The sequence below is a fragment of the Porites lutea genome, chromosome 4 (assembly GCF_958299795.1).
Source record: "Porites lutea chromosome 4, jaPorLute2.1, whole genome shotgun sequence".
Classification (NCBI taxonomy): domain Eukaryota; kingdom Metazoa; phylum Cnidaria; class Anthozoa; order Scleractinia; family Poritidae; genus Porites; species Porites lutea.
This window is the reverse complement of record NC_133204.1, coordinates 29,280,276-29,340,169: the sequence shown is the minus strand read 5'-3', so window position 1 is coordinate 29,340,169 and position 59,894 is coordinate 29,280,276. Positions and strand designations below refer to the sequence as shown.

Here is a 59,894-nt window from a genome sequence, read left to right as displayed (position 1 = left end):
CGATCAATTTTAGCTGTTGTGAGGTAAAAAAGTCGATCACATCAAGCTATTCCTTCACTTCCTTTCTTTTCGTTATTTGTTTCAGGCTAGAAGATTAACCAAACAAGGGAACGACAACCCTTTTACGGGCGTAAAATGTACGTATGTACGCACGTAAAAATTACGCGATAGTGGAAATCCACCCTTCCTCACCTAAGGGGACCCCTAGCAACGAGTTTTTGGCCAGGGGACCTGTTTTCTACCCGCCCTCTCCTCCCACCCCTTATTTGTATCATCTTCATTTTAAATGGTTGTAAACATCAGGCATTAGCAATACAAATTTGCAAGAAAATAGCATATCACCTGGAGTGCTCCACTGGAAACAGGTGGTGTCAGTGATGGGCTCCTGCACGTGTTTAGAAAACAAAATATTCGTAACAAAATTTAATCCTGTTTTTCAATAAATGCCATGTCGGAGATGTCGCTTGCGTAACAGCTGAATATCAGCGAAGGGTAAATTGTTCCACAGGAGTGCACCGGCTGTAGGTCAAGCTATTTTTATGATAGTTAGTACGTGGCAGGGGAACGTAACAGCATGCTTTCTTTTTGGGTGTAGGCGTGCTGCGGAGGCCTTCAAACTGTTACCTTCTTTTTAAAGACATAGATTGCGCGTTTCGCTTCCCTGTTCAGACAAGAGACCTTATTTTATCACCCTGATGTTTTTTGCTTTGCATAAAGAATTGTGAAATTTCTCAAACTAGAATCATGAAATTAGGTTTGGGGAAGGGGGGGGGGGGATTGGTAGCCTGAGAACGCGGACGCGTTACTTTTCGGGAGAGAAGAGATGACAGGGAATACGTTTTTGTTTGCAGGCTAGAAAATTCACGGTTTGCACACACAAGTGTAGACCGTTCATCGCCAGCCTTCATTAATCTTTTATATCATGTACACGGGATAATGCATATGTAAAGGCTTCCAATTCAGAGACACCGTGGCCTGTTGAAGATTGTCCCAGCCTAATTTTCCAATGACCTTGAATCAATTGTTTGGCATCAGCATTATAACTGCAATAACCATTGATGCGAGTTGCTAGATTTTTGAAGTCAATAGACAGTCAAGTTAATATAATTTACCTCGGGGTGGTACTTCCTTATGTAAGCCACATAGGTATGTGCCACCCCAAAGGATGGTCTTTGCGCTCTTTCGGTCTGAAAATGGCTATAGATCTTGCACATTTTGGTCTGGAAAAGGCTCGATTACCAGCCGCTATTAGGGAAAATGAGCCCGCACTCATCCCCCCGACGGATGGGAGGATCAAAGACCGGACCCTTGAGACGGCGGAAATCTAGCCTAGGTCTGGAGTCGAGTATGGTTTTCGAGGGAACTACGGAAGTATATGCGTATTTGTCGTTTCAATTCCAAATGATTAAGAACCAAGGACAATATGGGCAGATTCGAAATGGATTTTCAGCCTGATCTATTTGTTAGCGTTCTTGAATCTAAGTAATTTCGGGTCTGAAAACGGGTATGGATTTTAGGGGGCAGGTTTGTAACGGGTGTGGATAATGACACTTTTTGGTCTGAAATAGGGTCAGGATTTGGAGAACCGGGCGGCACAACCCCACCAAGAATTCCCAGGGTAATTTATCAGGAACTGCCTTGTTACAGTTACCCCTGATACAAAACCAAGATTACCCTCCTCCCCCACAGGGATTTAACCAAGGCATTAACTTTTCATTCCTGCGGTGTAAAGCTCAAAGAGCATCTGTGAATGCGGATGTCCGGTTAAAGGGCCAGGTTTGGTGCTGAAAAGATAGTCGATAAAATAGAATGTAAATAACAATTTGTTGTGGTAAGCACAAAGCCATCATTTATGCCAAACCGAAGGCGATTGTTTTGTCGTGACGCACTATTGCGAAATTGCAATTGCAATAAGTTCTTAATTAGAGAGCGAAAATTTCTTAGCGAGCGAAGCGAACTTCGTTAAAGGAATTTTAGAAACTCCATTGTTCCAACTGAATAATATCTGATTGAAGCCCGGTTAAGGTGTGTGTGGGGGGGGGGGGGGGGGAGGGGGGTACTCAACAAAGTTTTATACGGGGAGGCTTCTCGCCGCGGTCCAATTCCTCAACCTGTTATATACATGACTTTATGACAGAAAAGGTTCTCCTTTCGTATTCCTTCTATTGACAAATAGAACCCTTCTACAGAGCCAGTCTAGAACTTTGCAATTGCATCACTTTTTTGAACTGGAGGCAGGCCACATCAGCTTATGCAGCCATCCCTTAAACAGCTTTGTCAAATAAAGCATTCACATGTATGTATGTATGTACGGCTGTAAATGCATTGTCTGTTAAAATATGGATAAATCACGAAACCAAAACGTTTTCTCGACTTTTTCACCCGCACAGCCATAAAATCTATCTGGTAGCCCTTTTGGGCATTTTTACAGACCAAACTGAGAGATTTCTCTATTCATGAAACTCAACTAGTGAATCCCAACCCTTTCCTATACCTGAAGCCCTAAAAAGGTACCCCTTTCGGGCGGAGCCTCCCGGTATAGGCTATTAGGGAGTACCCCCGGAATTAAAACTCTCGCAAAAAGCCGATTCAGGACTTTACTGCCACTGAACAATCGCCCGGTTTCTGCGCAAAAGTCGTTCAAAAAATGGGAATGCCAAAACTCCTTCCTTTGTGTCTTTTGACCTTAGCAAAACCCACATTTTTTTAGTTATAAGAAAATGAAAGCGTAGAAAGAAAACGATATTTGCTGACTGCGGAAATTTTTCAGTTTCGAGTTGTATTTTTTGGAGTGCGTCAGCCAATTCATTAGCTTTCTTTAAAAAAGCTGTTTTTGACAGGTTCTGTTACAAACCGCCAAACGTCGAACAGTAATCAAAAACATGTTGTGGGTGGGTCGTTTTAGCCATGTTTATTTAGTATCGCAAACATAGGTACAACACCAGATAGAACTGTCATACTATACAATACATAGGCATTCTACGACTTACTAGAAAAGCCGTTTGTTATGTAAGAGTTAAATGTAACTTGAAAATATTTATTTAAGGCTGACGAGTTTTAATAAGTACAGTTATAAAGCAACACTTTCACCCATGCGTGCTCGGAAGTGGAAAATCGTCAGCCCCAATCGACCTAAAACAGAACGTGTTATCGCGGCGGATGGAAGAAATCAAATCTGGAGACAATTTTATCACCTCTGATTTCCTCGGTTTCAACCTTGCTACCATTATATTTCTGCGTTATTTCGTTTTTTGTCTCAGTCAGGGTTCTTTTACATTTGTTCGTGAGTTTGTTTTCAATCTGCACTGTTTCACAAAGTTTTTTTGCGGTGCGAATAAGCCTTATTCAAACATTTCAAAAGAAGTGCTAAGATCAAAGCACGCACAATGCCAAAAGAAATTTCGTTTGATTGCGTAAAATAAAAGACTAAGCAAAGGTCAAACCACGTGAAAAGATCTTGCTCAAATATTGCACATGTGTTGTTTTGACAACTAAGTTATTGAGAAAAAAACAGCCACAGTTTGAAACGTATTGTGTACTTTTACATTTTAAAAAATTCCGCACTCTCTCAGTGACACCATCTGGAATAACCATTAAATTTTTTTACTAATTTTGCTTATTTTTCAGCATTTTGTAGCGTAAACTTTAGAACTGTTTTCATATTTGTCATTGGCCGCAACTACGGAACGGCAGGATTAAAAATAGAGGATGTTCGTTTCCCGAGCGCGGGCCAGTATCCTAGCCAGGTGGAAAGTGCGCTAAAATGACTCTAAGTAGATTTGGCCTTAGATGATAAAGTGGCAATATAACAAGAGTGCATATACTAAATAACGATTTTGTACTGTACTCTTCTTTAACCTTAAGCAGGACCTGGCTAAGGCCCGCGCCAAAGAGCCCAAACATGTTTTGCATTCGTCTACGATCTCCGTTGCTGTACGTAGATTGTTATCTAATTACTATTAAAACTAGCCTGTCGATATATAATTAAATTTGAATCTTCTTTGCAATTTTTTTTGAGAGTTAAGAAGGCTTGGGTTGTCTAGCTTACGAATGCACATCGTTCATTTTATAATATCAACATTTAAGTAAAAAAACATGACTATTCGAGTTTCTTTATGACAAGAGAATAATGGAAGATTTAATCCTCTCTTGCAAGAGAGGGCAAACCAAAAGAGGCCTAGTAAGAAATCGAAGAAAAAATATTCTTCATAATTAGCATGTTTCTGAAGAGCCTTAATGGCTCTTGCATGTTTTTATTTATGATGCTAAAAAATTCATGCACACCCAATGGATTGAACTGACGGAGAAACAATTGTGTCTTTAGAAAGATTAAGCCTTGCGTTTGCGGCAAACGACAAACGTGAGATTGAAGTTGAGAAATTTTCAAAATTAGAAATGAGCAGATAAAAACAGCTTAAAACAATTGTCATGGATAGAATTGGCGTGAATCTACCAATTTTCGTGTAGTTATAATGAATAAGTAAACGGAAAACTTGGTCACGTGGTACAAATTCACGTTTGCCGTTTGCCGTAAACGTTTTGCGTCTCATTCTTTCTTGGCCTGTTTGTTGTTGTTGTTGTTGTTTTTCATTTTTCATTTTTTTATTTTTAGGGACTTTTTGCAGTGAGATACTACAATGTAGACTGCTTGCCAGTAAGCCTTTCTGTCGAGATTGTACTTGTGATTAGGCTTTTTTTCGGTGGGAGAATGGAGTGGGGTGTGCGGCGGGGGGCCAAAGTCGGCGGCAAAGGGATCCTTGATTACAGGTTATCGTTCTCATGAGAATGTTCACAAAACGAACGTACGCGTGTATGTGTTACGTTTGCTTCCCCAGTAACTTAACTTTGATCGAATGGAAAAATATACAGACACTCTACTGCGCATTCGCAGAAGCCTTAAGTTGTCATCGCTTAATTCATCGCAAGACAAGTTCCTAGGGAGAAAGCACAGCTTGCCGGGTCGATGGAGTTCGAATTGACATCGCGTTATGTTTCACTCTCCTTTGAGCTAATGAAATTCTCTCCCCAACAGTTAAAATAAAAGTGTAAGACAGCAACTTTTCTTTCTCAAACTGACATTTTATTGTTCATTAGAGATGAATTCCGATGGTTTCGCACATTTATTAAAGCTAAACATTAGAGAGATTAAGATTCACGTTTACGCAAAACGGCAAACGTGAACTTGTACCACGTCACCAAGTTTTTCCCTTAATTGTCGTTAACTGTTTATTACTTCAACCAAAAAATAAGTAGTTTCACGCCCGTTTTATACTTTAGAATTGTTCTGGACAGTTTTTATCTGCTTATTATCTATTCTGAGAAATTCTCAACTTGAATCAGACGTTTGTCGTTTGGTGTAAACGTGAATCTTAATCTCTCTAGTATCATTTTTCAAGAAGCTCTTTATTTTTTGTGTAACCCTGGTTCAGCTGCACAATGTATATTGTTCGGAACATGTGGATTTGATATTGTTGTTGATGAGCAAATAGCTATAATCACTTTTATGACAGGTCTATTTACATTTTTAAAATATTTTTAAATCGTACTTGACACCCGGGTTGACAACACGAAATTTACAGTTTCGAAAAAAATAATTTTGAAATCATATTCTCCGCGTCAGAGAGTGTCTCTCTCCTCCCCGCTTTCTCCACTTTGTGGCTCGTTCTCTCTCTCACGAGGAGAAAAATATCAAGAAAAACCTGTGGGACGAGGGTAAAAAATAGCAGACCATACTGCTCAAACAACCAAAATCATGCTGCGTCGACCAGTAGTATTAGGGCACATGAAACACTCCACCCGCGCGAATAGATAACAAAATGAAATGGTGAATTGTGTGAATTTTAACAGGTTCTAAGGCTAGAGTGATTAATTTTTCTGAAGGAGTGTCCGGGAATTTTTCTTCTATTAAATTAGCTGCCTAGAGTACCGCAGGTGGTCAAGTCTCTTCTCAACTCCGAGGTGCTAATAAAATTTTGTGGGCATTAATCAAATCAGCTTTGCCGTTAAGGGGGATTCCCGGTTTAAAGCTGTTTGTGTTAACTCAGTTCACAACATGTGGTACCTTGTTTTGGAATTAAACTGTTTAGATCAGTTACCGTGTTTCGCGGCTTTTGAACTCGATTTTTTTTAATTACACAACACCAGGTGTTTGTAGAGAATGGGAGTAGAGAAAACCGGAACTTGTAAATGCCGCGATATTTCCTACACTTGATCAACAATTTAAAGAAAAACACTCCTCGTTATTTTGAAAACTAGCAGTTTCCGGTGAAAGAAAACAACATACTAGTCTTTTCTGAGATTCTTTGAGGCAAAGAATTATGAAAGGATAAAGGTTTCGTGAGATAAATAAGCCAGTTGCAATCACTTCCGGTTTGGGGCAACACTGCGCGACAGTCACGACCCTTATCGCGTCTCCCTTTGTGTTTATTTCTCGGCTTTGACAGTTCAGCTGTCAAATTTGGCGGGAGATTAGAGGTTCTTTTTCTGGATTTTCGCTTTTGTGCAATTGTAACGCAAACTTTCTCCTTCTAACATTCTTGCAATCGAAAATCACTAAAACTCAAACGCAGCGATTGTATCTATTTACAAAATTTCAATGTAATAGGTTGGAGTTCATTTGATCTTATTATGAACCAGTATGGGAAAAGTGAGAAGCAACTGTCTGCTTGCGGTTCCGCAAAACTGCAAGCGATTCCGCGACCGACTCAATAAATTAACCGCGTAAAAACATTTTTAAAATGGCACTTCTATCCTTCTCACGTCTCACGTTCAACACAAAGGCACTCTTGTAGCCGAAGTGAAAGTGAAGTGCGATTTGCATCACAATCGCGGCAGCCTTTGGCATTCTGAAGTAAGCGTGTACCAATTGTTTCACTTGATAATTGAATTTCTGTTGACGAGCTTGATTACAGGTAATTTCCTCTTTTTCAAAAAGGTTTGACAGTTGGCTGACTTTCTGGATTTATTCGAGCCGTGATTTGCATACAACACGCGTTGTTCTAAAAAAAGATCAAACCCTTGATTTTCCAACGTTCGCTCGATCGCGATCATTTTTCGACACAGCGTGAAGCCTAAAGCCACTGACTTTAAGAAAAAACATTCAGAGCAATAAGGAAACTAGAAATCCAAAGTTTTGACATCACACTGGTTTCTTTTGTACTTCGGCGCTGATTCATGCGTGTGCTCGTTCTCAAATAAGCCACCTAAAGCCAGCTGTCGCTTGCAGTGACGTAAACAGAAAAGACAATGAATCCAAGATTTAGATGTGTAAAGCATTTCATGCTAAAGAAATCTTTTCGCAGCTTTCAACAAAAAGAAATAAACTCACTTGGAAATAAGAGAGCTTTTGTGATTGCTTTAAAATGTGACCTAATCGAAGAAACGTTGTCTGGCTGTCTGAAGTAACGATCCTTCGACCTCGCCAAAAGCACATGGTTTGTTTACATTGACCAAGAAAAATTTTTAACTCGCTAAGCAGCGCGATCTCTCTTTCTTAGTCACTTTATTTGATGGAAAAAAAACGTGGAATTGGAGTAAGAAACGAATTATTTAGATATATGGCGGTCCTTAAGTTCATCAAGCGTTTGAAAGTTGACTATAATCCTGCAATTCTTTCGGATCATTAAAGCAGAAAGCGCGCGAAAGGCGACAACAATACACAACGCGTAGTGATTGCGGAATTTTTAGCTAAGAAGATCAAATTAACCGTAAGCGCATGAACGATACAAAATCACAGGACAATGAAGTAGAAATTGCAAAACGAGGTTTTAATCTTTCTGTTCCTTTGAATAATCCATACAAAATTTCTTCTCTGGCATTAGAATTATGCTAAATGTATAAAGTTAAATACAATCGTATGCAAACCTTGGACGTTAGAATAAAGAGCCATGTCCGTCTTAATATTAGAAAAACTTTTTCATAAACCTTGATTTTTCATTACATCATTTACAGCCAGTATTTGGAACACAGCTGTTTAAAATTAGAATAAAATTTATTTAAAAATCCACCACTACAACAGGGCAGTATATTAAACCTACTTTCAAAGTAGCAAATTTTCTACATCGTAAATATCGTCAAATTATTGAGAAACCTCCCTTATAGAAGAATTGGGAATTATAAAAACGTATTGTTAATCATAATCTCTCGGTTTTTGGGCCAAATTCTTAATCAACACTTTGATATTAAAATACTTTACACTTAGTTAGGGTGAAAATTCAATACTGTATTTGCTACAATTCAAAAATTTTACATAGATACATATTCGATAAGTTAAACCTCTAACTAGAAACTCCAACCTTTTTAGGGGGAAAATATTGTAATTTCCGCAACATTTACACAACATCCTCTGTGGGAAACTAAATACTAAAATTTAACAACAATCTTCCTGAAATTTCCGTTCTAAATAAAGATCGCCGCGCGAATTTAACCTAACAAAACATCTGAACATTGAAGGCCATGCATCCATATCACACGAAAATATGAAGCCTCGAAAGGGAAATTGAAATTGTACTAACGATAAAAACACGCCTTGAATGAAAGAGACCTTAATGATAGTAATAGCAGCAACCTGCACCGTCATTTGTGGGTTTTGTTTAATATAAACGCAATAATAATTTAGTTCGCCGCGATCTTTAGCACTGCTGCACGCTGTCTTAGAAATAGTGGAGCGATCCCATAGTAAACAAATAACACAACAACCCGTATATAAATTTAAAATCGGCGTATAAACTCTAAATTTACCCTCAAAAAATCTTTACATAATGATTCCACTTAAATTCTTACTTTAGAAACAGCAAGTCAGGTTCAGCGACTTCTCTTTGGTAGAATACGGTTATTATTCCTGGGCACCTTCGGCAGCTGACCGCCATTTGCTTGCGCTTGCTGGTTTTGCGGACAATACTTGATCGTATGCGACTCATCCCCGCTTGCTTTGCAAATTGGACAGGTATAAGCTCTCAGAATCGGACATGTCGTCTTTCCATCTGGACCTTTTAACAGATGAGATAGGTAAACTTCCTCGCTCTCGCCGTTGTTTCTGCAGAAAACGCACACTGTACCACGATTTGAGATCGCCGGAGCGGGTGCTCTTGCAGACGGTTTAATCCGCCGACTCGGAGGCACAACAGCTTCTTTCCTCTTAGATGCTGCACTATGCAAAAGCGAGGACGAGTTGAAAGGCTGGAAAGGCCCATCTCCAAAGTGATCTGTAAATGAATCACAGCTACCAGACGAGGAGTTTTCCGAATCAATGCTGTCAAATCGGTCTCGTCTTGGCTGCAATTTGCTTACTCCGAATTCTTCTCCCGTGAAATAGTCGAAATCATTGTTCGCTTGTCGCACTCTCTGCACTAGGTTGCTTAAACCAAAGTAGTCGTTAAACATGTGAAACTCGTTTCTTTGCAGATCGTCGGTCTCTGGAGGGCACGTTAAGGACTTTATCTCTTCGTCGTCTGAGTCCAAGAAGTTACTTGGAATGAGGGTTTTAAGCATCACCTCGCTCAACGACATTTTTCCTTTCAATTCAGTGAAGCTTTCGCGATCCCTCGATGAAAGGTCGGGCTTGGCTTTTCACTCCAGACGTGAAATTGCGGTGTAGAATTTACGTCTTCGTCCGCCAGAGGGCAGATTACCTGTTATTGTCAATGCAAGCCAAAAACTCGCATGGGAATCAGCGGGACGTAGTTTTTTTGAAGCGTAGCAAAGAAGGCGTGACTTAGCTACTCAATCAGTTGTCAAAAAGAACCGTACTGCGCTTGCGTTTTATGACGTCAAACAAGCTGATAATGAGATACACACCGGGATGGCGAGAGAAGTGAATTTTTGCGCCTCTCAAAAATACTTACTTAATTACTTTATCAAAAGAAGTAAATGCGTCTTCTGATATTGGTCTAGAGAAAAACACAGTATACAAAATTTGAGTGTTTTGAAGCTTTCTTCTTCCCGTACGAATGGTAAAACTAAAACATTTTTGGCTCCCCTCCCAAAACGTACAAAGTGAGTTTAACAGAGCGTGGCTGATTGATTTTGACAGGTTTTCTCTTTCAGTAACAGCGTGGATTACAGTGTCATTCATGAGACTAGAGGGCGCCAAATCTCTCAAATTACTCTTTGTTTCTGCCTCCAATCACAACAACTCTGGTCAAATATCTATTGTCATGGAAATACAATGTACACAATTAAGCAATCAAGTCACGCTGACATTTCACTAATTTCTCTTTCGCAAAATAACCTTTAGCTATTGTAACTATAAGGTCAGGAGCAACGATGTGCGAAAATAAACACCTTGAATGCCCGCTATTCAAAGCATTATTAGTTTTGCATTAGACCGTGATACCTTTGGACCCTCCGCTGAGAAAATAGTTAATTAAAGTTGCCGTTCACTAATTGACAAACTGTAAAAAAGTCGCAACGAATCAGTGCTTCAAGACATATATGCTGAATGGCAAATTCTGACGGTCAGTTTACAGTTACGCGATGATACCATCAGAGATCAAATGCGATCAGTTCACTTTAAAATAGCGACGTTTATCGATGACAGAGGCCAGGCAAAGTGATAAATGCCTATCACTCGATCGACACCCCGTAAATAGAGCGCTAAGTATGCAAATTGCGGTCACTCGGAACCTCGGAACAGTAGGTACTGCACGCATTTTGAGAGAAGAGCAGAGGCTTCAAAAAAAACTGCGTATTTATTGATATTCCCGTGTTTTTTGGTCATTCGGCCAACATCCACAAACAAATTTATTCCCTCACCGGTTTCCACGCACGCAAACTCTGGCAAAACAATTATGAAAGATTCCGGAAGAATCTTCAAAAAGTAAAACTGTTTTGATAAACTTCCCACCGTTACGTTGTACTGAGGGAGACACACGCGGTGTTCTATTTTCATTGCTCTAGTTTGCAAGTTTTTTCTGCCGTCATCTCACCGTGCAGGGTTGTATTGGTATTTCTCCTTCGTCTTCTGCAAAACTCCTTGCGGGAGTATTTTTTGATAAAATCGATCTAGGAGCCCTGGTCTCCTGTCGGAAGGACCCCCAAAACGAACGGTAAAACAATGAGAGAAAAAATATGAGATTTTTTGGAGGGCAGGGTGGGGTAAAGTATTTTCCCAGGGGGCTGTAGAAAGATGGACAATGTCCATGAGATGGCAGGTTTCGACTTTTCGTGTAATACTATTTACTTTGCGCTTAAGGAAACCCTATCTAAATCATTGACCTGTCCATAGAACATGTTTTTCCTCGCAATATGGCAAATAATTGATTGAATCTGCGCATATCGTTGAACCCACTTGTTTGCAATTCGGAAAAACCTCTCTTATCTAATTGCCTGTTTGACCATTTTTCTATTTTCCTAAACCCTGACAAAAGGTCCTTTTTACAGAAAAAGAAAACCGCCCCTAATTCACCTCTTCCGTCCACCTCATATGCCCAAGCCTCACCCCGTCTCTGACCATCGTCCACGTCTCCTAGGAACTGTACAAGTGCACGCAGTGTGCATGCAGTGAAACAGTGACTTCTTGTATAATTGTGGAATTAGTTGACCAAATCGTCTTAAGTATTTAAAGAAATTATTTACTGTACGAGGTTTCTCTGTAATGTTACAGCCAGTGATACTCCGTCATCACCAAAACCAGCAACTATACCAAGTAACTGAGGTTCTCAGGCGCAGTTTCAAAAATTATATTATGCGGTGAAGATTATAGAACATATTATAAGTGAGTGTTCTAAAATTAGTTTTAGACTTCAGTTGAAGACAGCCTCCCCTCAAAAATCATATCATTGCGGTTACCTTTAATTCAAGTAAGTTTCTTTTTTATTTCTTCTCATTTGTAAGCCGAAGGAGATGTTGGAGAGTATTAAAAGCTTCACGTATACAGATTCAAATTGAGAATTTGTCAAAATAGAAAATGAGCAGATAAAAACAGCTCAAAACAATTCTTATGGGTAAAAAAATGGGTGAAACTGCTAAAATTTATTTGTTGAAGTAATGAAAAGTAAACGACAACTAAAGGGGAAACTTGGTTGCGTGGTACAAATTGACCCCTCTATTAGCCTTTCTGGCTAATCTAGCTACAATTCGTGTGAAAATAAAGTTCATGTGCGTAGTGCCAACTAGCGTGTATGAGAAACCTGACCGATCCCAAGTCGCTGATGTCTAAAAAACTACGGTCATAATTATTATAATTTAGGGGAAGGTCTGGGAATAATCCTGTATTGCAAGCCAAAATTCTTATGTCTCTTTCCGCAGCCAGGAAACATGGTTTCACCATAAATTACTAGCTAAACCACCTGCATTAAGCCAAGACTTTATATGTTAGGATAGCTCCACCGGTGATTGAGACGGCGGTCGATCGAAGGAGAAACGAAAGGGGTGAGCAAGGGTGTGTTAAGATGGCTAAAAAGGGAAATGTTATTTCTTTTTAAGTAGGGGTCGTGTTTTAGGTTCTGGTAGATTTCTTACAAATTTCTCTTTGTCTTTGTGTAGAATTAATGGAGAACTTCTTCAAGGAAATTTAAAATTAGGTAAGAGGGATATTCACCCAGCGCCTTAAAGATGTTGGTATCAGTTTGATAGCTTCAGTATGAAGTTGTAAAACGTGTGTTACATCATGCAATCAATCACTCAGTTTTGGTTCAACTTCCTTGCAACCAGCGTCAAAATACAATACGAATTTGAAGTGTAACCCAACACAGCCGTGCTTCATTAGCAAATGAGTCTGAATGGAATATTCCAGCATACAGATCTTTGTACCAGTTTGAAAGCTTGTAAAGTCGTAAGACATGTGTTAATATACCATCACTGATGTTTCAACTTTCTTGCTTTCAGCGTTAAGAAACACCACAACGTACATCACTCTAGTGGAATTACGAAATATCACGAATATTTTTATCATATATTTTGTTACTATGTCCTCCGAAAAGGCACGGAAATTAAACACTCGCGAAATCCATCTTCACGATTTTCGTTTATACATTAGTGAGAACATGGTATATCCGCCCAGTGCTTTGTGGGCATTGGATGAACGACTTCATGTACCGAGGGAGTGGGGGGGGGGGGGGGGTTTGCTCGAAATAACAATACTTGTTACAAGAGGGAGCACTTACCCTTTTTAAAGAAATTTTTGAAAGTGCATATCGCTGCGTTATTGAAACCCTTACCCGTGTCTTGAACACGCTCACTCAGTTGTCGAATCATAATCATGGATCGTAGAATTTATTTTATGATTAGATAATTTTACTGTTTTGTGCGTATCTTTGCTGTATTTTTCGATAACAAATGACGAACCCTTTATCCACTTCCCACTGCTTAACTTACGTGACGCCCCTCCCATTTTAAGTACTAAAATTCCAAAGTTCAGAATTTAACGATGTTCTAACGAGGGCGGAAAAGCTTCCACAGTTGTGGATATAATCTAAGTACGTACACCGGACTGAACAGCTAATACAACTGCGAAGTGAGGCTACAGCTGAGGTTACGAGACAAAATGTGGCTGGTTCACCGGGGCGCATTGAGTTAAACCAGTGTAAATACAACAAATTCAACTCAAATTAAGTGTTGTAATTAGTTATTATAAAGAATGTAATATAATCATTGTTCCTGAACAGCCTCCTTGGGGAGGTAACAATAAAGTATGTATGTATGTATGTATGTATGTATGTAAATTACATGGCGACAAAAGCTGGTTTGGTTTCGTAATCGTGGCTTAAGGGAGATAAGCTCCAAACAAGCCAGCGAAAATCTGTTATTCTATAGTTTTTGAATAAACACAATCTAATTCTCTGAGACAGATTGTCTAACTTATTAATGGTTAAAAAATTCTTCAACTGATTATTTTAACTAACTTTCATCCCTAAAAGAACCAAGAAATTTCATTAGATATTTTTGGTTGAGGGCCTGGAGTTCTGATCAACGCTACCAAATGAAATTTATGTCTACGATCGCGAATTGAAGGATTTGCGGAATGTACAATTGATCTATAGTAAACAATCGGGCTGGTTATGATCTGATGAATTAAGGAGAACGAGGAGGGTGTTTATCGCCGAGGCGCCGATACACTTCCCGTAAAAAATCGCGGCTAAGAACCTGGTTTTAAGAACTCTTTTCGCCTAAAATTTGAAACAGGTTCTTATTTTCTAAAATCTATTTAAAAAATCCCCTTCACTTGGGTAAACAGGATCAGTAACATTCAGAAGCCCCTTTGGAGACGTAGTTGCCTTATTACTCCAACTGCAATTAATTGTAATGGTATATACAGGTTTTTCCTAAAGAATGAGCTGAATAGCACTAAATACAAAGCTACATGCAATGTATTTTTTCTTCAGAAAATATTAAGAACCTATATTAAAAAGCTAAATAACCTAAATTTGTGCTTATTATACCATTTATGTAAGAACCTGTTAAGTCTAACTTGGAAAAATGCCTGACGTCTGACGTCATTTTCCACATATACATCGAGCAAACTTCTTCCAAAGTAGGTCAACACTAGCTGGTTATGAAGATCTATTCATGGCGTCTGAGCCAAACCAAAACAGTGAAATATTTCTATCTAGATGATGACTAATCAGAGTTATAAAAAGGCACTTGTACCAGGTTGTTCAATTTTAGTAAATTAACCCTTCGTGTTTTGGGTTTTAAACCTGATCTCAGAGGTTACCATAATACACTTCTTTCTTTCTTCCGCATCGATCCGCAAATAACTGCCTGACCGTCAAGAAGCGCATCCCCTTGGATTAGTTTTCTTTGAAACAGATCTTACATATCAAGATCAAGAGAGCCGGGCACAAAGAAATGAGTTGTTATGTTGCTACAGTCAACCAATATTAGTGTGCAGGTTTCTCTTTATCGCCGGGTTTTTTGTCAATTTAAGATCATTTCTTCGGTTTTTTCCTTAACAATTTCGATACTTTTAGTGGCCTTAGCGCTTTGCCGCGGTTTTCCTTTCAGTTGTTCCCCGTCGGTTTCGCCGCTTTTATAGCGGAAAAGGAAAGTAATATTTTGGTGGGAGCCATAGTCGCTTTTAGAGTTCGAGTTTTGATGTATACATGTTTTTCTAATGTTAAAAGGTGCAATTTCTGCGAAGTCACTAAAAATATTTTGTGCAAGAGCATTGTGCAGTTTCTTTTTTTATTTTGTGTAAGGTTTTCTTGACAGCATCATCAACTGATTTACTGTGTGCTTTACAAGTATAGTCACTTTAAATGAAAATAGCCCTCAGTAAGTAATGCCCTGCCTGGCAACAAACCGTGCAACAGATTCCATAACAAGTTGTCACGAGATTGTGCCCGATCACAAGGCGATCATAGCTGTTCTCTAAAAATGTAGCAGGAGTTATTTTAAAAAGGACGTTATTAGGTCAAGTTTAAGAATAAATTAAAAATGCGAGGTAGTTTTTTATGGGAGATAAATATTTTTTTTGTTTGGCTCAAGCAGGTTATGGGCTCCTGGCTCAAGGTCATAAAGCGCATGTCAAAGAAACGTCATATACCACTTCAAGGAGAGAGGACAATACCTTCTTCCCACGAAGTAATTTTGCACAGGAAATTTAGTTAAGTTTCCAAATTATTAACTTCCATAAGGCAAGGTAGTGGCACCACAGGCACCCCAAGCTCAATACTTGGAGTTACGTGCGGTATCGCGTAATTTCCAAAACAAGCGGTCTTAAACATAAAGGATTTGTATGAGACATTTGTATGGGAAAAGATTCAAGAATTACTAGCAGGAATTCTAAATTTAAAAAAAAGCGAAAATAAAAATTAAGCAAAAAACAGGGGTGTTAGAGAAATCGCTGAAATTGGATTGGATTAGGAAAATACGGGAAGCAAGGACAAACGATGTAAATAAAGTAAGAGGCTTTTTATATTGAGAAACTGTGGGAATTAATATAAAAATAAAGTAACTTTTATGCTAAGCTTGGGATGCCTGTGGTATCACAACACAACACGAGGCATCGCAAAAGTAGAATAAAGTCACAACTCCATCACGAGACAAAATTTAGCGGGCATATAGCCAAACGTGCTTTTAGAATTAGAAATATACTTTCGTAAAAATAGTCGTAAATGACTGATAACCTCTGTTCGACCAGCACTACAAGGTGTTAACCAGCTCGATCTGTCTGTGATTTGATGAACAGCTAGGATACACTTAGGCAACATATTGCAGAGAAGTCTCCGTTCGTGTGGCATACCCCTGAATTCCTGTTATTGGGGAAAATTTTTGTTACTCCTACTTGTTGCATTATTATATTCAATAGGTTTGATGTAACAGTGACTAAATTATCCAGATTTTCAATGTATTTCGTTCAGTGCTGGGGGAATATGTTTCAGGAATGGGAATAGGTGCCCACCTTGAACAGTAGTAAGGTTCAATAGGGAAAAAGTGAAATATATAATAAATTAAAAAGTAAAATAAATGGTTTCTATATCTGGTAGGTGTCCCGGTCATCCCTTTCTGAGTTTTCTGGATCCGCCCCTGAAAGGCACGAGCAAGACTTTATTCCGTGAGGAACCCAACATGTCGACTGTGTTTACTAAAAATATAGGTATGATCAGGAGCCCATCATGGCATTGTTCTTAAAAAAGCCTTGGGCGACTTGCAAAGGAATCGGCTCACCAATGCAGGTCCCGCAGTTCTTGAGAAACAGAGAAAGCGTCATCAGCCTATGTCTCTATATGCCTGATTTGTTTTACGCTTTACAGGAAAATCGTTAAATTTTCAAAATCCTGTTTACATTCACAAGTTATGAATAGTCCCGTTTGCCAGTCCGAAACTGAGCACGTTCTAGTGCCGATACAAGGGACTTTGATCCAACGACGCGACGGCAATGAGAACGTCGCTTATAAAGTGAATTTGCGTTCTTTCAGTCTATATCGCAATTATTCCTACCCACTCACTTTGTCAAATGTACGCGAACCCTCCTAGCCTGCGAAAACATCCGTTTCTCCTCGCTCTTCGCCGCTGGGGACGTTTTGCGCAGATCATCCGCGCGAAACGTCCTCAGCGGCAAAGAGCGAGGAGAAACGGATGTTTTCGCAGGCTAGAACCCTCCTGGAGTTGAATTCCTAGGCACCATATCCAAGTACAGTAAGAGAAATAAAATTTCGTCGTTGCTTGTTTACGTCCTCCATAAAACGCGATATTAGGCATGTTCACGTCGTAGTCGTGCAAAAACGATGATTTTTGAAATGTACAAAAAACCATGGTGCACGTGCAAAGTTGTTGTTTTGCTGATAAAACCTATTGTTTTTTTTGACGTTCTCGTTACCGTCCGCGTCGTTGGATCCCGTCGTTTAAAGTCCCTACAGAGACAAGGATAGCGCGGCTACAGTCTGGAAAAGAGACTGCTTCTAGAGCATTCTTGTCCCTAGGAGGACCACGTGACAAAAAGAAACTATAGAATGGACACGACCGTAACTGATTCGGCCATATTATAGTTCTTATCTTTATTTCCCGCTTAAATTCAACCGTTTCTAGTTATACGCCTGCAAAATAAAGTCAAGACTCGATTTGCTCTCTTGTAAGCAGTCATTTGTCCCTGCTGCTAGAGGTTGACTGGTATAAACACTGGAACCCATAAGGCTCCGGCCTGTATAAAGCAGTTTGACGGTAGGCACTACGATCGCTGTAAGTCACCATCTGGTGAAAAACCCTTGAATGCAGAGGTCCACTCAACGCGTACATAAAACCGTCTGCTTCTTTCTTGTCGGATCTCTAATGTCAAGATGCTAATGCCAGACGTCACTTGAATTGAGAATTAAAACAAAACTGATTCAAGGCTGGCAAAACGGCAAAGGGCTGATATATTTCAGGCCAATATTGCGGCTAACAAAATTAGCCTTCTTCAGCCGGGCTGCACTGAAAAAGGAAAAAAAGCTACTACACCATCTTGGTTGTATAACAAACAGCACCACAGCAGTGCACTCGGCAGAACAGTCCTGGCATGTTTTTTTTTGGAAAGGTCCGTTTAGTTCAGTTATCGTTCGGTCAGGAGGGAAATATTCAGATTATATTTAAAAATCCACTTAAGGCGAGACAAGCTGACTTCTCGGATTCTTTGTCGATCTAGCTCGTTTCCGAGACTTCGTCGCGAAAAAAAAACAAAAAAAACATGGACTTGTGGCAAGTCTACGCGGTCTACGCTAGCGGTACAGGGAGTCAACAGCAAACGATGAGAGTACTTTGACCAAAAAATCTTATTTCTAAATAATTTATGTTCTTTGATGCGTAAATTTACCTTTAACTCTGATAACATATTCAGGCACCCAAGACAAATGATTGTTTTTACAGTTCATAAATTGAATTGATGGAAAAACTGGCACAGATCAGGTGACATAAAGGCCTGCGCTGGCCACGCAGGCTACGCATAGCCCTATGGATTTTATAGTTTTGCCATAGAATCCCCACTGCACCCCACTGGGCAACCTCCCCGGGGATCAGACCTGATAGAACTCTCAGCCTTGTCTTGTCTTGAGTTTTGGCTTGAAGTGAAGTGGTTTGATATTAAAGCATAACTATAGATAGCGAGGAATGCTGGTGCAATGCTGTACCAACTGAGCTAACAAGCCAGCTAGGAGTGGTAATAGAGACGGTTCGTTATTTAGGCAGTAGACCACACTTTCTATGGGTTTACCAGCGTGATAACCTACGCGGGATGTTGGGAGAACACACGCTCGTGATTTACAAGCTTTTCGAGTGTTCTCCCAACATCCTAAGTGGGTTATCACGCCGGTAAACCCATAGAAAGTGTGGTCTATTGCTTTTATAAAATAACTTTAAGTTTTCTATGATTTTACCTGCACAGTAAACCATAACTTTTTAACCAATCAGAACGCGTGTGCTATTTTAGTTATTTTACTAAAACCCATAAAAGGGTGGAACATAGGCAGACTACCCAGTAAAAGCCTGTAAAAATTTCTTTAGTCCTCCTCCATCCATTTATATTTGTTCTAGCCTGCTGCAACTTGTATTGACCGAAATGTAAATAAACGTACTTACTTACTTTGTTGATCATTATCGTGTTCACGAACCAGCCCAACGACCTGCTCACAGTTGGCTTGTTATCCCAATTGGTTGAGCGCTGCAATGGTATCGTAGCAATTCAAGGGCTCGAATCTCGTACAAGCACAAGCTTCAATTTTTCAGGCTTTCTTTGTTGGGTCGAAAACTGTCATGATCTTCTTTCTCAGTTCTGTTGGACACCTTACCGGGTTAAGTCCTGTTATCTGAGATCACTTCTCCCCAAATTTCTAAAGTTGTGCATATACAGAAGCCTGAAATAAATATAATGCAGCAAAGTCTCCTCTTATAAAACAGAAACGCATTTTGATAATTAGAACAATCTATCTTCCGGTGAGAAACCACTGAAACACCCGTTGAAAGACGGAAGTGTTGTTACATGTCACGTGATTTCTTTTGCCCGCAGCTTGTGTGACACTGACAGGAAAATATTTATCGATGAAAAAATGGCGGACGCTTCAAATGGTTCTGCGACGCTCGAATCCGAATTAGATGAAACCCGGAAGAGACTGGAAGTACTAGACAAAAATTACCGAAACCTTAAAGGATTATCTCAAAAAGGTAGTGATTTGTTGCTTGGAGAACAGTTTGTGAGACAAAGTGCTTGTCGTAAAGTTTGCTCAACTGTGAAATCTTCGAGTGGTCGATCAAATCAAATGTTATTCTGTTTCAGCTGTCGCTGAATTCGAAGAACTACAGAAAAAACACCAGGAGTATTACCAAAAGGTGAGGTTATTGTTTGCCAATTGTTTTCTCTTTATAGGTAAACTCCAGCTGATTCATGGAAGCATTCGGAGAATGAGGAAAAGTCAATTGCTAATTGAAAAACTAATATCAATCATGTTGATTTAAGCTTAGCTTTTCTTTTTCTTTTTATTAGTACAAGGAACAAGAGGTGAAATATTTGAAGGCCAAAGGAGACTTGGAAAAGCTCAAGGAAGGTACAGTCGACAGTAAATATCAGTGCAAAATATATTATAACTTCCACTGGAAGTGGAGACGTATCTGTAGTTTTGCGAATACGTAAGCTTAATATTTAGCTAAAACATTGCGAGTGATCAATTTCCAGCGTTTCATTAACAAGCTGCGATGAACCTTCGATATTGCATAGTTATTCTGAATGAATAAACCAATTCGTCGTAAAACTTCCTGGCCATTTTGTGTATAAGCTCGAATGCTAAATCAAAGCAAATACTGCATTATTTTGATTTGATAAAGTATTGTATAACAGATAGGTTTACTTACAGCACGTCTTTTCGTCGGATAAACTAGCTTTAGCTTACGTTCTGTTTTGGCGTCATTTGCTTTAGGAAAGACAGCTGCCTTCCTGACATTTTAGTTAAAAATAAAGAAATGGGTCGATGGTTTACTTTCTAAAAACAGTTTTACTTCGACTTGAATGCAGGTTGAAATGATCGTTAATTTGGAACATTTCTGCTCTTAATAGGCTGGAGAGGGAAAAAAAAACGTTATTTATGAAATTAAGCTGGTAAAGTTACAGGTATAATCTTACGAAGATTACACAAAAAGTGACGGCTTATTTCTGTTTCAAGATTAAGCTAATTAGTTTCAGTTTAGGTATCGTACCACGAATTTCCATGTTTGGAGTCCTTAAGACGGAAATGGAACAAATTCAGCATAAAAACCCAGTAATAAAGTGAGAAAGTTATTCTAAAGGGGAAGTTTCGATCAATTCGTTGTCATTTAAACCTATAGTTAATCACCAAGCTCAAGGCTTTTGTATAGGTTTTTTTATTCTCGAGGCTCTTTTGTGTTGATCTGAAATAACTGAATTAAATATATGCCCGGAGATTACATAAATTTAGTGCAAAAATTTCTAAAAAAAAATCATTTAATTCACAAAAAAATACTGAAATAATATTTGTCTTTTAATATCTTATTTCAAGTCAGAGGACTTGTTGCATCTGTGAAATTAAATACATTATTAATAAAATTTTTCTTTCATTGGCCTATTTTTTTCTTTTTAAGTCAGGTGTTGTGACAAAAATAATATTATAGGAAATAGTGTTTTTCTCTGAGTAAATGAATGTGTAACATTTAGTATTAATTACATTAAAATTTGCACAAGTGGATTAAGGTTTTGGTTTTTTTCCAACTTATTTTTTGTGAATATGGTGTCAGATGAGGTGGTTTTTAAAGTTGTCAGTTTTTTAAAAAATTTTTTAGTCTGAGAAACAGCTAAAATTTCACAATGCTACTAACAGTTTCTCAACGAAATGAAGTCCAGGGTTGTCCTTAAGAGCCCGGGGCCGGGGATTTTCCCTGGCTACAATGAGTGTGACCGCTGGCTACTTTTATTGGAAAAAAAAAAGAAAACTAGAACCAAAAGATATCCCTAGCTGTTTGTTTGTATTTACCCAGCAACTTGAAATCTTACTGACAACCCTGATGTCTGAGTAACAAGCACAGAAATTTGGCCATACTGATGACGTGTCACCACCCTGACCTGGGCAGTGATTGTGACTGCATGGTTGGAAATTTGCTTTAACAATCAGAAGCACTACCCAGATCTGGGTAGTGACACATCATCAGTGTGGTCAAATTTCTGTGCTTGTTCCTCTGATGTCATTTCGTAGGAAACCTTTATTAGTGTGAAAAAATGTTGGCTGTTTTGGCAGCCTATAGTATTTTAAAACAAACTTAAGAAAGTGCAGATTGACACGGGATACCGTAAAATTCTGAAAATAAGCCCCGTGGCTTATATTTTTCAAAGGCCCTTTTTGAGGGTCTTATTTTTGGAGGGGCTTATCTATGGAGGGAAATTTGCATTTCAAAATCGATTGGGCTAGCCTTATAATTGGAAGGAAATTTACCATTTTGGCTTTGTTGTACTTTGCATTTGAGGGCAATTTCCAAGTACAAGCCCCTGGGGGGCTTATATTTGGAGGGGTGATTTAATGGAGGGTTTTTTGCATTATGGGTTTGGGGGGCTTATATTTGGAGGAGCTTATAAATGGAGGGGCTTATTTTCGGAATTTAACGGTATTTTGCAATTTCTTTTTTTTTTTTTTGATTTTCATCAAGAAGGTGGGCTTTCCTTGAATACCATTATTCCATCGATTCTTACAGTCTTACGATGGATCTTTTGTCAGTTTCATGGCTGGTTATATTTTACTTTGTGGTCGTATAATAATAAAATATAATCATATTGTGTCTTGGATACTCACAAAACAGAAATTATTTATTCAATTGACCTGTTTCTGTTACTGGGCTCATGTTAGCCTTGTAGCTGGCGTTTTTTAGGGGTGTTTTTTTTTTGGTAGTTAAGATAACAGATACAGCCATAAAGCTGAACCAAGGTCAAACCAAAAAATCATGGCGATGGGAGCAAGGGGAGAAGGCAGTACTGGGGAAAAACCACCTCCATTCAACCCCATTAGATTTTTGAAACCTGTTCTCCAGGGGACAGAGCAAATGGCATTCCTGATTGTGGCCCACAGAATGTCAACCTGCGAGCAGATGTGAGATTCCCAGTGGATACAAAGGCATTCTATTGGTTGTATGGTGGCTTCTAATGTCTGACCTGATATATTATTAACATGAGATAAAAAAATTAACTAAAATATACACAGTATACATCTGTATATATATCTATTACATATTCACCTACCTTAGATGTCAAAGAGGTCCGCAGTTCTAAAACTCCAAAGAATAATAATTATTCTTAAAAGCGAGCATGCTATTCTGAACAAGAAATATTTCTGAAAAAGTGAAAAAATTATCCTCACATTTATATTATAATATATAAAGAAAATAACTGAAGACGACACTCCAGTGATCAGTCTGTGTGAACTTTGCCATTGGCCTATGGTGTGTCAGCAATCAAAATAATAATATATACACGTAATAATTCCAATCTTTTGATTTTAGGGTGGAACTTTGAGCCCAATAATGAAATCTCATTCCGATAAACAAAATCTATTTCTAAATATCAAATGAGCACAAAGTGCTGAAACCATTGGTGCGACAGTTGTTTTCGACAGCTGTCAAACTTCTAAACATGTCACATCACATGTAAGCCAAATTCCTTCTTTCACAAGACTGGAAGGGGCATTTCAAAAATCACAAGGGGTTAATTGTGGTGGTTTTTCTCCCTCTCTTTCTCTCCCTAGCCCTCTCCCCCATGGTTTTTTCATTTTGACCTGCATGCGGCTGTATAAATACGAGCCAAAAACAAAAATAACACCAAAAAACCCGCCAGCTACGCAGGCTTGGCTCATATAATGATGGGGACAAGAATGCTCATCATCTTGTTTAGGGCCATAAATAGTAGGTTTTTGGTTTCACTTACTTAATGTTCAGCATTATTATTGTTGGATTAGTGATGTTAGGCAACAGTTGAACCAAATCAATTTTTTATGTTTATTTCCCTGCTAATGCTTCTTGGGTTAAATGTCCAAGATGCGAAATTTTTTACCAGACATTCACTGCTTCCATTGTTTTTTCTTTGTTTATTCCTTGTATCTTACAGTCTCAAACATTGCACTGTGTGAATATGAGAATTTGCATGAAAAGTTTGAGGTGGAGCAAAGCTGCAGGACAAAGGCGGAGGAGTTTGCTACCAATGTATGTATTGATGTGAAGTATATATGAAATAATTCATTTTGAACTGCGGTTGTAGATGAAAGTGAAGAATGATCATCGCAGTAAATTTTCCAATTTAAGTAATTGGAAAGAAGAAGCCTGAAAAAAAAAATATATATCAGGGCTTCAAAGGGATTCGAACCCGTGACCTCCGCGTTACCGGTGCGTTGCTCTACCAACTGAGCTATGAAGCCACACATTGGGAGCGAGGTCAATTTATTGAGTTCATATCTCCCGTGAGGAATGAAATGATGTGCAGTATATATGAAATAATTCATTTTGAACTGCGGTTGTAGATGAAAGTGAAGAATGATCATTGCAGTAAATTTTCCAATTTAAGCAATTGGAAAGAAGAAGCCTGAAATCCCTTTGAAGCCCTGATTTTTTTTCAGGCTTCTTCTTTCCAATTGCTTAAATTGGAAAATTTACTGCGATGATCATTCTTCACTTTCAATGTATGTATTACCAAACTAAGCTACTAGCATTACGGTTACCGTATTAGAGTTGATTGGTATTGAAAGTGACTGATGTTTTGATAGCCTGTGACCATTAAGTCAAAGCAGAGCAGTCATTAAGGGCCGTTACCAGAAACACCTGTTATAGCAGAGGGCACTTGATGTTATCTCCGAATGATCAAAGTGGTAAACTAAGAAAGACACTATAAGTTTTGTGAGTTATGGGTGAATCTTCATTTCGTATGGCTGCTTCAAACCTTAATGACAGCCCTGCAAAGGGTAAAGAAACTGTCATTATTCATTTTTGGCTCTGAACAGGTGTGGCTCATTGTGGTTGTTGTCCGCTATTATTTTGTTTGAGGCTGGAGCGAGGTAGTGAGGCATGCATATATAGCAAGATGTGCTGCACGTGTATCCACAACACTGATTAACTGATTATTTTGTTGTTGTTCTATGACTTAAAAAAGTGCTCAGATCTGTCAAACAAACTTTTCCTTGGTTCTTGTAAACTTAGCTAATTAAGGTGTCACTTTGTCTCCCTAAATCCTTTAAACTCATCAACAGAGATGAGCCTGGGGGAAGTGCCTGCGAGGCTAGTGATTCCCGAAATGCAGGCGAGTGCAACGTGTAACCGTGACAACCCTGAGAGTGGCATTGACCTAGGCAACATCATACTGCTAACCACTGGAACCTTACATACATGTACATACCCTTGAAGGGTAAATTAAAAATAAATGTAGTTTTACAGCGTGGTGGTGACCAGTGACAGATTCACCAATCAGCTGATAGCCACTTAAATTGTTCTTCTGTGATTTGAAATCCCTGATAGATGGTTCAACAAAACAAGGCTCTCAAGCGACAAAGCCAATTGCTTATCTCACAAATTGGCTCTGGAGAACAGCTCAATCTTGTAGGTATTTTCTGTCTATAATAGAATCTCATAGGCTACTCACTTGACAATAATTTTTAGATGGCCTTCAAACATACACTAACATGTTTGCAATAACTGGAAATGATTAAATTGTCGAAGAAGCCACTATTATAAAGAAAAAACGTCCAAACGGACTCATCATTGTTGGCCAACAACTCCCAACATTCTTGGGAGTTGTTTCACCATTTGCAGCAACTAAAAGTTTGACCGGTTAAAAACTTTGTGCAACAACTCCCAACAACACGCAACAACCAGCAACAGTGTGTGCAAATGGACGAAATATGTATCATCCAATAATGTTGCATCTATTTGCATGGGGCTTAATGCTTTTTCCTCTTTTAATTTCAGTCTTTTGTTAAATCCGGTATTTATTAAAAGTCTCACTGTAAATATTCCATCGTGCATAACAATTTGTAACGTTACAACTTTTTTCACTTTAATATTCCCCATAATTATAAAATACCACAGTTTATTAATTAATTAATTTCAGTTTATTTATTAATTTCAGTCTTTTGTTAAATCCAGTATTTATTACATTGTAAAAGTCCCACCATAATATTCCATCATGCACAACAATCTGTGACGTTACAACGTTTTTCACCCTCATATTCCCCATAATTATAAAATACCACAGTTTGTTACAGTGATATCATTATTCCTTACCATTGGTTAGTTTAGATAATTTTGTTGTGACAAGTTTACCTTAATGTTGCAGGTTTTGAAACACAGACAAATAAAACTTGTTTCTATAATCATTTTGAGCTGAGATGCATTTGTTAGTAGCATTTTCTTTACAGTTTTGAGACCGTGTTTTTGTAATAAAATTACATTGCTTGGTAATCCTATTGTAATAATAGTTTTTCCAAGGGTATTGTACCTGTCAACTTTGGAGAATGTAATCTGTTTAATTCATGATCTAAGATTCTTGGGCTTCATTACACCAAAACAAATGAAAAAAAAATCTGAAAATGGAACTCTATGTCTTTAGGTTCTCGGGTGTATTTACCACTAAAGAAATGAAAAATAATCTGAAAATGGCATTTTTCGGATTTAGGTTAAAGCACTTTAACTGTATTGGCGTGGTATAGGCCAACTAACAAAGCTGGTAGAAAAAAGAAATGTTACCGGTCGTTTCGATGCAAAGTTGTTTCGATACAAGTTTATTTATTCGAGGTGTAAATCGTTCCACAAACCACAGGTAACCCACGCTCTGTAATAGTACCACAGTACGGTTCCAGTAAAATTACAGTGTTTGTATGGGGTAAAAATACGATCCAATTTGAACAAATTACTACAAATTATCACGAAACTTCGTTGGAGCAATAAGGACAACAACAATTAACTGCAGAGTAAGTTTCATTGATCTTTATTTAGTATTTCTTAGAAATTTTAGGATCGTATTTTTACCCCATACAAACACTGTAATTTTACTGGAACCATATTGTGGTACTATTACAGAGCCTGGGTTACCTGTGCACAAACTTTGCTTGAAGAAGCAAGATATTCTCCCAACATGTTTTTCTTGTTCACTCAAAAACTATACTTGAAGTGAACAAAATTTTTGTGAAATTTCACTGCTTGAGTTTGTATCGAAGCGATTTGTATTGAAACGACAAGCAGCTAGTGCCCATGATGAAAACTGCTGGGTCCATCGGTAATTGTGCCAGACAATAAAGTGTATTTATTCATTTATTTTCGCTGCGAGGTTATTTTATTTTCCCGTCGATTTGCTAGGGGAGGCTGAAGGAGACAAGGTAGCCTGTTCACAGACCCTCTATTTTCTCTAAAGAGATCGTCGAGCGCGCATATGAAACAATAATTAAGAGAGATTAAGATTCACGTTTACAACAAACGGCAAACGTGAATTTGTACCCTGTTACCAAGTTTTCCCCTTAATTGCCGTTTACTGTTTATTACTTCTACGCAACAATAAGTAGTTTCACGCCAGTTTTATCCATAAGAATTGTTCTGGACAGTTTTTATCTGCTTATTTTCCATTCTGAGAAATTCTCTTCTTGAATCTGGCGTTTGCCGTTTGCTGTAAACGTGACTCTCTCTAATAAAAAGAAGAACCGCGGATGATTTATTCACTGTAAGAGCAATGGATGTTTGTGGGGAAAGGAGAACTTGAGTTCCTTTCTCACCCGCCTTGAAAAACCGATTTTGAATCTTAAGTTTAAACTCCCTCCAAAAAACAACTGATTTGGTTTTACATTCAAAAATTAAAGATCCAGAGAAACAAGCTCTAACTGTACTTACCAATTATGTTCCTTTTCTGAGGGCAAATAAATGTTATCCTGTGCATTTTATTTCCAATCTTTAATAATTTATCCTTTATTCAGGAGGAACTGCCTTCTGTTGAGGCCACAGATGATAGCTCATTAAATGACAATGCAGTTCTACATGAAGAAATCAATGGTGAGCTTATGTTTGAGTTAATTTCATGATGATGATCGAAGAAAGAAATTGAATTATAGAACAAGGGAACCTTTATACAACAGACTCCTATACAATGAAACCTCCCCTAATCGCCAACCCAAAATGCAAAGGCTCAGTGATCGCTTACAAGAATCGACGCAAAGGTTGTCTCCTTCTTGAAGAGGCCCGGCCGACACATCTATATTTTGGAAGAGAATTCATTGCATGCAATTTGTAAGTTACGATAATATGTGTAGTTTCAAACAAAGAGATCAAATCACGCCCTAAGTGTTCGCTTACAGGATGAGGAAAGACAATGGCAAATTGTAAAGCCGTTATCCAAAAGTGGTCGCAATCGCTTACGAGAGGTAGTCGTTTACGAACGTTTCCGTCTGCAGTGATCGCTGGGGAAAATTTTAGTGTTTTGGATGGGCGTTCGCCTGTGGGAGGTGGTCGCGCATGGAGGTTCGACTGTATAGCGTACACTTTTGTATAAGGGAAGATATCATGATTCTTTATTACTCTAGAATTTAATAGCTTTTCTCTCCCTGTCTTCCGCTTTGTTTCTTTGTGCGCCCTGTATTCCCCCCTCCCCCTCTCCACTACCTGAACGCCTGGAAAAGAAATTGAAAAGGGCTTGAGTTATTTCAAACAGAGTTCGAAATATTGAAAGCCCTGGCCTCGATTGTTCAAACTTTAGATACTAAATTACTATCCAGCGGATAAGTATTGGGGTGACTAATATTGCATTATCCTCCGAGGCCCTTATCCTAACAACTAATATGGGAGGGAAAAAAGACAAACTAACAGTATGCAGTGATTTCAATGCTTGCGTGCGTGACCACTACTGTTTGGTGGTAGGTTAGAAAGCTACACTAGCCCAATGTTTAGGACTCTAAGAAAGATACGTTTTTCTAAAATCAAACAGATACGTATGAACAACATTAATTAATCGAAAAGTGTCAGAATTGAGGTTTTTTGCGGTGATGTGGTTTTGCGGAAATTAATTTTCCTTTTAAATGAGGTATTGCGGTTTTACCAGCTCAAGTGGTGTATGCTCTGTCCTTGATGATGACGTCTCTGATTTTTAGAAGTCACATAAATAATCAAAGTACTGTATTTTGTTAGTGCTAAAAGGACAACTGGAAGCCTTAAAAAAAGAGTTAAGACTTACCAAAGAGAAATTGACTACAACACAAAATGAGGTCAGTGTTTACTAAAATTGTAAATTCTGAATGACGAATAAAAATGAAATGACTAATTGGTGGTTTGCATGTGACGTCACGACGGCAATGTTGGTGGTGAAGAACAAAAACATTTCTCTCCTCTGGGAACTAATTCTATTTTCATTTAAATTCCTCGAGAAAAACTTTTATCGTTTTGACCCCCCAACATGGTCGCCTTGTTACGTTGTTGCAAACCAAGAATACTAGTGATAATTAATGGTTAGGGAGTGCGGACGAGATCGATCCAACGTCAAACCGCTCTTGCTCCAACGCTGTGTTTTGGGTACGTGATAGAAAGTCCGTCAAAACCCGCGTTGTCAGGTTACAAGTGGCAGTTGTGATCGGGTGGAGTTCTTTGATTCCATTCATTGTTAAGGTTCGGAAAAACGGGCAACAAAAAACATGAAACCTGTCTTGCAACATTGCTGCAAAACGAGTTGTATAGCGATGTTGCGCGTTGTAACACCAACATAAAACCTGTCTTGCAACAAATCAGGTTTGAACGTAGGTGGTGAAACGCGCAACATCGCAATTCCACTCGTTTTGCAGCAATGTTGCAAAAGAGGTTGCACGTTTTTTGTTGCCCGTTTTTCCGTACCTTTAGTGGAAATCCACTAAAGCTCGCTAGAGTGGTCTTAGGCCCCGTCCACACGAACCCTGGTGGCAGAATGTGCGGTTTTTTAAAAAAAATGTCCGAATTCGTGTGAAGGGGGCCTAAATTTCTGCCACTTGTGCCAGTAAGTTGATGTTACACGGGAAGATTCGCAACGACGATTTTTAGCGCAACACAGCGTTGCAATGTTCGAACAATGTTGCAACTATTCGAAACAATACCGCACTGGCAACATGTTGCAACGCTGTGTTGCGCTAAAAACCGTCGTTGCGACTCATCTTTTGTAACATCGCCTTTAATTTGTGCTCAGTTTCCTTTTAGACAAAAGGAATATTCTTTGTTCTGTGAAAAGGGTGTGTTTACTGTCATAGTTTACTTCTACCTTCAGCTAAACAAAGAGAAAAATGCACATGACACTACAAAGAGTAGACTTCTGAAAAACGAAAAACAGTTTAAACAGCTGAACAGAGGTGAGGAATCAATGAATTACTTTGATAAAGTGTTTTTTACAGCGTATAAGCTGAACAGGTTCCTATGATTGTTAGAGTCTTTTGTTTATATAGAACTTAGATATAAACTAATAAGGTTGAGTTTTCCCATTATGTTTGGTTTTGTTGATTATGGATTCTTAGTTTGTAACCAATGCTTCAAAATAAGAAGCCGTGACAGGTGTTAGACTAAAACATGCTCTTATTAAGTGGGGCCGGGGGTATTTACTGTTTATTTTTTTCTCGGGGGAAACCTGAGTGCAAAACGCGAACTGTGATATTAGAACTGCAAGATTATTGAACGAGAGAGAACTTTTTATTAAGATCTGTTTATTCGTCCTTTGCTTTGACTAAAAATTTGAGCACTGTCCATAACACTTAATTTGGTGCGATTTTTTTATGATTGGGATTAGTTTTTGAAGAAAATACTTGAGTGTTTTGTACACGGAGTCTATCATCAAATAATGAAAATTTGAACCTCCTCATGGACACTCAGCCAGATCTTGGGAAAGGTATTTAACTATTGCGATATGATAGATAAAGAAGGAGCATAACAAATGGCTTGTATTGGCACCCTACACAGATCTGGCGCGAATATCTCTGCTCTTTGTATTTCAGTTTCTGTCCTAGCACTTGAAGAGTATAACAGCCTTCAACAGAAATATGAGCTTGAAGCTCACTGCCGTTTTGAGGCTGAAAAGTACGCAGCTGAGGTAAATACTTCAAAATATTAGTTAGATTAAGTACCGTGCTATCGGCAAACGCCGAACGTCAGCCAGCGGTGTTTGTCGTTTGCCGTTCCGTCCGCTGTGTTTGTGGGAAAAAAGAAGGGTGTTAAAAATAATTTTTGTACACAAATTGTCTAAAATATTTGAAAATTAATTATCTGTTAACTAATATGTTTCTTTGTTTCTTAGTTTTTCTTTTAAACTAAGTAAAATACGTATGATACACGACAAGTGTTCTGGGTCGCGGCCATTCACGGGGATTGGACAAAATGCCCAGAGAAGTTGGCATCCTTTATTGATCGAATTTGAAACTCTTGTAGCTTTACAAACAGTCATGAAGAAGAAGAATAATAAACGAAACATAGCTATTAAAACAAGCGATCAAAATGAAGAAATAGTCTGTAGAAATGGCATGCAAATAATCACGTTTTCTCGTTTGCTCCAAACGGGAATAATGTCCTGTTCGCTTTGAAACGGCGGCCGGCAAACAGCAAACGCGGTAAAAGTCAGATCACGTGACCCTCTCTGCCGTTCGCGAGAAAATATACGCGGTGATTAATCTCTATTAACCCTCGATACTTTCAATGGAACGTCCACTGCGTCCAACGTCTTGGGCGTGGTTCGTTTTATTCAGTAAGGATTTCGTTTACCGTTAATTAAGTGGAAACATGAACAAGATGTATAAAAACAGATTATCGTCATCGTCATCTCTGTTCACGCCCGAAGGCGCACAAGGCCTTTGTTAATTAAACAACCTTTTTATTAAAAAATCACGTGGAAGAGAATCAACCGCAATCTGAGTTCTAGGTGGGATTCGAACCCACAACCCTCCGTACTATCGTCGAATGCTCCAACCACTTGAGATTGGAGACTATGTGGTGAGCACCGGTATCTTTATGGATTATGATATGCGAGCGGCATCATGCAGCCACGCAGTCAAACAACGACACATTAATTGCTTAACTGCATCTGGCAGTCACATATTAATAATAAGTAAGTATTAACAACTGATGGTATAGCCATGCATCCATCCAACCACCAATACTGCTGATACTCTTCTACTACTTGATTTCCTAATTTACTATCATTTACATGGTCTTTACATTTTCCGGAAATAATAAGCTTCTTTTCGTTCAAAACATTTTACGCTGAATCAAAACTGATATATTTGCGCCAATGGTGCCGAAAACTTTTGAGTTTCAGTTTCGACACCCTTGGAACCTTTTTAGCTAACTTTAAAAACGTTTAGTAGAGTATAAAACAGCGTATTAGTAACACCTTAAACTTCGAGCGAAGAAAATGACAACCTTATGTTTTGAAATGCTTTGCTAGCTTTTTTCTTTTGACCGCGGTTAGTTGCAGACACCTTTCCTGGCTTTTGTAAACAGCAAAAAAAATTGCCTGAACGGCGTTTATTCTCTTAGTTTAGTGGTTCCAACTTCTGTGTCTTTTGTTAATTTCTGCAACTTTCAATTGACGATTAGCTATAACCCAGGGTTTGGGACTGCGGGCGAGATCCATGCAAACGCTCTTCCTTCAATGCTGTGCTTTGTTTTGCGTAAGTTTCACGTGAAAGAAGGTCAAAACGTGCGTGATAAGATCACAAGTGCTAGAATGATTAGTTTGCGCTCTATGCGTTAAATTCATTCTAAGTGGAAGTCCAAACGAATGCTGGGTACGTACTAGTAATAACAAAAGGTTACGGAGTGCAGGCGACATGGATCGAAGGCAGAAGATGGGCTTCTGTCGAAGGTCAAAGCGCTTTTGCTCCAACGCTGTGCTTTGCGTAAGATTCACGTGATAGATGGCCATAGATTACGAGAGGTAGAAGGTCCAAAGTTGCGTCAGATCAGATTGCGTTCTGTGCATTCCATTCACTCTTAGTGGAAGTCCATTAGAAGCTGGCTAAATATGTGCCGTGCATGAATAATAGCAACCTGGAGATTAGGATTGCGTGCTCCTCTTGTCGCCCGCAAACAGCAACCCGGGCCCAGTTGTTCAAATGCAGTTTAGCGCTAACCCAGGGTTAAATTTTAATCAGGGTTTCTTTTTCTTTTGTTCAAAAGCACTTTCTCTGATGATTTTCGTTATTCTTTTTAGAGCATCCAATCATCAAATGGCGTACACAAGAAGAATTAAACTGACTTTGCTTTTTAAGCTTTCATATCAAAATTTATATTTCGCACTAACCCTGGGTTATTTTAACCCTAGCTTTGAACAACCCGGCCCTGGAGATTAGGATTGCGTGCTAAATTACAGCTTCAGTTTGTTTTACAAACAGGTATTGAGGGAGAAAGATGTCTTGGACCAGCAAAGGAAATATATCTCGGAAACTACCAGTAAAGATGAGCAACTAAAGAAGGCTCTTGAGGAAATTGCCACACTTAACAAGAAGCTTGCTGAAGAAAGAACAGAATCCGAAGAAAAGGTGGGAGATTAAAGCCGGGTGAAAACTGAGGAACGAGATACTAAATGCACGTCTTCAAGTACCGTAATTTTTATTGCGGCCATCCCTTATCCAGTAGCTTTTGTCTAGTCTGCTGGTGGTCATAAAAGCGCTTTTCCCTGTTCCTGAACAAAGGGAAGGGGTGTTGAATTGGATCGATTATTCAGGGACAGTTGCAAATTCACACTGAACAAAACATCTCTCCTTCCCCACCCTCACAACAAAGTTGACATTGCGGTTTGTTTGTTTACTTAAAGGGACTGGTTCACGATAATGCGCATGCGCGCCGTTTTTCTCTTCAGAATAAATTTGTTGGGTCAACACTAAATTCGAAATCGCCATTACCGGTACAATCTTTGAAAATCCTTCGTTTTATTCGGACATCCGTCGCTTTGGCTGGTCTAGTTATACTTCGTTTGTGGTGATTAACGTGTGGTTGTGTCGTTTGACTGGTTACGTTTTAAGAAGACGCAAAAAATAATGTTTTGATCATGAGGTTCAAAAGAGCATCGTGGCCGTCCGGCAACAGGACGTTCTCAAGAGTCTTTGGAGATAGAGAAGTTTAGCCTATCGATCTGGTATGGTTCAAGGAGTAGTGTGTGGCCTACGAAAAGAATACAGGACACTTGGAAAGTGGTTAAAGGCATGATTTCGTTCAACTTTGATTTGATTTTTGACTCCGACCTGTAGTTATACCGCAACAGGCCGCGCGATCTTCACCGATCTGGTACACTTGAAATGTTCCTTGTGTCTTTGCTTTACCATCGTATATGTCTAAGACTTGATGTTTTTAAAATAAATTATTGCCTGAATATTCTGTTTATAATCTAGTTTCTTTATGTGTGCTACTCGATAACATTTGTTTTGCGGAACACTGACCCGATGCAATGCGAATGAATTTGTTCATTTGCTGATAAGCAATTGAAATTTATGCTCAGTTAAGGATAATCTTTATACTCATATGTTGTGTGCTTTTGTCACCGGTCAAGCGCTATTTGTAGGTATTTGCGGGTTTATATAAGGCGAACTGAGAGAACAGTAATAAGATGTTTGTTTACAAATTTTGTTTGCCGATCGGTGACCGCTTTGTTAGCGTGGATACGACCTCGTAAAAATACACGTTGGTAAATGTTTGTTTCAAAGCAGGACAGGGCTGTAAATTTTATTCTTATCGGCTGCAACATATATCTGAGGAGTAGCAAAGAATAAACTTGAATTATGGGGATAAATAAAATCAAACCAAATGCCCGGAAATACTCTCGCGTCGCGAACAATTAATTTGAATTTTGTAAATTTACTTGCGTGCATTTAACTCGCTTCCGATTGGTTGAAAAACAATCAGCTACTGTCAGAACTCACACATGCGCATTATCGTGAACCAGTCCCTTTAACAAACATCGACCAGCTTTGGGGCGGGGTGTGTTTGATATATTTTTTCCTTGAAAGAAAAAGCGCTTAAGGTCTTGGAATCAAAGACTTAGTGCACCAAAGGCTAAGTTAGCTGGAGATCACGTGATTTGGCTTGTGCGACCACCTCTCGTAAGCGACCTTCTTTCCAAAGCACCAAAACTTTCCCAGTCAAAGCCTTATAATTATACCTCTCGTAAACGACCACCCACTTAAGGCGACCGCGACCACTATTTGGGGCTGGCGGTTTAATGATTTTCCATTGTTTTTAACCTCTTGTAAGCAAGCACTTGACGATTGCTCTGATCTCTTATGTTCGCTGCGTGTACTAAGCTTCTTAGAATATACGAAGAACTTTAGTAACAACACGGAACTGCACATATCATAACTTCGAAATTCCATTCCATAAAGTGAATATGCCCGGACATCTTCTCGGAAGAGACCCTCTGTGGTCCTATTCTCTTAAGCGACCACCTCCTGTAAGCGACCTGTAAGCGTTCGACAGTAGATGAAAGTAAATGAAATATTTTAAAGATAGGTAATGGTAGCTAGACCTTTGAAAGCGCCATCAGCTTCGATCCCTTATGCTGATACATTCAACTACCTACTATTTTCAAACGGATGGTCAAATTTAAGCAGTCTTATTGGTGATGAACCCTAATGAATTTGTTACAGATCAAAGATCTTATGGAAGAAATGAAAGTTTCAAAGGATGAAGGATATATCAAAGGTATGTAGCTACCAGCTAGATTACATTGCATAAGACTGTTTTGGGCATTCACTTCCGAGAAGCACCCAAGCGACTGTTGCGGGAAACGCTTTTTGCTAACAAGAAATAGCCCTGTTTTTAGGAGAAGTTACTCCCGCAGATCGTCACATTGCCATGTCACATTACGTGATAGCTTTCACGTCGTAAGGCGGAATTGGAGTGGTTTTTGTCCTTGCGGCGGAGGGTTACAAAATGCGTCTTCATTTCATAATTCAGCGGTCATAGCGAACTCGAAACTGGACTATTGCCGCAACTGGTTGCTTGTTTTTTCTAGTCATTTTTTTAACCTTATCCTTATTAAGATATTAAGATGTGGTCTTTTAAAACAGCAGGCTGCAGAACAGGTGTTATTTTTTCGCCTTTTTTAGGTTAGCGAAGGCAAGCGCGAAGCAAGCGAGGAGAGCCAGACATGTCCCACCCCGTCTCGTATGTCTCGCGTGTGTCTCGTATAAGGGAGAATGTAATGTGATATAATATTTTCCTGGTTCTTTGCAACAGTTACTGAAGAAAAGCTGCAGCTAGCTGAGGAACACATAGAGTCTTTAGAACAACAGCTGGCAGATTCTGAGAAGAAAGCCGTTGAAGCAAACCAAAAAGGTACTTTGCTGACTGCCTCGTTGCTTGGTAAAATTGTTTGTTCTTCTTAATCTGGTGTTTTTGTCTTTTTAGTTTCAGAACTGGAGAAAAGTTTAGAGGAGGCAAAGAAACAAGTTGCTGCACCACCCCCACCCCCGCCAGTAGCAGCTCCACCACCTCCGCCACCACCTCCACCCCCTCCGCCTCCAACTCACCTCATCAAGTAAGTAAACTGTCATTTGCTTCTCCAGGGATAAGGTTATATATTTTAAAATTTGTTGTTGTTGCTTGGTGACGTGGGGGCAAACTAACGTTCAATTTTCATTTGAAATACTTGTGCCATTCATGAACAGGAATTAACTGAATCTTTGGTTGTCTTTTGGTTCTTAGGAAATTTATGAACATCGTGGGATCAAAGAAGAGGAAGGAAAGTCTAAAGCGAGGAAAAGGCAAGTATTGAAGTCTTTGCTTAGTTTTTTTTTGCAATGGACATTTAGCATATAACTCTACAATCGGCGACGAAATTGTTGAGACATTGTACTCAAATAGGGTAACTTCAGAGAACATAAGACTCCACACCCCTCCCCTGTCCCCTCCATTCAAAGTTGGGTTGTTTGTTGTTTTCTAAAGGTAGCTCGAACAGCGGCACAACATTGCATGGAGGGGTTGGGGGAGAAAAAGCTACATTTACCTCTTTTGGAGTCAGGAAAACGTCAAAAATCCCTTTTAGGGCGAAGTGTCTCAACTCATTTTGTCGCCGATTTTAGGTTTACTCGCATTTTAAAACGTGTCTTTGGGGGTGGTAATGGTGATGGTGGTTCTTTGGGGGGAGGGGAGGGTGGCAAACCCTCGCTTCTACCATTTCTAAGGGGAAAGCCCTGGGCAAGTTTGAAACAAGGTTTAGTATGAGCAGTTCAAAAGTATAGAATATTTTTACTTGGATTTGGATGACACAGCTAAACTAGAAAGATTGGCAAATTTACGGAAGGTGTTATTCAATGTTTTTCTCTAGGATTATTTATATTAAATAACGGCTTCCGTGAATAGTAATAATAATTATGATAATAATTATATATTTTGGATATCAGGGGTTTGGTGACATTTGCATTTGCCCTTTTGGGATTATCGATTTTGTCTCCGTTGCACTCCAAGGGAGTTGAAATACATGAAGCATAGGGAAGGAGATATCTAGCGCAGGGTAGTCGTCCAGATTCCCTACTCACCGCTCAGGATTATATCGTCGAGTCACATTACCTCATTTTGACAACCGCTCTCCGGCAGAAACCCGAAACAGTTTCGGCCTTCTGTTGTAGAGCGGTCGATTAACTTGATGGCTTTCGCCACTTTAGAAACGAGAAGGGAATTGAAGCTAAAATGCGTCCCGCAATGATTTGTGGGATCGTTACTGGGGAGGCGTCGGTCAGCAATTGGCCATTTCTTTTTTCTCTTGTCGCTTGTAACAGTCCCAGAAGTCTTTGCGAAAGTTAACTCGCCCCAGGGTCCCTCTCGTTTTTAAAGTGGGGAATGCAGAAATTGTATTAGAAGAGTTTGGCTCGGGAGTGCTTACCCATATTCACTCTATTACAAATAATCTCTCAGCAGCAGCTCCTAAAGACCCAATGGCAAACGCCATGAGTGAAATGATGGAGAGAATTAAAAGTGGAAACATACAACTTAAATCCGTCAGAACAGTGAGTCTCATTTTCAGTCGACTTGTGTCACGCTCACGATTGCATGCAGTTAAACTTGTGCTTAGTGAAATAATCTACCACTGTTTCCTAGTGGTGTGCCGATCATCGATCGAAATCTTTAAGCGATGCTATAATCGATTATTGAAAACATCAATCGATTATCGCGGGGAAAAAATAAAATTTCTTGATGCCTTTTTAATGTTGTCTTAACTAAAAAAGAAAGATAATTTAATCACCCGAAAGCAGAGAAAAAATTCCGAGCTTATATTTTAGTGGTCTACAGTCAAAACTCAAAAAGGTTGTATTATATGTGAGTTTTTTGGAAGTCTTATAAAGACAATTTTCCGATTGTAATCGATGGTCTATCGAGTGGGTCAACATGAATATTTCTGATGGTCTATTAAAAAAACCTGAACTGATTGCCAACACTATTGTCCAGGTTATGGCTCAATTTTGTCCTTGGATTAAATATTTTGTTTCAAACTTATTATCATACATTACCATATGCAAAAACAAGAGAAAATAACATTCAAAGCAAAGATAAAGTTGAACCACAACATTTTCACCTTTGCTGATTATCCAGTTTGTCAAGAGTGAAGTTTGCTAGTGTAAAAAACACACTGAACTGAAGTTCTTCCTTCAATTTGGCGGTGCTTAATTACCAAGTAATATTCAATCGAAAAGTAATTTCCTATAGAGAATAACTTTTTTTTTTTCTCAAAATCAGTAAAGAAATCGGTAAAGCGTGGCGTGAGAGTCTTACACGCGCGAAGCGCCCGTAAGGCGTGTTAGGCGAGAGAAAAAAACTAGCGTCTCCTCCCAGTCTCGCTCTCTGTTTTCAGCCTCGTTCCAGACCTTTTGTTTGACTGCTGACCCGTACTTGAATACGCAAAAATACGGACTGTTTCGCAGCTTAGGAAAGAAAGCACACATTTATAATTTTATTTATTGTTTGATTACAGCCATCCAATAGTAGTAATGACAGTAACGACACAGACGCCATGTCAGATTTGGGAAATTTACTGGTAAGAAGGCAAGAGTATTTCTTACGGGCTCCATGCATGTGTAATTTTTACTAAAAAATAGGAATGTCAAAAATTCAGCCCCAGCCTAGTGGTACCCGCATTGCTAAGATATGAACTGCGAGTTGGATAGGCCGCTTGCGAGTTCCGAAAACCCTCACTTTCAAAATGAGGCTAGGTGCACAACCTTTCTTGTGAAAATCAGTTTTAGTTACATGAGAATGATAAATGATTTCCATATCAAAGGCTGAGCACCTACCCTCGTTTTGAAACAGAGGCCCGGGAGAACTCGGAAATGGCCTATTGAATGGCCCCCCAAGACCTTGCTATAGATATGTTCATTTTTTGTAGCCATGTGCAAGTTTGTGCTTCGAAATTGTCGAAATTTTACACCACAATATGTCGAAAAGGTGCTTAAAAGTTGCTCAGTTTCAAAAACGTTGCCTTCAAAAACTGAAAAACTTGCTCTTAAGCCCCCAGCGATAGGCTCCTTTGTCTACTGCAACCTGGATAGGGTCTTCAAGCATTCTTTCGTCGTCACTTCAACAACAACTGAATCTGGCGTCCACCATTTTCGTTCTGGTGCTGTAGGATGCCCGATGGACAGCCTGTCCGCCCCCTTTTAATACTCAGAAAATGTTTGCAATTAGTTCTCCGGGTTTTATGAGAAGATGTGTCGCACTTGTTCCCTGTTGTTCCATAAGATCGTCAAGATCGATTTCTTACTTTGACGACGTTTTTCGACGACGTATGTCAACCTGAAGGGGACTTTTTCCATTCTGCTTGGGGAGTGGTTTTGCCCATGTCTTTTCGGGCAAATCGTCTCTTTAAGAATGAAGACACCTAGCAATACAAAGTTGGTGGCGTCAAGAAATATCAAAAGGGAAAAAGGGCTCGCTTCCGTTTGACTTGCGTCGCTCAAAAATTCCTTTGCGTAACCTCCTTACTCTTTCCCAGGTAACACTAACATTTGAAACAAAGGTGGCCGCCCGTCACAGTCGCTCGATTTCGACGATCTTACGGACAATAATGGACTGTAAACAGTGTGTCGAATCTTTTTCACTTGGAAAACTTTTGACGCTCTCTATTCGTCCTTATTGAGTTCAGCGACTTCTGTCAATGGCTTGTTTAAGCCAGGGCTTCCACATGATCTGTAACACGATCTGCGACCGGTCTACGTCACATGATCGCAGACATACGTTTGGCGCCATTATCGCACCAAAAGCGAGTTAAACAAACACGACATACCAATCATCGCTAAAGTAAAAAGGAACATTTGCTTTTGTTGTCTCGGATTTTCTGAATACGTCCGACACAGTCCACCGTCTGATCGTTTGGCAGACCTTCACAGATTTTATGAAAAGCAGGCTTAAAAGCCTTCCATATTTCTTTTTCACCTCTTTCTCTTTTCCTATTTATCCTTCATCTTTCCTTATCGCTCACCCCTTTGCAAATGGCCAAAATATTTCGGTTTTTTTTCCTTACAAAGTTCTCCAGCCAGTCAAGCGCTCTACTGACTTAGCTAATCCTGTTTTCCTTTGATATTGCAGAAAACACTTAAGAGGAATCCAAGTGTTGATTTTGGAGGAGTAACATCGCCTTCAGCAACAGATGAACCGGACGTGGAATGGGCTAACATCAAACTGCGTAAGCGCAGTTCAAACGAAACGGCAAAGGCAGCATCTAACGTCGAAGAATCTGGGGAAAATAACAATGAACTAACAAAGGTTGTCCTGAGGAAACCGCGGAGTCACTCTGCTGGAGATATTCTGGATGGAAAACCCAAAGATGAGGCGACTTCAGAGCTGAAACGGATTCTTATGAAACAAAAAGCTGCGGCTGAGAAAGGTGTGTGGTGCGATCCGATACAAATTAATGCAGTCTAATGTATTTAAAAAGGAGCTGTGTCACGAAATTTATGAAAATTAACGCAGCGGGAACTGCCACCAAGTTGAGTGAACGTAAAACGTTAATAGAAGCCATAGATAACACAGCAAATACAGTCAAAAGGACAAACTTGAGGAAGATTACATCTAAAACGGATTGCAATTGTGGTTTTGGAAAACTTGTTGGCCCAGTTGTTTTTCAAAGTTTATTTTTGTTTTCTGTAACGTTTGAAGTAATGCTTGAGAGGTATATTTGTTTGACACCAAGCTGTAATTTTGTCATTCACAAGATAGTTGCTTTCGTCCTCTAGCCCGTCCCCCCTCCCCGAGAGAGCCTGCTCGCAAGCCAAATCTGTAGCTTTCATTTAAATGGTCACACTACTGGATTTCGTTCACAGACTCGATTGTTAAAACTTGCTGCAAGTTGTAGTCGTCAGTTTAACAACGAGAAGGGGACTGGAGCTGAAATGTATCCCGCAAGTTTGTCTGGGATCGTTACTAAGTGGGGACGCGCCGGTCAGCTATTGGTCAATTTTTCCCTGCCCTTAGCAACAGTCTCAGAAGTCTTTGCAAAAGTTAACTCGACTTAGTTTCCCTCTTGTTTCTAAAGTGACGATTGGTGAAGTTTGTGATTAGCTGGGAAAACAATAGGGATTGTGACATAACAATGCCCCAATCCCTGCAAACTATGGAAGTGCAGATTAAAGGGGACCAATGAAATAAGAGGTTTTGAACGGTGCAGGTCAACCTTTTTTTGCACCTTTAAGATTTGATATGAAAAGTTGCTTACTTCAATCTATGTATGTTACGTTTCAGAGGTTGTAGAGGAGAAGAACGGAAGCCTTTATGAAAATGAAGCCAGATGAGTGAAGTGAATAGTTTTTGCGTAGTTGAATTTAAAACAGTATTTAAACTACAATCATTTCTTGTCTTTTAATTTTGGTCAAATTACCATGTTGTCATCTATATCTAAACCGCTTGCGATCCTTTTCAGTCGAGCAGCCAAACTCAATGAGTCGGTTTTTTAAAAACAGAGTGTAGGCGCGGTTTATCTGAACTGCCTTCAAAGCCATTTATGATTTAGCCAACCTCGATAACTAATCAGCAAGTCGACTACAATCTTCCATGGTCAATACTTTTATCGACCATAGAAATGAGGTCAACTTGTTCAAACTTTGTAGTGAAACCTCGAGCCGCAGTCGAGTGGTTTCACTGCAAAGGTTTGATCATTTTGACATCATTTCTATGGTCGTTAGTATAGGCCATGGAAAAATGTAGGCGATTTGTTTTTTACAATAACATTGACACTTTTTGGCGTCCGTTTGCGGTGAAGTTTATTGGGGAGAATCGCTCAAAAGAGAAAGAGGAAAACAAATTGCGCCATAATCAAGTCATTTCCATGGCCTACACTCTCATTGACCATGACTCTCGACCAATCAGTGTGCGAAAAATCGCTCTGTTATTGTAAAATCGTTGTTTACTTTTAAAAGCATCAAGAAGGCTGGAAGCCCAGGTTAGAAAACCATAAATTGGCCAGTGATTTTCAATAACCACTACGTTTTCCCTCCATTTGCTGGCACCCGAGACATTCCAAAAGGACTGGTAGTCTAGTGTCTGCTAAGTGCAATTCATAAACAGCGCGGAAAGGTAAGCTGAATGCTAAATAACGACTGCTCTTAGCATTATAGGGCACATAATGCCTGGATCGTACGTAGTTAGATTTTTAGACTATTCACGGACTCATTTTACTCGCTAAAAGACGCCTAACCAAACAACTTATAGTAGGATTTCTAGTAATGGCGCGTGAAATGTTGGGAATTTCGCGCAAATTAAGTTGGAAGGAACGATCTGGATCAAGAGGTCAACAGTCGACTCTCTCTTAAGGGACACCTCTATAAAACGGACACCTAGAGTTTGTCCGTGCCTTTCTTGACTCCTTTTATTTGGCTCTCTATAAGACGGACATTACTCTTAGACCAGGGTTCGTACAGCCTTAATTTGCCCTACAATTTTCCAGACCAGGAAAAAGCCTTGAAAGTGGAGATCAAGTCTGGAAAAAATTGTAAAAAGTCTTGAGTTTTATTTTCAAAGCCACAACCAGTCCTTTATAAGTGTTTCGGTCCAACCTTATTAAATCTTGCATGTACGTTTGCAGCGCATCATGAATAAAGCTTTGTTCCTGCGTTTTTTAATGTCTCTGTTGAGGGGTGAAGGGCAGGTTTCCTGGTTTTTGGCTTGTCTTGGACACTATCCTGAGTGGCTAGAACGCGTGAGCTATGTATATTCAGTCATTCAACTTTCTCTAAGACTAACACCGATGGGATCGGCACTAAGTGTACGACTAAGAGTAGTTTCAGTCTTGCAGAGAATCAAATAAAGGGAGTCAAGAAATGTAGGGACCAAGTGCAGGTGTCCGTTTTATCGAGTTGTCCGTCTTAGCAGGGGCGGATCTAGGGGGAGGGTGCAGGGGGTGCGCACCCCCCCCCCCTGAGATGACCTGCAAAAAAAATATATATGTGTGGTTTTTTGGTGTTGAAGTAGAGCAAGAGACGAGTGCACCCCCTCCTAACAAAAAACCTGGATCCGCCCCTGCTTAGAGAAGTGCCCGTTAAGAGAGAGTCGACTGTAAATCACTAAGCTAAACAAACACAGTCTGGGAATATAAAGAGGCCAATATTGTGACATGCATTTTTGTTCCGCCCAGTGGGAAAAGAAATCAAGTTTCTTTAGTGTAAGCAGGGAAGGAGCAAAAGGTGAAGATTTTCTCGGATTATTGCATTAAATTTAGCCTTTTTTAAGGACAGGCTTAAGAGACATTAACTACATTACATGTAAAAAATGGTGATGGTCTTACACAACCATGCGGAAAATTTGAATTATATTAATTAATGAGAAATGGTAGTTAGGTATGAGATAATAGATTTACAGGGACATAAATTACGATTTAAGTTGTAAGTAATCCTAAGTATTTAAATGGAGTTTTATATTCTTAAATTTGAATCACATGCTTCTAGTCACATGATTTGACATGTTTTAGCTAACCGTGTAGATGTTGTGGTTCAATTTTATCCTTGGTTGAAATTTTATTTCCCTTTGTTTTAAAGTCATTATCATTCATTACCATATCCTAAAACAAAAGGGAAATAAAATTTAAACCAAGGATTAAATTGAACCACAACATGGACACTAGATATTTATGGTAATGTGAAGGCAGATTTACATTTGTTATACCTTTGTCGTATGTGTTGCGTATAAATAGGCCGACGACACGGATCGGATATCGGATATATTTAGCAGGGACAAAATCGCGACTCGCACTCGCAAGAAAATGTCGTGGGGAAGTGTATATGTCAGGATATCATTCAGGTTCAGTGTGGCTTTATCATAAGCAAATTACATGCAACGAAGTTTTTCCATGTAAATAAGCCTAAACAAAGAAGCTTTTTCCAGTTTTAACAACGATGAATTGAATTTAATGTCAGTAGATTGAATATGCAAGCCGTTAACACAGTAATCACGGCAAGTAAATAACCTCTGTTTTAGATCGGTTATACGCTTTTGAGACTTTAATCGGTCTTGACTGTAAAAAAGCACTATTTTTTGAGCAACAAACAAAGCAAAGGATATAATATTGATGTTGTTTAATTTAGCAGAATTCGTTAAATTGAGGATGAAATTCACCACGAAGAATTATAGTGACGGAAGGGAATATGATTGTGATGATACTGTGATGGGCGGGGTAGCTTCATTGAAAATTGTAGGTTTTGCAGATCGTTGTCAGAAGTGTTCATGGGATAATGTGTGGAAACACCTTATGGGCAGCTCCTACATTACTGGATAATAGCCCTTAAAGAAATTCTTAGAGAAGTGTTGCTATTCAGGAATTTTCCTGCTTTTGTTCATGCAGGCCAATAGTTTAAAATCGAAATAGAAAATGTGCATGACATTGCACTCGAAGTCCTTGTTTGTATTTGTATTTGTAATTCTTCACTTTAGCACATAATTGCACATACTAATATTGATTAAATAATTGACTGTAGTACCGAAAAAGAGAGGGACCCACAAGTTGGTTTACTAATACTGTTCCCCTTGCTATAATTTTTATTTAGGACCTGAAGCCAAGGCGAGCCTGCTTAGCTGCTAAGCATTTAAACAACAAACTTTTTATTATTATTAATAGTATGACATACACCTAATTGCAACAAGGTTGTCATAGGAAAAAGCAAAAAGCAAAAAGTTAAATAGGAATTAATTAGCACGTAATTATCATAGTTTGCAACATTCTCAACACAAACGCTTATAGTTGAATATTAATCACGTAATATGAGAGAAATCATTTGCGTCAGTTTCTTGGTGTCATTCTAATGCAATTCGAGGCTGATTCTTCTAGCGAATTTCAAACGTGCTCGAATTACAAAGGTAAATCAGATAACTACTAAAGAAATAATAGCTCCATTTTTTTCAATAAATATAGCCTGGGGTAAATTCCAGGAAAGCGACGCGTGTTTTAGATTAGTGCTAAATAGAAAAGCCAGTCTGCGTATGGTTTGCAGTGCACAACACCATCTGATCACAACTGTCAAGCAACAAATCAGGGGCGTAGGCAGGACTTTTCATCGCGGAGAGGGTAAGGGGGTCCTCCGCCAGTTCCTCACCTGAGCCACAAACCAAGCTTCGTTTGTCAGGACATAATAGATTGGCGACTGAAAGTGCGACAACTGAGACATAACATTGCTCGCGTCAATTTACCTTTTTCTTTTTCGAATTGTGCGACTTCTGTTGATGGAGAATGTTGGCTCTAAAATGACTATGGCGCCTGTCTATCTTACAGCGCGGAATTACAGAATTATCTCTTGTTATTGTGAATGAATTCTTAAATAATTGTCAAATAACTAAAATACGCAAATATAAATCACATGGCTAATTTTTTCCTATTTGGCTTTTTGCTTTTTTCTATGACAATATTATTGCAATTAGGTGTATACAGTATGAACTACTAGAAATACACAAAGTACACTATCTACATGTAATAATGGCTGATACAAAGAATATTTAGGTACTATTACTACTATAAAGTAAGAAATAAGATTTTTTGTATTTTTATTCTCACTACCACGGCAGAATAACTGAAACTTTTCCCATGTACTTTCCTGATCGGCAACTTGTTATTTTAATTCGTAAGTTTCTTTTCTAAAAGGAAGGATAAGTGCATTTATTGCGACAGTTAAATATGTTGCTCAGCGAAGACTAACATGTGGTAATAAACAAGTAATCGTCTTTCCTTTTCCAAAATCCTACAATATTGAGCCCCTTGCTATAATATTTATTTAGGGCCTGAAGCCATGACTAGGCTGCTTGGCTGCTGAGCATTAAAAAAAAAAGGTAGACAAACATTGTGCGTTTGGCCAGTGTAAACGCAATTGTTTGACGCTTTTTTGCTGTTTCAGATGATGTGACTAACAAATGATTTAATAAAAAAGATTGAAAGGATACTGAACAATACTGACACATATAAATAATAGCTGTCGACACATTATGAAATACCCCCTTTTGCTACTGATTGCATTTAACTCTTTCTGCGTAGGTTAACACAGACTCGACTAAGAACATTGTAAACATGGTAAAAAGTTAACCCTTCTGAAAGGTTTACATTAGAAAGTGGATCGGATAGGATAACCCCAGTGGGACCCCATCTCAATCGATTCTAAAGGAAACAGGGAAAAACAATAACCAATTTGGTTAACCTTTCTCGGACGATTGTTCACCGTCCATTTAAACAGGGCGTCTTTAGCTTGTTGATTATTAAAATAGGTCGTGTTTTATTAAGAAAAACGCGACAAAACAAACAAGGCAGCAAATTTGCGGTTTCTAAGTTCTTATACGTCTCTACCTATTTTGACACCTGTGTTGAGACTGTGGGACAACCACTCTAAAAAGCACGCTATTAGTATCTTTCCACGGTTAGAAGTAAAGAATTCTGGTGAGTGGTAGTGAGATATAGTTTTCTTATCAAACGGAGATATTAGATGAAAACAACTAGTGCACATTTTATTTTGTGGAAGAGTATGTGAAAAGGCACTTATTGCTATATGTAAGTATATTTAAACTGAGTTAGCTTAAACTTCAATACATTATTTTTATATTTATGTTCAAATATTTTTTATTTTCTTTTTACACCTCGATAAACAGGTGTCGTTTTTAATCGAATCTCGTTGAGATAACTGTCTCCTATTCTATTTGTTAGCGTCAAGTTTTCGCGATCTGTCGTTAATGTCTTATTACAGTTTAAATTTAAAATGATCTGCTGTAGCCACAAAGTGCCAATTTAGCCCTGCAGGCCAAAGTCTGATTCATCCACTCTTGGAGCCATTTGCGCACAATCTAAGCGTAAACAGTCCCATCAGTCGTCTATTGTGTAGCCCACGCTGGGACTCATTTCGCCGGGCCCTACGTAATAGTACTGTATTTTATTGACCGAAAAGGTCCCATTTTAAGGGCTGAAACAGATCTTCAGTTTTTGATTTACAGGGCAGCTTTTCTCAGTGTACTTAACGAAATAGTAGTTTCTCAACTTTCCTCTACTAGCATTTTTCAATTTCCAAGTGTTGAACCTACAATACGGTTTAATCAACATTTGTAACACGAAGTTTAACGAGCATGAATGCAATATTAAAGTCAGCTTGTCATTCTTTACTTTTTTTATACAGCTGTTTTGCGTTTCCCGAGTCTTTAGGGACCTTAAGCAACGTCGACGACGACAGCAGTAGAAACATCACTGAAAAAATGAATCTGCGTCCTTTCAAACTTTACCACGTCTATTTGGAACCGCTCAATTCGTCAAATGTAGGCGACTTTCCCTGGAGTTGAATTCTTAAGGGCTTTATCCACGTTCAAATAGAGAAGAGAAAATTTGCGGTAGTATGTCCACGTCCTCCACAAAACGACGCATTGGCAGGTTTCATGTCGTAGTCGTGCGTTGGACGAGTCAAGAAATGTGCTAAAAAGCGTGATGCAGAGGAGTTGTTTTGCTCATAAAACCAATTGCTTTTTGACGTTGTCGTTGCTTAAGGTCCCCTTTGTCGACCTTTGGCTATGTTCACAGTCAAGTCACCTGTCTCTAAGACGGACACCTTTGGTCCGTCTGAAAGAGAGTGAAATAAAGGGGGTCAAGAAAGGCAGGGACCAACTCTAGGTGTCCGTTTAACAGAGGTGTGCGTCTTATAGAGAGTCAAATAAAGGGGGTCAAGAAAGGTAGGGACCAACTCTAGATGTCCGTTTAACAGAGGTGTGCGTCTTATAGAGAGTCAAATAAAGGGAATAAAGAAAGGCAGGGACCAACTCTAGATGTCCGTTTAACAGAGGTGTGCGTCTTATAGAGAGTCAAATAAAGGGGGTCAAGAAAGGTAGGGACCAACTCTAGGTGTCCGTTTAACAGAGGTGTGCGTCTTATAGAGAGTCAAATAAAGGGACTAAAGAAAGGCAGGGACCAACTCTAGGTGTCCGTTTAAAAGAGGTGTCCGTCTTATAGAGAGTCAAATCAAGGGAGTAAAGAAAGCCAGGGACGAACTCTGGGTGTCTGTTTTACCAAGTTGTCCGTCTTGTCCGTTAAGAGAGAGTCGACTGTATACCGGATAGGATTTCGCCGTGCCGACACGTGCGAAAATCTACCCAATATAGTATGAACAGCAACGACACAGAACTGGAACAAGTCGTTCACACTCGCCAAACATCGTGCCGGAGTGGTTGACCTCCCACGTGAATATTTACTTCCATCTCAGTGGATTCCAGTCCTCGCTCCTACTTATTCACTTCCTACGGTCCAAATGCCTAGCTGTTCACACTGTACCAAAGTTTGGCACAGTGCCATCCTGTTCCAGGCGTTCAGATAGTAGAGCGCGGAGTTCCGATGGCCGGAAGCGAGTTAAATCGCACGCGTGGAAAACGAGGGGGGGAAAGGAGCGGAGATTGAGGTGAGACAAGAAAGAATGAGCCTAGCTCATTTTCTCTTAGATGAGAGCAATACCCTCCCCTTCCCTCCCTAGGTCTCCCCTCGTTTTTTTTTTTTCTCGTCAATTTTTCGCCCGCGCTCAACTATCTGAACGCCTTGAACAGGCTAGCACAGAACCTATCCGATATTTGACTCTACACTTTCGAGAACACCGCGGCAGCTTCTCTCCGTTACAGAATCGCGCCAAAATCAACTTTCTTATGTGTAAACAGAAGCCCCGTCTGGTATGGTTTTTGTAACAAGCTATCCAGTACTGTGTGAACACAGCTTTAGGGACTGATATCATCAGTCGAGATCACCTGGAGACCAGGCGTTGAAACGCGCGTATTTTGCAGGTGTCAACTCAGTCTCCAGACTGTTTATTTACTGCTAATCCGTTAGGACTTTTTTCTTTTATCTGTGTTAAAACAACATTATATAAAATGTTTCAGCAATTCCACAACCGTTGAGTGGTGCCGGATCTGCCAGTTGTAGACCGAGATGAGTACAATAACAACTTGTATAAAATATAACACAGCAAACTGATCCTTACGGCAATGCGATGAACAAGTAAACAAAGGAATAGTCTAAAACACAAAATATATTTAATTGGGCAAATTTGTTTTTGTTCATCGCCTTGCCGTTAGGATCAGTTGCCGTTTTATATTTTATAATACTAGGAGTAATCGGAGCTTAGAAGAGTGCGTTCGATATGTTTGTAAGGCGTACAGGTAGCAGTTGAGGAGGAAAGGTGGATGGTTATTGCGATAGATTAAGCCCGGTTTCCATATGATCGCTACGGGAAGTTAAGCAAAAGGCTATTTTGAGCGACAGAAGCTGACCAGAAGTTGGCTTTTTGCATTCTTCAGTGGCTTTGTCCAAATTTTCGGGCAAATCGTCTCTATAAGAGTAAAGATACTTAGCAAGACAGGGCCTCACTTCCGGTTGACGTGCGTGACTCTAAAAAGCCGCCTAATAGATCATTTACATTGTCACGCAACAAAAAATAATTGGAAACCGTCCAGTGGAAGAAGCCAAGAAAATGAAATGTTATAAAAGACTAGTTTATAAACAATTTGTCCAAGTCTCAGGTCGTTGTGGCGCACAGTTTCTGGGTTATTTTCTGAAACGTTTCACGCTTCCTTTGTAGAGTATGGAGACACCACATTGGTGTACCGTTTTGGTGTACTAACATGGCCGCCGGAAATCAACCAAAAAATCTGGAGTTCAATTTTTCTATAAAAGCTCTTTCGTTTCACTCGAGAACTAGCATACGTGAGTATAGACATATCTTCTAATACTTGAAATGGTTATACTGCTGAAAATCAAGAGGAGAGACTTTTTTCAACGAGACAGCATTGCTATTTTGGTGCGACGCACTGTGAAAAGTCGGAAGTTCAAATATATATTTTTATATTTTTTCGCGTGCAACCCTAAACGAGACCTTCACGGCTAAATATGATGGCGTTTTGCCCAGAACACCCTAAATGAGACCAAAATCCGAAATTTTCACCCCTAAGCGAGACGACGAGCTTCCCCACCCCTTTTTATATGCGGAGCCCCCCCCCCGGGGTTTCGCCGTTTAGAAAAAGCAAGTTGAAAACATATAATTGGTTTTCAACACACAAAATTATTCTTAAAATATTCTTAACTGATTTCGCAAATTGCAGTCTCGATTTTCTTATAAAAATAATTCATATATATATTAAAGAAAGTGTTGCGGGAGTTCGGAGTTGTGTGACAACACTGTACTCAAGTTTATACCTGTTTATATTGACACCGACATCTGTCTGTAAATTTTATTAAAAATATGCGCGGGACAAAAGGAACAAAAAGTCAATAGTTATCACATCTGTTATAATTCTAGTGGCCCGCTCGCATTGCCAGATGTTTAATTAAAATTTCCTTTTGAACGGTTACCAGACAGGCTAAAACGACTCGAAAATAAAACACTTGTAACTTAAAAATGGAGTATCAGGGGGAAAAGATCAAAAATATCTTTGAAAGCGTAGTCTTACAGCCTTATGGGGTCTGTCGCCTTTTTATAATTATTTTTTATTGACATACATTTGCAAGCATGAATTTTAATTAACTAGTTTTGAAGTGTTACAGTTGAAAACTGAAGAAAATGTGATAGTGACTGAAGAGACTCACTAGTCAATAAAATTAGCCATAAACCCATTTTTATTTCTTACAAAACCAAACTGTAGCCTTAGTTTACGTTATAAAGCTAAGTGTTATTCGCCATATATGCATTTGGGTAAGGTTTTCATATTTGATTAGCGATTGTCAGTTGGGCATATAGTAAAATATCGAATGGAGTGGACTGGTAAAATATGGACTGGATTGATAAAACATGGAGTGATAAAACGTAGAGTAATAAAGCATGGAGTGATAAAACACATGGAGTAGTAAAACGTGGAGTGATGAAACATGGAGTGATAAAAAATGGAGTGATATGATAATAAAAATTTACGACTCCACGTTTTAGCACTTCGTGTTTTATCACTTTTTTATTACTCGTCACTTATTTTTTACAAAAGAAAAGCAAAAGTTTGTATGTACTATAGAACAAGGTGCAACTGAAAGAGTTGTCAAAGATCTCATAGCGGGAGTCCGTAAAACGAGCCAGAACGGACGGCGGATGGCGGACGACGAACGGCGAACGGTGGATGGCGGAAATAATAAATCAATAAAAATCAATAAATCAATAAATGTATAAGATAAATATTAAGATAGACAAAGAAATAAGACAAATGAAGCTAAATGAGTAAAAAATAAGAATTTAAAGTATTAAGAAATAGAGTATGAAAATAAGTTGTGACATCTCTGGATCGTCGGAGGGAAGATAGCTGAGAGTGGGCAGTTATGGGGTTCGCTCGCATGCCACTTCCTTCCAACTTTTGGCTGGGAAGAAAAGATCTGTATTTTCTGTCGTTTCAGTTTGCGAAATTCTTTTGCGGTATTCAAGGTCCGCGCCTATGTCGAAGAGAATAGACATGAGATGCTACGCTGATGATTATTTGACCGGGAGGTAAGTTAATTTTTGCGGTATCTGTATTTTTTTATGTTGGCTGTTTTCTGCAGCTATTCTCCACTGCTTTAGATCTCTTCTGGGTCCAAGGACTCCGACAGCAAACACATATCAAACAGAACTGACTTTTAATAAAAGGTGGAAAAGTGGGCTCGGCCTCTCGCCTAGATTCAAGCCTTTTTGAAGAGGGGTGAGGGCTTCAAAAATTAAGACGCTTTTTTCAGTTTCCAAACTGGCACTGTCGAGGCTGACCTTCCTCTGCAACAGTTCATGTATGCAAGCATGCAACTTACAGCATGTGCTTTCTAAAAACCAAGAAGAATGCTATTCCTGACTGTTGCTAGAAAAATTTGATCAGTGATGGTACGTTTGCTACTCCGCGAAGAGGAGAACGATGAGTAGCAAGGTTCTCACAAGGTCAGAAGGCTGGCCATAAGAGACCGGATTTCTTCCACTATTAACATGTGAATTATTGAAGTAATCATTCCATAATTCTATAACTGTTGTGTAGTTCTGAAGACACAAACTCCGGAGATGCGGAGATGTCACACAGCTACTTGTATTTTTAATATTTTGAATTCTGTTTTTATTTATTTTTCTTATTTATTTATTTATCTTATATATTTATTAATTTATTTTTATTCATTATATTCATTATTTTCTGCGTTCCGCTATCCGCCGTCCGCATCCGCCGTCCGTTTCCTCCTCTTACAGACACCCGCTGATAGCCGCAAATGAAGTTTGCCCCTGAAGCTTTTAGGACTTTGCGCTTTTTAAAATAGATGCGCTTGATAAGAGGCCTTTCTTTGTCAATCAAGGCCTATCGTGTCAACCTGCTGCGTATATCAAACTCTAAATATTGCGTGACCATTCCAACTTACTTCGTGTAAAATCATGATCACTTTCGTAAGGTGTGGATGTTTCCGCGGATGTCTTCCCTACAGACGTAGAAAACGTGCAGTTTTCGCGATTTTAGCGCTCACTGGCCTGTTTCTTATTCTGTATTTTGAAAATTCCGCGATAGAGCGTCAGCAAGCGACAAGTTTGGACGTCGAGAAACGCTCGAAGCAGGAACTACGAGACAGACTTTTAGCCATCGGAATTCTGACAAGTAATGAACATTACGGGGATAACTCAAACCGAAATAGCGACCACGACCGTTCAAATTTTGGTGCTGAGAAACAGTTGCGCCTGGAAGGGCCATCCATTGGAATTACGGGCTACGAACATGCAAAGGATAAATCGACTCGAAGCAGTGACTTCGGCGACAAACACTTACCTCTTAGCTATAAGAACAGAAAGGTGAACAACACGGTTTCAGATACCGCGCAAGGGACGGCTAAAAAACAGATTAAGTACGATTGTCCTGAAATTGTAGAAAAGCCAACATTTCGCGAGATTGTCAAAGAGGCGATGGTGTACTCGGTGTGGTTTGACGATCGAAAATCGCAGCATTTTATACGAATTTTGTTGCTGTCCTTGAAAAAAACCGTTCCGTCGCTAACTTGCCTATTTAAAAGTACATCAAAACAGGAAACTTTTGCCGTCGAAGCCTCGTTCTATGAGCACAACGAAAGTTACCAACGGCGATTTGCATACTTTATAGCTTCCTGCGTTCTTCCACAAAGTCTAGACAATATTCCATGCTTTGTGAACATTTCTGCAACATTAGCGGAACGTAGCGAGAGTAATGCGATGGTCTTTCCAGTTCGTTCTATCGGTGATGAGAAAGGCAGAATTCAAAAGAAATATGGCATTTGTATCCCTCCTGTTCACGGTGAAATCTCGGTTGGAAAAATTATTGAGTTTTTAGAACTCACGCAGATTTTAGGCGCTTCACATTTTACATTTTATGATTTATCAATGTCTGAAGGTGTGCGAAACGTCTTGAATTATTATCAAGATCTAGGTTTAGTGAGTGTCTTGCCATGGAATTTACCCTCGTACATTGGAAAACACGATTTGCACTATTTTGGTCAACCATTAGCCATCTGGGAGTGTTTGTTTCGCTCTATGCGAGATTTCGACTTTGTTGCGTTTCATGACTTGGATGAATTCATTGTACCCCTTCGCCATGAGAACATAACCGCATTGTTAGAGTACATTCATAAAGAAAACCATTGTGGACACTGCTTTGAAAGCGTCCTTTTGGATCCTTCAACGGACCAAAACGGATCACATTTAATGACACAACGCGTTTTCCACCGAACAAGTGAAGTGACTCCATTTTACACCAAGTGCATCGTAGATCCGCGGAGAATATTCGAGCAAGGAATACATCACATTAGCAAACCCATCGAAGAGTTCTATGAGGCCGATAAAGTTAATTGGGAAGTGGCGCGTGTCTTTCATTACAGAAAATGCCACGATTCACGTGCTGCGCATCAACCTAGGTGCTCTTCTTTCATTGTGGACAAAACTATGCAGAGATTTGGAGAGAAACTGAAGTACAATTTTGAACTGAAAATGAATATTATACCTTTTCATTTATAAAAAAGCAAAAAACTGTTTATAATGGAAGCAAGTAAATTTAAGCCGCCCTGCAACTGACCGTGGCCGGAAAATATTCACTCTGACCCAATCGCTCCTTGGAACAAATAGCTTTCTTAACCCGCGCTCGAGGGAAGGTTTCACTTTTTTCTACGAGCTGAGAAATGTAACATTTCATCAGCCGATAAGCAAGAATTGTAAATATACATTTCTTTCGCGTGTTACCAAACGAAATTAACAGTTGTCACGCGATCTCGTCAACTAGGGTCATACTCGATATTTCACACTGTTACGCTAATTTTTTATGCTCAGCAATTTTCACTATTTATATGCTCTATATAGCGCCCCACCATCACTAAGATTCTCTAAGTAGCCTGAGAAAACAGCCGACATTCGGCGACGTTACCCCTGCCCCTGGTTTCCCTGGAAACCAGTGGAAGCTTCTTGATATGTCGGCTGTTAGTCTCAGACTATTCTCTAAAATGCTGCCTCATAATTTACATGATAGGAAATCAAGAAAAATCGGCTCCTCGTAAACCAGAGTAGACAGGTTAGCGTAGGTGGCAACAGTGTAGAATAAACTGCTCTTCTTTTTTTAAAATTATTAATTAAAATTGTGGATATCGTATATTGTAGTGTTAGCAATGCCACGTTACCTTCTCTAAGACAGTCATGTGTTTTGCTAATTTGTAACCAGGCCTGGTTTTTAAAGGGCAAGCATTCGGTGGTTATGAAGTTTTTGTAGAGATAAATAATAATAATAATAATAATAATAATAATAATAATAATAATAATAATAATAATAATAATGACAATAATAATAATTATTATTATTATTCAAAACTCAATGCAGGGCTGGCCCTATGGCAAAGGGCTGATTTATTATAGGCCAATATTTTGGCTACCAAAATTAGCCTTCCTGAGGGCCAGAACTATACCGAGAGAAAATATCTTTTAATGGCCACCCACGCAAACGTTCTTAAGGGTCTGCATGGGAGGCTAATCTTTTAACGGCCCCAACGGGGGGAAGGGGGGGGGGGGCTATGTGTCTTCTTAGTTTTCGCATAGTTGCCGAGACAGTGACCAATCTTTGGCCAACTTTATCACGCACTTTGTCAGTTAGATGGTATGGGATGGCATTTTCAGTTGATTTCCAGTTGTTTTAGGGCATATTTCAGTTTTTACGAAGAAAAGAACATCCAAAAAAGAAAAGGCAATGTGTGTAACGGTATAACGTGGTATAACTTTCCAGTTAAGAGCTTTATTTTCTACCGGAGGTCATCAAACGTATTTTCCTGAAATAAAATTAACCCGCGTCACAACCTTTTGTTTATTTCATTATCCTAGGTTTCTATGAATAATTATCCTCGGTTCCTATGAATAATTATCCTAGGTTTCTATGAATAAACTCAAATTGGATATCACCACACACATTTCAGTTCTTAAAATAAAATTATCCTATTTCGTCATGCCTTCTTGACCACATGATCATCCAAGGACTATTTATTCAGTTGACGCCCCTTAAATGTCTATCATAATAATTATAATAATTAATAATTATAATAGTGGCTGTGGTGTATTTTCTTGTCGCTACATTTAATTTTTTTACCTGTCAAATTAGTAGTTCTAATTTAGTAACCAGGCGTGCGAGAAAGCCTTTACCAGAGAATGTTTCGTTCCACTATTTTACACTGTTTCCTACTCAGTGTCTTGGCCTTTGATTAGAGGCGAGGCTAGAGGTGACCATGCTACTGGTACACCTTTATGCTTTTTGTGTGCAGCGCAAATGGTGTTGTTGTCATGCTAAAAACAATCCGATAAGGGGGGACACTTTAGGAATTTTTAGGTGGGGATGTGCCACAGGGACTCTGAAACCTATAACCTATACCAGAGCTAGGTTCAGCTGAATTTTGCTACCAGATACTGGACTAAACTCTCCAAATCCCCTATTTTAGAGTAGCTTTTAGGCTTACTTGCGTAAATTTTAACTTGCCGATTTGATTTTTTTATATTTTTGAGTGGCGATTCCCGGTTTCCCTCCGGCCTAGTCTAAACTTAAATCTTCAACCAATTGATCAGTTTCCTTGAAAATGATACCCTATTGTAGACCGAAACTCTCTGATTTATATGCCCTATCTCAGAGTAAACTGCTTGAAAACCATACCTTTCACAGCGGGACATACCTAGTGTAGCCGGCCATATATGGTAGTAAACCCCCCCCCCCCCCCCCCCCAACCCCCTATACACATGATCATTTACATGTGAAAAAGAAGAAAGTTAGCAGCACAACGGGGTCACCAGCCTTGCTTCTATTCAAAGGGTCGGGCATTTAAACTACTGTAGTGACCAATAGGCCATTTGCAGATGACGTCATTTTACTACTACTACCACAAACCCTTAGGGTTTTGCTTTCTTGTGCAAATTAGGGCTTTTGTTATTTCAACCTCACTGGGATTAGCGAATTTAAATAGTAAACAAAAACGAAATGATTCTGGTCTTGGTAGTAAAAAGATGTCATCGTGGGAATGGCCTATTTACGGATTATGGAAAACGAAACAATCGGACTCTCGTGTAAGTAGAAATAAATAAACCACCTCATCGAAAAAGAACCAAGTATCGTCAGGTCGAATCTGAAATACCCTCTTGCCTCAACTCCAAAACGAAGCATCAAGGAAGCCAAAATGAAGCACCTTCTATTCCGGTGAAAACCCCCACAAACACCTAAATCAGTTAATTTCAAGTGTTATTTTCCCGTGCTCCCCTCCTCCACCCGCAAAAAACAAAAAAAAGGAAAATGAGAGACGAATAGTGATAAAAGAGAGGATGATCGCAGGCTAAACAATTGTCTACCCCGGGGAAGGGGATTTGCTGTCGAAGAGGTCTACATTTTCAGCGCTATACACTGAGAATGTTTGCGGTTTTGTGGTCTTTGCGGTCAGTAATTTCTCATACGGACTATTTTGGAAATTGTTGTCTTGAACTGCGACATTGCGGTATCTCTAAACACGCAAGATGAGATATTTTTGCGTTTTGGACGATTTTCGACATGTTACTGCTGGATTTGCCAATTGTTCTTTGCGGTCATTACGGTGTTTGGTAACCCAACCTACCCTTTATGTGTGTGCTAGAAGACCAGCCTCAATAATAAATTCACGCCCAGTTCTGGCTGTAAAAATGTTTTCGTTTAGTGCTAGAGTGGTTTTCGTTTGAGTGTCGTAAAACCAAAACCAAAGTAATTACTCTGGCCAATCACATAGGACACAGACAATACACTGAACCAATCAAAACTCGAAGTAATTACATGCGGCTGACGCAAAGCGCGGGAAAATGCATGCGAGCGCGTCACAATTGGCTTTGGTTTTACTTCTGATTGGATGAAAAGGTGGCGCGAATCTTTTAAGCCAATCGCATCGTGTAGAAAGTGCAAAACCAATTACTTTTCGACACTCAAATGAAAACCGCTCTAATGACGAGTCCAAAACAAAAATTTGTTCCGCGTTTGAACCCTTCTATATCGAGTTGGCCTGAGAAAATAACCGAGTGCAGCCTAGTGACATTTCGCGACTCAACCACTGGTTTGCCCACGAAACGCGTCTGGGGAACGAATGCAGAAAATCTATACTGATGACGTATTGCTGACTTAGGTCTGGAAAGCGCTTTTGATTGGTCGCCTTGGGAGGGAAATTTGCTTTAACTAATCAGAAGCGCTAACAAGATGTCGGTAGTGGCATGTCATCAGTATGGACTTTCTGCGGTCGTTCCTCCGAGGACTTTTTGCTGGGAAACCAGTGGTGGCGTCGCAAAATGGCAGCTGGTTTCTCAGGTTGCCCTTAAAGTCAATCAGGAAGGTATGTTATCATAAGCCCCAAAGAAGAAATAGTTCGAACCTTTGAATCTTACTGATGAAATTTAACGTATGATCATTCTCAAAGCTGTTTCAATGGTACTTTCATAGTTCCATTTTTGAAAAGGTTATTTGGCTTTTCTCCAGTTTTACGTTTTGCAGTTTAGAAAGTGAAAAAAGGGTTGATGCGAATATGCTAAAAATGCTAAATAAGTTACTGGATATTGTTTGAGTATGGTTAAAATATCTTTTCGTTTTTTTTTTAATGCTTTTTTACGGCACAGAAAAGTATTGACATATTACAGAAACAAAAAATACAGATTGGTATAATTACACAATACAACAAAGGATGAAACTGGCAGTTACATGAAATAACTGAGGTCAGGAGTTGATGAGCTCCTGCTGAGGTTTAGTTTAGGTTTGACTTCACTTAGCTACTTACATAGTTTTTTTTTCTCAATAAAAAAGGAAAAGAGGAGTGGGTGGATGGTTTAACTTTAGGGTGTCGTATAGCTAACAAAGCGATAAGCTATAGGGTAACAGGTGCAAGCTAACAAATTTAATATATCTTTTACTGCCAAACGCGCTTTATGAAACAACATTTTAAACACAAATTGCAACATGGTATTACCAATGACGACAGCTATAATTACAAATTACACAACAATTTGCTAAATGCCTATCAAGATAAAAAGGCACGCGGAGGGGAAGGGGGCCAGGGGGCCTTGCCCCCCCTCCACTTTTTAGCAAATTAAAAAAGAAATTCTTAAAGTTCTTCACTTAATAAGTTTTGTTGATACTAGACTAAGGATCTTCTTTTACTCCCGTCCACAAAAGGGAATAATAGATAGAGTCAGATAGGTGTAATTATCCTGAATTATTGTAAGTTAAAGATCTGCAAAATTTATTGTCCAAGACGCGGCAGAAGTGCCTTTTTCGTGCTATTTGTTCAGCACTTTTTGCGCTGTAAACTGTCGACGATTTCATGGGCATTTATTTGCGTGACACTGAGTTACTAAAACCGTTTAAGGGCTGAGGTGATTAACGTCTTTATAACGTGCACACTATGGAACCTATCTCGCGGGTTTGTGAATAAAAAGGTTCTCTATGATGTTGTAGATATTTTAAACGGAAGATCAAGTTCTAAGCATAACACATCCTAGCTAAATTGATGAATAAGGAATCCGCGGCATACTGCTATTGGAAAGCCGTAAGAGAGCGATAGGAATTTTAGGCTGTTCTTGATCCTACGAAAAATGGAAACACCCTCAGCTTTTCTGTTATAGTATTAATTAATTTTTTTGTTCGACGAAATCTGTTAATCGTAATATTCTTATAACAGCTGGATCCATTTGTAGAGGCTTAGAAAAGCCTTTGCACCAATTAGCTCCTCCCGCTTCCATACGCAATTAAATCCAGCGCCCTCCACCCCCGCTCCTTAGAAAACTGCCGCGCGGGCCTTGTTACTCAAAATGATACATTACCAGGGTTCGCAAAGTCCTGAAAATTCCTTGAATTGTAGGAAAAGTCCTTGACAAGTCCTTATAAATTCCTGTGCAAGTCCTTGAAAAGTCCTTGAATTTTCTTCCACTTTAAATGTAGTGGTCTGAAAAGTGTTTTTCAATGCTTTTGGTTGTTTAAGGGGACAAAATACAAATCAAAGCTCAGAGAAGTTAAAGGTGATTTACATAAAGCGCTTTTGTTTTATACCGCAATAATGATCCATCAATTATAAAGACAAGTGTAATGAAAACTGTAGAGAATTTGGTGGAGCATCAGTGCCGTAGCCAGACCAAACGGCCAACCGAGGCAGGCGGGAGTTGCTAGGGGGGTTCGGGGGCATGCCCCCCCCCCCCCGAGAAATTTTGAACTTTAGTCTCTCGGAAATGCTATTTGCAGCGTTTTCTGGGCCTTTCGGTAACTTTTTTTCGAGTTAATTTAAGTGGAATTTAAAAAGCAATAATCAGAAACAAGCTACATAATCTGGGTGACCGTTAACCTCGCCAATGGTTTTGATCAGTATTTGTTCAAAAAAAATTTGAGTTAACGTACGTAGCCCCTTGAGATCGATGATATGGTAATTTTTTCATAGTATATTGACTGAATTGCTAAATTCTTTGTAATATCATGATGCGTTAAAAATATCCGATGATCGCTTATGTAAAATAAAAATGATCGGCGAAATTCGTCAAAATTTTACCGAGGCGAGTGCCTAGGTTGGCCTCATACTAGCTACGGCGCTGAGCGTACAGTTTAAGCCTTAAAGT

At 39.2% G+C, this 59,894-nt stretch overlaps 3 protein-coding genes across 4 annotated transcripts; 2 read left to right on the top strand and 1 right to left on the bottom strand.

Annotated features, from left to right (window-relative positions):
- Nucleotides 1-7,745: 7,745 nt before the first annotated feature.
- Nucleotides 7,746-9,685, bottom strand: LOC140933233 (nanos homolog 1-like). Its single transcript, XM_073382753.1, has one exon. It carries the CDS (start codon nt 9,505-9,507, stop codon nt 8,803-8,805), a length of 705 nt encoding a protein of 234 aa, XP_073238854.1. The 5' UTR covers nt 9,508-9,685; the 3' UTR covers nt 7,746-8,802.
- Nucleotides 9,686-19,440: 9,755 nt separating this feature from the next.
- On the top strand, nt 19,441-42,553 carry LOC140933232 (uncharacterized). Of its 2 annotated transcripts, none has more exons than XM_073382751.1 (18): nt 19,441-19,572; nt 19,685-19,737; nt 19,892-19,952; nt 23,504-23,598; nt 24,901-24,981; nt 27,345-27,420; nt 28,549-28,625; nt 29,648-29,729; nt 30,366-30,460; nt 32,757-32,903; nt 35,004-35,058; nt 35,596-35,694; nt 35,767-35,896; nt 36,064-36,122; nt 37,273-37,364; nt 38,327-38,389; nt 39,937-40,234; nt 41,089-42,553. In XM_073382751.1, exons 1-18 carry the CDS (start codon nt 19,458-19,460, stop codon nt 41,136-41,138), a joined length of 1,728 nt encoding a protein of 575 aa, XP_073238852.1. In that variant the 5' UTR covers nt 19,441-19,457; the 3' UTR covers nt 41,139-42,553. The 2 variants fall into 2 exon arrangements, with proteins under 2 accessions (XP_073238852.1, XP_073238853.1); XM_073382752.1 differs by having other exon boundaries at nt 37,276-37,364; nt 41,089-42,551.
- Nucleotides 42,554-52,094: 9,541 nt separating this feature from the next.
- On the top strand, nt 52,095-54,411 carry LOC140933231 (beta-1,4-galactosyltransferase galt-1-like). The gene has a single exon (XM_073382750.1). It carries the CDS (start codon nt 52,188-52,190, stop codon nt 53,784-53,786), a length of 1,599 nt encoding a protein of 532 aa, XP_073238851.1. The 5' UTR covers nt 52,095-52,187; the 3' UTR covers nt 53,787-54,411.
- The last annotated feature ends 5,483 nt before the right edge of the window (nt 54,412-59,894 follow it).

Coding starts and splice junctions, on each gene's coding strand:
- LOC140933233 (XM_073382753.1), bottom strand. CDS start 9,507: ATGTCGTTGAGCGAGGTGATGCTTAAAACCCTCATTCCAAGTAACTTC.
- LOC140933232 (XM_073382751.1), top strand. CDS start 19,458: ATGGCGGACGCTTCAAATGGTTCTGCGACGCTCGAATCCGAATTAGAT. Junction 27,421..28,548: donor TCTACATGAAGAAATCAATG/GTGAGCTTATGT, acceptor GTATTTTGTTAG/TGCTAAAAGGACAACTGGAA. Junction 32,904..35,003: donor GAACAGAATCCGAAGAAAAG/GTGGGAGATTAA, acceptor AATTTGTTACAG/ATCAAAGATCTTATGGAAGA.
- LOC140933231 (XM_073382750.1), top strand. CDS start 52,188: ATGATCACTTTCGTAAGGTGTGGATGTTTCCGCGGATGTCTTCCCTAC.